Source organism: Musca domestica, unplaced genomic scaffold, assembly GCF_030504385.1.
Source record: "Musca domestica strain aabys unplaced genomic scaffold, Musca_domestica.polishedcontigs.V.1.1 31, whole genome shotgun sequence".
Lineage (NCBI taxonomy): Eukaryota > Metazoa > Arthropoda > Insecta > Diptera > Muscidae > Musca > Musca domestica.
This window is the reverse complement of record NW_026712309.1, coordinates 8,573,512-8,634,459: the sequence shown is the minus strand read 5'-3', so window position 1 is coordinate 8,634,459 and position 60,948 is coordinate 8,573,512. Positions and strand designations below refer to the sequence as shown.

General features: G+C 37.2%; 2 protein-coding genes across 6 annotated transcripts; one reads left to right on the top strand and one right to left on the bottom strand.

Annotated features, from left to right (window-relative positions):
* Positions 1-1,560: 1,560 nt before the first annotated feature.
* LOC101893445 (serine/threonine-protein kinase 10) lies at positions 1,561-52,626 on the bottom strand. 5 transcript variants are annotated; one of them, XM_059124928.1, is made up of 12 exons: positions 52,356-52,626; positions 44,411-44,946; positions 44,150-44,348; positions 43,774-44,084; positions 43,572-43,712; positions 42,486-42,561; positions 42,101-42,384; positions 39,663-42,026; positions 39,497-39,603; positions 9,668-9,800; positions 2,458-9,285; positions 1,890-2,096 (listed from the first exon to the last, which is right to left on the bottom strand). In XM_059124928.1, the coding sequence occupies exons 2-11, from the start codon at positions 44,732-44,734 to the stop codon at positions 8,260-8,262; spliced, it is 4,965 nt and encodes a 1,654-aa protein (XP_058980911.1). In that variant the 5' UTR covers positions 44,735-44,946; positions 52,356-52,626; the 3' UTR covers positions 1,890-2,096; positions 2,458-8,259. The 5 variants fall into 5 exon arrangements, with proteins under 5 accessions (XP_058980915.1, XP_058980911.1, XP_058980913.1 ...); XM_059124930.1 differs by lacking the exon at positions 52,356-52,626 and adding an exon at positions 51,970-52,051; XM_059124929.1 differs by lacking the exon at positions 52,356-52,626 and adding an exon at positions 45,571-45,705.
* On the top strand, positions 24,275-37,922 carry LOC131803568 (uncharacterized). The gene is made up of 2 exons (XM_059124933.1): positions 24,275-28,168; positions 36,399-37,922. Exons 1-2 carry the CDS (start codon positions 24,499-24,501, stop codon positions 36,440-36,442), a joined length of 3,714 nt encoding a protein of 1,237 aa, XP_058980916.1. The 5' UTR covers positions 24,275-24,498; the 3' UTR covers positions 36,443-37,922.
* Positions 52,627-60,948: the final 8,322 nt, after the last annotated feature.

The following is a 60,948-nucleotide window of genomic DNA, read 5'->3' as shown; positions in this document are numbered from 1 at the left end:
TCTGGAACCAATCTACCGTGTAAAAACAGACTTAGGTGTATCTGGATCAGTGAGATCGGTTTTCATTATATTTCTGAAATTTGTTCATGATTTTATGAGACGAGTTTGTACCAAAGCACAATTCAATAAAAAAATCTAAAGGGGAGCATCTATCTTGATCACGGGTGCAATTCGGAGCACACCTCTCACTGCACTGGATACCCTTACTGAACAAGGTATCTACCATGTTATAATGAAATCATGGTGGGGCACTGCTACCAATCGATTTTATTTTTATTATTTTCCTGGCTTAAACATTTCAATTTTAGTTGAGTATATCCTTTTCAATTATACGAAAATTGCATAGAAAATATTTAATTTCAGTTGTAATCAAAATGTTTATTGCAACGAATGTTTGGATAAAATTTACCCATTTTGTGAGGAAATAAATTTTAAGAGATATACAGGCATGTCACAAAATCGTATCGAAATGGTTTGAATTTCGCAATTCAAAATCTTACGATTTTGTTTTACCTTTACCTTCTTCAGATTTCGTACGATTTGGTGAACTATGAATTCAGTGTAAATATGGCAACATTATATATTCAATATGGTAACATTAGGGGAATGAATGAGGAATCAAAACAAAACACATGATTAGAAAACATTGTAGAAGTGTAACTTCTAAAAGAATATTCTGTTAATTAGAGTTTTGTGTGCAAAAAGAAAGTTCATTTCATTATTTTTTACGCAATGCCAGCGGTTTCGATTGTTTCTGTAATTGAGGCACAAAGTAATGAACACAATACTGAAAAAATACGCCGGAGGAATTTAAGAGATGGTTCGGAACGAATCCCTGTGCCTGTCCCTAAAATATTAATTAATTAAACAGTATTCCACAATACATATTTCATTACATTTTTCTACAAAATTCTTTTTGGTGTGTTCTTTTTGTTTTGTTTTTTTTCTATTTGCTTCAGTTTATTATTCGTAATACCACACTGTTTGGTTTTTACAGATGAAAAATTTTTGTTTGACGAAAAAGTGATTTGGCAACACTTTGTTAACAATTGCCTTCGTCAAATGAGAAACCGTTAAAATTTGCTAATCATTTTGAATAAAAAGATTAAAAATGTAAATTTAATTGTGTATTTCTCATTAAAATAACATTTTTATTACTTAAAAGTATTTTGAGTGTTTTAAAGTCAAAGTTTCCATAAAAATAAAATTCCACTTGCAAAAACAAAAGTGGTTTCAAATCGAAAAAATGTTGCGATTTACATTTCTGTAGAAGCCAAATACGAAATTAAGATCACGTTCGTGCCGAATTCATTCTTGTGACATGCCTGATATAGAACTTGATTTTGAATAGAGATCTTGAGCTTTCATTCAGTTTTCGCCTTTTTTGTTTATTTATTCAAAATCAATGCATATTTTTCTTTTTTATTTGATAATTTTTTGCGTTTGTTGATAGTAATTCTGACATTACAAATTTTCCAACTTAGCCTTCCTTGTCCTGATTGTACCATGGTCCTTACTTCAAATCAATATCTGTGACAAACACGAATAAGTAAAAAAATGTTTGGTGTATGGTTTTTGTGTATTTTTATTTATTTTTAATGTATTTTTTATTATTTACAATAGTAAGATCTACACATGGGTTGTTTTATATTTTAATATAAATAGAATATGTAATAATATATATAGCAGAATATATATATATATATATATATATATATATATATAATAATAGATTGCATTACACAAATACACATATATCTAAAACATAATTTGTTTATAATCATAGCATATTAACTTTATCCTAAATTAAATCTGTAAATCAATAGATAACGATATTTCTGTTCGACAGACTATTTTCATGTAAACATTTGTTTCTGTGATTGTGAACGGATATTGGTAATTATGGGTTTGGGGTTTAATACGCGAATATGAGCAAAAACCACACCTTAGCTTTCAGAAAACGACGATAAACTGCTACGTGTTGAGCCAGTGAAATGATCTCGTTGTAATGTGTCCGAAGGAACGGATACAATTAGCGATCCTCCATACAAAGATTCCAGTTCTTCCATTTGCTTTGCAAATGTCTCTTCCAGGCGCTAAATACAAGTATTATTAAAGAAAGAATAAGAACATGTACATTATTAATCTGTGGCTGATCGAAAGTTAGTGATCATTAGTGTGACTAACTAAAATGAAATATGAGCATTAAATAAAAACACGAAGAATCAACACAATCCTTATTATCACTGATCCACTGGCCGAAACCAATGGGTCCTCTTGCGGTTTATAACTCAACTCATTTTACATATAATAAGGTACGATTACAAGACAAGCCAAGACAATGTATAGATGCAAACAATTAACGGAATTGAGATATATACCACAACAGTCGTACAAGTTATAACCAAATGTAATATAATGATTTGACAATAATAATTATTAATGAATTTTACCAACCTTTTGCGGTTTTGTTGTATGTGTATCCCGATAATATGGTAATGAATGTTTATGAAGTTGTAAAGGACTGATTTATGATAGCATACGACAATATGAACAAAAAATAAAATACATAGTGTCATAGAATTCAAATCTGGACATCATTTTTTCGGTCGTCACCAAAGAAAACTTTTGATATATCAGTCAACCTTTAAGGGAACTATTGTAGTAATCGAACGATTTAAACAATACCACAAAAAAAACATTTTATTCATTTTTGTTATAGCTGTGAACCACAAATTTTGTTAAAGATATCCCCAATATATCTATATTACGGGTGGCTTTGTTACAAAGAATGTTAATCAAGATGGTGACCAAAAGCGTCGAAGAACCGAATAACATTATATAGGAGCTATACGAAAACAAGAACCCATATTGACAATTATTGGCAGTTGCTTCCCTAGTTTCGATATGATCAATGCGTTACTATAACAAATTGCTCGAAATTATTATTTTCTTGTATTAAACTTTAATATATATAATCATTTAAATTTTGAAAGAATACTAACTCCAATGCTGCTGAGCTATTAAATCTCAGCACAAATCTCAAAGAAGTTTACTTCTCGGATAATCCATACAGATAAATTCATGGACTTGGACATGGACATTGGTGACAATTATGTAGATGTGACTTTCAGTTTCCACGCATAATGCATAACATCATCAGAAATTTATATTTGCTGATTTTATCTTTTATCTTGGGTCCCAGCTAAAATATTGTTGATCAAAACAACATCAAATAAATAACGTCTATTGTGAGTTGGACTTAGTGTTTATTTCAACTAAAAACTTTTCCTCATTCATTCTCAATTGATAAGTTTTAACACTCTCATAATATATATCGTCATATTTACAAGAACGTCTAAAATGTATATTTTGTGGAATAACCACAACATTCCATACATGTTTGGCGGTTTTTCACCAACATAAAAAATTTGTTAAAAATTTCAAATAAACAAAACCAATTGCTGCATATTTATTGTGTCTATTTGACACTATAAGACTCCTCTACAGAGTTGCGTTTTTCCTGGTTTCTCAATCGGGTTATGCTTCTAAGTCTCAAAAAGGACGCATCCTGTACGAGAGTTCTCGTTTTCAGCTGTGATGAGAGGGGGTGGTCTCCTAGTACAGTATTCACTCTATATCCTTCCATGACTTCTGAGACCGCGTCAGAGTAAATAGTTGTTGTTGTAGCAGCTCATACATCTGTGTTCCTTCGGTTTCCATTTTCCTGACTTTATTCAATCAGGTTCTGCCTTTAAGTCCAGTCTCAAAAAGGATGCAACCTGTATGGGTTGTGTCCATAACGGGACTGGAGTTAGGTGAGAAGGCTTGGGGCTGGGCAGCGAAATAGGTGCAGCGTGTCATGTGGGCCTGTGCCACAAACTAGGCAGATGTTCTGTACGTCGCTGCTAATCCGGGCCTAGTAGGAATTGAGGCGGCTGCACCATCCGGATCGTAATTGAGCCAAAACTACTCAGGTTTGTCGGGGCAGCCCTCGTTCTTCAGCTGCGACGGGAGGGGGGGTGGTCTCCTAGCACAGTATTCACTCTATATCCTGCAATGGCTTCTGAGATCGCATTAGAGTAAATACTATTCAGTCCCGCTTGATAGGCCTGTTGATCTAGAGGCTCTCTCTTATACCTCTGTTCCTCTCTCTCTAGATCATGAAGGTCTTTCCTAACGTGCCTGGGCGGAAGTTGCCTATCCACAAGATGGTGATTCGGATGGTTTTGTCTATAACACCCAAGCAGTTCTAAGGGCGGCATTACGCAGGACTGAACATTTTTCCACTGCGTAGCACTGACGTTGGCGGACCACACCGGAGCCGCATAGTTTACCACAGACTGACCTATCGCGTTGTAAGAGGTCAACAAGGTTTCCTTATCAGCTCCCCAAGTACTGCCGGCCAGAGACTTGAGGACCTTGTTCCTACTTCTTATCTTGTCGCAGATAGCTGTAGTATACGCGGACGACTTAAAGAGGCTATCGAATGTGACCCCTAATACCTTGGGGTAGTTGGTGGTCGGAATTGTAGCACCAACGACCTGCACATTCAAGGATAGCCCCAGCTCCGCAGTCCATGTGGTGAAAAGTGTGGCCGTCGACTTAGTGGCGGATATTTTCATATTCCTCGCAGTGAAAACGGCGGTAAGTTCAACAAGGTAAGCGTTTAACCGATCGCAAATGTCATCAATAATGGGTCCGGACGCCACGAGCGTACAATCATCTGCGTACGTTATAATCTTTATGCCGTCTGGAGGGCGTGGAATGTCAGGAAAGTAGAGGTTAAACAGTTCCGGAGATATCACCCCACCTGGGGAACTCCCTGTTTAACTCTACGGATGATCGACTTCTTGTTTCTGAATTCCACGTACGACTGGCGTCTACACATGTATGTTTCTATCCAACGTTTCAAACTTGGCCGAACAGTGTGGCATGATTGACTGTATCAAAGGCTTTTGATAAATCAAGTGCCACCATATCTGTTCTATCACACGGCCTGTTCTGGTTGAGACCTCTGCTGACATGTGTGGAAATGGTGTGTAAAGCTGTTGTTGTGAAACACTGGGAAACACTCTCTTATGCTGGGGAGAAGTAAAGCCTCAAGTGTCTTTGCTACTGGTGACAAAAGTGATATCGGCCTGTATGAATCAATTTTGGTGGCATCCTTGCCTGCCTTCAGTAGCGGGACCACCTTGCTCATTTTCCAAGCATCGGGAACTATAAGGATGGCTGCCTTTTCTGGCAAATTTAGTCTTATTTCAGATATTCGACCAGCAGGTATATAACGAGCGGCTGCAGCTTTGATGATGTCCCGAAAACACATATCTGCTACCTGTACATCAGATGAGCTGGGCAGTTAACTAAAGCGGCGATTTGTATGTTCCCTGAATTCTTGCAATGGGCTTTCCCATGGTTAATGAAAGTGAGGCGTTCTGATTGCCATGTGACGCCATTCGTCAGACCTGGGGATATGTCCGATGAGTTGTGGCAGTCTCGCCTTATTCTGGTGGGCGCGTCCACATTCACTGTGCAAAGCGTTGAGCTATCACTTTGCTTAGCCAGCGCCATGCCCCTTTGGTCATTACCTAGGAAGGAATGCCATAATTCATGATGGTCATTGAATTCCCCTATCACCAGACGGTTATTGCCTTCCAGAAGTAAACTAATTTTGGGCACAAAACGTGGGCCACAACTATTTAACGGTAGGGTGTACACGTTAAGCACCCCTAACTTGGCGGTTCCAAATTAGTCAAGCTCAGGCGAGATAGCTCTGTACCGGACAGAGTGGTGCAATAGGAACGCTAATCCTCCACCTCTGGTGAGATCCTTCATCAATACGTTGTATCCATCACAATCCCGGAGACAATCGCAGTTGAATTGGAGAACATATGCCTTGTCCGGAACTTCAACAGTAATGGGTAGCTGTTATGAAGATTAAAGGGGAGTCTCGTACCCGACGACGATGGACCCACTCCATCCATCCGTTGCATCTCACTGAGACCGATCTGTGGTGGATGCAATTATGACAAACGGAGCAGAACCATGACTGGGGTTGGTCACGATCCAAACTCGGACCAAGAAAATACTGAGCAAACATTCCGGGCAATGTTGCTCCCACATCAGAAAAATGGGCGAACACGAACATATATTTGCTGGGTAGACGGTCCTTGGTCGAAGGTTTGTTCCTCCGGGTCAATCCGGTACATAGAACCGGCCGCCATGGGATTGAAAATATTGCTGTCGTTGAGACTGATGTTTGCACAAAGCATTATATTTAAATGTTAAAAGACAAAAAAATCTATCAAATAAAAATATGTTTGCCATTTCATAATTTGGCATGTGTTTCATTATTTAAACTTCAAATCAGTTATCTCTTAGAAGAACGCCCTTACAATAGGTAATAATTTGAACCCTAGCACGCCATAAAAAATCTATCTTGAGCTCTTAGAATATAGATATAGCTTTACTATATTTGTCTATAACTTGATGTAAATGGCGCACCATGCTGAGTTTGTCCAATTAGATTGAATTTTTGGAACATACGTAAGGCATACAAATACCTCGGCCAAATTTAGCTTCCATATATCAGTTCCACTCAATATAAACTTGTATTTTCTAAGGCTCTGCTAAATTGTAAATTCGAACAAGCATACAATGGATAAAAGAGAAAACAAAATCTACTTTTCTCAGCTAGGGGAGATGCTCGACACTCATTTTTTGTCATTTTTTATATTGTATGTTTTTTTTTTTATTTGACTAGATCGAATTGCACATTTGTAATGTTTTCTTTTTTAATTCTGATTGAAAGAGTGTAAATGAACAAATTAGTTTTGCTCCGAACATTTGTAAAACATTAGCTTTTTTAAAGCATGTGTCCTACCTATTTATATTCTAATATTGGAATAATCCTTCTACTATCTACTTTCGTTTGGCAAATTTTCATCCAATGACAACCCAAAATGCTATATGGAGGATATACGTCTGTATGAAGTTTATCTGAACTATTGCGCCATATATCGTGATTTCAGCGGAATGAGGAAAGCCAGTCGCATATAGTTTAATCCATTGATATCCCCAATGAATCTATTTATGTGTTACAGACTGAATGATAAAATATGGCGGAAAAATGACTACGATGTAAAGTATAGTATAAAGATAAATTGTGTTTGGCTGTCCAAATATCAGCTCATTTGAATGAAACTTATAATTGTAGAAAAATACTTTATGAAGACAATCATAACCCGCTTTCATTTTTAATAGATGTGCTATACCCATTATGTTTCCAATTATAAAATTAAAGCATATGGTACGTGGCCCTATATTGAAAATGTTGCTTAGTATATGATTTTCAAAAAGAAAAGTCATAAGATTACAACTTATTTGAGCTAGATGGGTTCACAAAAAAAATATTCACGTGGGATTAAAGCGATTTATTATTTGCAATTTATATGACCTACATGACAATAAAAATTGCTTTGAAGAATGAGTTTTGCATTTGGACCTTTTTGAACGACCAAATGTGGACAGATGTAAAGGTTGAGTAATTTGCGTAAACAGAGCGACGAGTAATAATTTTACATTTACAATTTACAGTGTTCTTCACATGTTGATAAACGCTAATACCTTGAAGTAATATACGATTTGTAGAAAATATTTACTGTCGGAAAAACAGTAAATTTCATACCCCCCATTTTACGATTTTAATAAAAAAACAATTATTATTTCAAAATTAACGAATAAACGAAATAATAATTAAAACGGTAATTGTACAATTCGCACTCAACGTTCTAAAGACAAAAACAAATACATAGTCAATAAAATACGGTCCAATTGCCCATAACTAGCGTTTCTATGACACTACTCATGATGTACTTTATAGTCACAATAGTCACATATGAGCTACTAAAATGCCAAGCATAAGATTAATATAGCTTTGAAATCTGCCTCTTTATCTTCTTTGCGGATATATACATATATATATATATATATATATATATATATATATATATATATATATATATATATATATATATATATATATATATATATATATATATATATATATATGATAGAGAGTTATATTTAATACAATTAAATATTAGGGTAGTTATCTAAAACAAGTTTAAAGAAATGGATAATGTTTACGTAACATATAAGACGACACATACTAGTTAGTGTTAAAAAAATAAGAAATGCTGAGGGACAATGTATGAAATAATGGGAAATGTGATTTATGGCATGGTTTTTTTGTATCAGCTATGTGGCAGAATCTGTATTTTTAGTTTTTTGATTTTCGGTAGCATCCTGTACAACTCTGGGAAGAGTAAATTTAGGACCCCTTTGAAGTAAAAATCCATCATATGGCCTATCGTCCTGACATGCATTGGAACGTCGCAGAGTAGCACGAAGCTCTGGATCGACCTCATTCAGAAGGGCTGCCGCTTTTTCGCCTGCCAAATTACCATCATTTAGAGAAACTTGGCGCTGCACTGCCGTATAGTTTTCCGAAATGTTGTGAAGCGAATATGATGCATTCAAGGATTTTGTTCTTTCTGGTAGAATTGATGGTCGTTTAATGACGAAAGAAGACGATGGATGAAGAAGTGGATGTGACTTTCCTTGTTCTTCGCTCGAGGCAAGAGATTGTCGACCAAAACGATTAACAACAATGTCATCCGAATTTATACGAAGTTCAACAGTGGATGGTTTCAACGAATCTCGAAATGTTGTTAAAACTTGGTTATTTTCTTCCTTGATGGAATGTATTGCACTTGGTGTTGGAGACGTTTTGATTTTAACAATATCGTCTTTGTTAATTGTATTTCTAAGGGACGGTGACGTCGAGCGCAGTCCCATGTTTTTATTACCATCGTGTCTGGAAAAATTACTCAATCTAGTAGCTACACTTATCTCGGATTTCTTGGGTGTACGCGAGATAGAATCGGATCCTTCTAATAGCTCATTCGATGTCATAGGACGATCCTGTTTGTAGAAAACCGGCGTATTTGGGACGCTTCTACTAAGATCTGGCACGGAACTACGGAAATTCGAAGCTATGCTAGATGAAAACATTGACAATGTTCTCGACCGAAGCATTTGTTGTGCATTGTTTAAAAAAGTTCCTTTTGGCACTACACGTGGAATGTCATTAAATATTCCAACTAAATGATTGGGCAACTCAATCGGCAGTCTCACTAAATCCTCGTACATTCGATCGTCCTCTCTTATTCCGTATTGACGTACGAACTCCCTCATGATGCCTTTAAATGTTTCAATCATTTTCTGAACTCAACGTGGTTCATGATTGTTAATAGTTCGGAAAGCAAATAAACAGGCGTCATGCAATCATTTCGATATTTTTGTTAGTAGTAAAGATATTGGTAGTGGTAGTAGTAGAATTGGTAATAGTAGTAGATAAATGTTACGTTTATTTAAGGCAGTGGAGTTTATCCAATTATATACGGCCATATGGCAGCAATTAAAGTAGTAGAAGAAAAAAAAACAAATATTTAAGCTGTTATTTATATAAATATGCATTAGAAACTAATTGTTTACGTACTTATAAATATTCCTTTCAACTATTTAATTATAATTGCATATTTAACCGTACCCATGTTAAATTGATACAAATATATTTGGAAATGTGTTACAAATTATAAGTTACCTGTTTTCGTGGCACCAGCTGATCCTTCCATTCTCTCAATTCAGCCTTTAAACGTTCATCAATCTGGGATAGCTTAGCGTGTTCATGCTCTACAAGGGCTTTACGCTTTTCGTTCTGCAGCTGTTCCAGCTCCCTTTAATTAAAAAAATTAAAACTTGTTTTATAATAAAAGTTGACAATAAGGTGGTAAATCGCTATCATTGTGTAAAATGTATGCCAAATAAAAACTATTTTTTATTTGAATACAAATTGAAATAAGTTTCACTAATTTTAAATCGAAATGTTATGTACATCAACTAACTCGATTACAAGGGCGGTTAAGAACCTTCTTAGCCTATCAATGAAAGAGAATCTATCCCTTTTAAAATAGTTTTCCTCGAGGTCTTCAAAATAGTGGTTTACAACTGTAATTACATCTTCATTTGAGGTAAAACGCTTGCCAGAAAGGATTTTTTTTAGATTTGGGAACAAGTGCGCTGGTCGTTGTCTTGATGAACAATTTTTTTATTTTTTCTGTTGTAAGCCAGGACTTTTTTCACGAACTTGTACATTTAATTGATCCAAAATGTTGCAATAGTACTCTGAATTTATTGTTTTACACTTTTTTTCTGCTTATACCGCGCTTTTTGTGCTAGGCTACGAAGTTTCGGAACTTTCCTCGTATGTCACGTTTCATATACTTGGTTCTACCCAAGGCATTAGTTAAGTCAGATGATGTCTGCTCTTCCGTCAAAACACATTGTCTTTTTCTGACGATGTATGGTAAAAATTTTTTAATAATTTTTTTTTCAAAAAAAAAAAAAAACGTATTATTTATTTAAAGCAAAAAAACATCTTAATAAAAATGTGAACATCTTTTTTATTTTTGTGTTGTACATGATGTATTGTTTTCTTGAATTTTGTTTGAGTGTAATAAATGGAATTATGACATAATGAAAAGATGTATCTCTACTCGCAAAGTAGACTAAATACAGCAAGAATCGATGGGAAAATGTGGTCAAGACCCTTGAAATGATCGACGATCTGATATTTGATATTTTTTAATGCTCTTTATTGAAAACTAATAAAAGAGTATTTTTCAAGTCTTTAAACTAATTTGCGTGTGACAAAATTAGTATAAAATCATGGATAAGTTTATTTGTTATGAGCATACTTGTTAGTAATTTGGTGTAGTGTGTTTTATGTATATTAGTGTAATTAGAATTATTCTTGTTTCATTGTTCAAGTTAGACTTATCTTCTTCTTTTTTATCCTTTCTAATTGTTGTTATTGTAATTTTTTGTAATTACTTTTTCCTACATTCTATCTTGTTAAAAAAACTGAGTTCCCATATAATTATTTATTAATCTCTTTGGGTATTTGGAATATTTACCTCTGAATGTACCGATTTAATGCAATTTTCGAAAAATTTCCTAATTTATATGAATTAGTTTCTCACCAGTCGTATATGGTCCGAAGCGTTAAAGGACTGATATCGGATATCGATCGGGATCGCGTACACATCATGATCCGCATCATTATGGGAATTCAGTAGGAAATTGAAAACCAGCTACAGAATCTAATTCATCAACTAGTTTGTCAAATAATAAAACATGTATTTTAATTGTTTAAAAATAAAATTATTCTAGATTTAATAACTTCTAAACTCATACCAAAATCTACATTACAATACACAGAATTAAAGTCAACATACATTTTATTAAGAGGTTCGCCCATTGAATGAAAATCGGTATATAATAATTGGTAGTATCTACTAGATCTAAAAGGAACATTAATTCTAATAGATGAGATTAGGAAATCTGAAGGTATATAACCATTTAATATTTTTAGTACAAACATGGAGTTCAACATAATACGTCTGCTTTTATTTGTAGGCAATCTAATTAATTTTAGCCTGCTAGCATAAGAAGGCAAAACAAAATCACTATTCCAATGTAAACCTCGTAAGGCAAATAGCAGAAATTGTTTTTGCACGGATTCTATTTTATCTGAATATATTGCATATTCAGGATCCCATACAACAGAACCATATTCCAATATAGGTCTAACAAGAGACGTAAATAACTGTTTTGTTATATATGGATCAGAAAATTCTTTGGCCCACCGTTTAACAAAACCTAAAACACCATTTGCTTTATTTACCATTGTTATTACATGGCTATTAAAATTTAATTTTGGATCCATCAAGAGGCCTAGATCGACAAATGAATCTACAGTTGATAATGAATGACCGTCAATATTATATTGTAATATCAGAGAAGAAGATCTGGAGAAGCACATATGCTTACATTTGCTTAAATTTAACTCCATACAATTTAACTTGCACCATTTAAAAAGGCTATCTAAATAGTTTTGAAGTAAACTGGCTCGTTTATCACAATTATGGGAAATGAATAATTTAACATCATCTGCGTACATTAACAATTTCGAGTAATTTATGGAATTAGGTAAATCGTTGATAAATAAAAGAAAGAGGACCGGTGACTTCCTTGCGGAACACCCGATGGAACATTAATCGTTTTGGATAGATACCCTTCAAACAAAACTAGTTGTGATCTATCTTTTAAGTAAGATGATATCCATTTGACTAAGTTTGTGTTGAAACCCATATAATTTAATTTATATATTAGGAGTTCATGGTTAACCCTATCAAAAGCTTTACTAAAATCAGTATAAATTGTATCAGTTTGTTTACGCTGAACAAATCCTTTTATTACTGTTGACGTAAATTGTATAAGATTTGTTGTAGTTGAAAGACCACTACGAAAACCATGCTGATATGGACTCAATATAGATTGAATTTTCTGTGAAATTACTTCAGTAATTAATTTTTCAAACAATTTTGGTATGGCACTTAATTTTGCAATTCCTCTATAATTTGACACATTAGTAAGACTACCAGACTTATGTAAAGGTATAATATAAGATTTTTTCCAGAAAGTAGGAAAGAAAGTAGGAAAGTGACCAAATTTCAGTGAATAATTAAACAATATAGTTAACGGAAGTGCTAATGTTTCTGAACAATATTTAAGAATTATATTAGGTATGCCATCCGGTCCTGGACATTTAATCGATTTAAAACTACGCAGACTATTGTACACATCCTGACGTTGTAGAAAAGGCATACAAATTTGATCAGCCTGTGACAACTTATAAGGATACGAATCTTTAATTTGGCAAGATGTACTGGAATATTTTGTGGCAAAAAATCTGCGAAACATTCAGCAATATCTGTGCCTGTGACAAATTCTTTATTGTTATATTTCAATACTGAGGGCTTTGAGGAAACTTTTCGTTTTAGATTAACAAAATCATAAAAAGATTTAGGATTGGATTTAAAATTATTTTTAATCTTGTCTAGGTAAAGATTGTACAATCTACGAGACTCTAAAGTATATTTAGATCTAGCAACAGAGTAATTAGTGTAGTCTATTGTTAAGCCTGATTTTTTATATTTACGAAAAAGCTTATTTTTAGAGTTTTTTAAACTTGATAACTCAGAGGTTATCCATGGATATTTATTTGAATTTTTAACTCTAGTGGTTGGAACACATTCCAGTTTAAATCTATTTAAAATATCATAAAATTTATCAATTACATATTCTAAATCTTTATGGCTGTTACACAGGCACACAGAAGCCCAATTTACGGAGGAAATGAGGGTATTAAATTTTCGAAAATTAGTTTTTTTGTAATTAAGGACAGTTTTAAATGAGTCGGACTTACTTTTTTCAATTACATAACTGTGAGTCATGGAGATATATAAAGTTGGATGGTATATATCTTCAGGAGTGCATATTGGAGGAATTTTGAATATATCAAAATGCTGTGTTATATTTACAAACGCCAAATCAAGAATTTTGCCGAGGGAATTTTTCACACTGTTTATTTGATAAAGATTTAAGTAACACAAACTATTTATAACATCAAATGTATACTGGGTACTGTTCATTTCGGATGGCAAAGGAATCAAAGCTTCAGAATCTGGCATTAGAAGCCACCTAATGGAGGGCATATTAAAATCACCAAGGATCAGAATGCGATCGGAATCTTTCATTTTTTCAGTGATTAAATTTATTGCTGATAAATGCTGATTATAAATGTCAAATGAAGATGAAGGGGGAATATAAGAGCAAGTTACAAACAATTTAGATATGCCCAAGTCAATGGAAACACCAACAAATTCTATATCAAGAAAATCATTTAGATCAATTAAATTAGTGGTATATTTGGTATCAACTGCAATAAGGACGCCACCACCTTTTTACAAACACGATCTTTTCTAAATATTTGATATTTTGAACATAAAATTTCACTATTTAATATAGATGTTTTTAACCAAGTTTCGGAGAAAACCAATACATTATAATTGAAACCAATGCTATCAGTATATAAACTGGTTAATTTTGTATTAAGCCCCCTTACATTCTGATAGCAAATAGAAAATGAGTCATTTAGTTTTTTGGCACCGAATCTGGTCTAAGAGGCAAATGAGCTAAGTTATCGGATCTCTCCACAAATTCTTTAATAAATGCCCTAGCAGGCCAAAATTCTTTTAAAATCAACTGTACAAAAATATTTTCAGGCACAACGATTTTGAAAGAAGATCTACTTTCAGAAAATGCAGATCGGAGCTTATAGCATCTCAAAAAGTAATCTCCCTCAATTTTTGATTTTATATAATACATTATGTCATCGGCCGATGTTTCTGGCGCAAACCTTGTTGCAAATATCATTTTCATGGCGGGAGCCATAGATAATGATCTTTGGACAGGTTGAGTTTTGCCAGTAGCAGTCTCGGGACGATCACTAGTGATAAGTGAAGGAAGTGATAATTCCTGTATGTTACGAGTAGATTGGGAGGTTTTCGTAGAAACCTCACTATCAATACTCATAACTTCAGGATTATTTACCCCTTTACCTATACCGCTGTTATCTACCGGAACTGGGTGTGTAACAACACTGGCATACGACTGTTCACGTCCAGTCTCAGTTGTTTCAGTGATATTAACTGAAACCGGTTGTGGAACAGTGTTCTCCACAGAAACTATTGCTTTGCGACTAGGCATTCCCTTAGTTGGTGCCTTTTTCGCAGCCCTTTTGCGTTTCTGGCCAGAAACTGACGGTGACGACACAAACTCATCTAATTCTTGGTATTTCTCAAACAATGTAGAGAAATTCTCGAATCGGAGTGATAGTGAGGAAAAATCTTTTTTCATCGATGTCAATTCCGACTGCAAATCCTTTACAAAATTATAAAAGTCTGCAGAGAGTTTCATTATTTCTAATTGTGTCTACAACTTTTGCATTAATCCTAGCACATTTTGCATGCCATTGATTAAGACAAAACCAACAGGTAACACACAATTCATCCTCTGCAACAATATTACATAATTCAAAAGGGCACGACATTTTTTATTTTAATTATTATTTATTTTAATTATAATTATTTCTTTTTTAATACACAAGTTACAGCTATATTTTTCAAGATTAGATCTGTAGCTAGAATTTTTTATTTATTTATTTATTTATTTTATTCTTTTTTAAATTCTTAAATGTTGGCAACTCTTATGAGATGACAAACAAAACAAGACGACATGTTACAACAACTAATTAGCTAATGTAACAAAAGAAAGAGGATAAAAGGAGAATGTACAACTACACAATTTGAAAATTAATATTACTTTAAAAGACAAAACAAAATTTTAAAACACTACACCAATTATCACTTTGAGTTACAAAATCACTATTGAACACTTTAATACACTTTTTTACCAGATTAATTAATTTAATAAAACATATAACTTAATTTTTTTTCAAAAGCACGGAGCACCACAATTTTTTGACACTAATCACAGGGTTGCCAACTTGCCTATGATCCCTGGACTCGACTAGGCGTAGTTTCTGGCGCCTCTAAACTATCAAGTCGATGGACTGGTCCATCGCAATGGACTCCCTAACGCTGGGGTGTAACCTTGCTCAACAGTGTTCCAAGGTTTGCAGTCAGGGCGCTTCTACGAGTAATAGGCTTAGGTGCCAAGTCCTTGCCATGATATGGAGGCTATGTCATGGCGGACCTCGTCACCTCCAATGTCCAAAATTCTTATGGAGAAAAATTTAACAAAACAAGCAAACAAAAACCGACAAAACTTCAACGGCCTCTTCGGAGGAACAGACACTGGATGTGGAAACGGACAAGATTTTAATAGCGGTGGGGACTAGACTCTGCAGACGTACTGAGACGTGGTATGCGAAAGCATATAGGGTGTCTGGGCTAGGTAGTGAATGGTAGATCAGCTATGCCACCTCCAACGTAGAAAAGGGTAGAACCTGTATCGTCGCTAAAAAAACTTAAATTTAATCTTCCTCAATAATTTCAGAGGTGGAGACGCCACGGCGGTCAGACTGGAGTAATGAGCCGGAAGAGTACTCTTTTTTGTCTCCATGTACCTACATGGTCTCCGACCCGCCGGGCCAAATAGTAGAGAAGCTGTTCACTGAGCTGGGAAGCAGAGGCAATCTCGTCGTTAGATGTGATGCTAACGCTCACCATTTTCAATGGGATAGTAAAGATACGAACCCAAAAGGTGAGTCCATTTTTCAAAATAAGAATTGGGAAGAAGTCATTGATCTCACCCTAACTAACATGGATGAGTCACTCATACTGTCTTGGAAAGTCTTCAGCGAGTGTTCCTTTTCGGATCACCGGATCACATTCCAGTTATCAGTAAAGGGGTTGCACCAAAAACCGCATAGGAACCCGAGAAATGATCCATGGGAAAATATTGCGGAGCACACTGCATGGAAGCTGAGATCTACTGGTAACCTCCCAGTAGACTCTGCCTCAGATGTGGACGAGCCCATTAATTTGATAACAAAAATCCTGTTTGGGAGCTATGAAAGAGCTTGTCCGCTTACCTTCCCCGGGAAAAGGTGCCAGCCTGTCTGGTGGCCGAAAACCTAGCCCAGCTCAGGAAGAGAAGCAGACGCTTTTATAATAGGGCCAACAAGACCAAACTGGGTACAGACTGGGAGGCCTTCAAACTGGTACAACAGTGGGATCATAAAGGGTAAAAGACGGTCTTGGGTTTACTTTACTGAGTCCATAGAAGATGTAAACCCAGCCTCCAGATTCCGTAGAGTACTTCCAAAGGACCCCAAATCCATTCAGTATCGTGGGGCGGATGATGTAAGTCTGACTGAGAGGATTGTAAGCACTCCCAAGATTTTGTGGGCAATAAACTCATTCAAACATTTCAAGTCACCTTGGCCGGATGGCATTATCCCCGCCATGCTACATTATGAATCGACGGTAATAACACCATTCCTCCTCCTCCATTCTTCCATCTGCGTCTCTCTCACATTCCATCTCTGTGGAGGGAAGTTACAGTCACTAATATTCCCAATACTGGGAAACCAAGTCATGTACTTCCTAAAGACTACAGGCCTATCAGTCTCTCGTCTTTTCTATTGAAAACGCTGGACATTGATTATCTCTGATGCCCTGGATCTCGTTGAGCACAGCTCAACATGCCTATATGAAAGGCATATCTGTTGAATCAGCGCAACACGACGTCGTGGGTTATGTAGAGAGGAACCTGAACAAGTAGTGCTTCACTTTGGCAGCCTTTCTCGACATCGAGGAAGCCTTCAATAATGTCACTCTTTTGGCAATTCATAGTTCCCTCGAAAAAATTGGTATACCACCACTCCTAGTTATTTGGATTGATGTTATGCTCTGCAGCAGAATCCTCAACTCAAGCATCAAGGAGTGTTCTGTTAGGAAAACGGTCACTAGGGGCACCCCGCAAGGAGGGGTTCTGCCACCGCTACTCTGGGTTTTGGTAATATATGACATTCTAATTGAACTGGAACACGGCGGAACAAAAGTCGTGGTTTACGCCGACGATATGGTCTTGCTGATTAGTGGGAAATTCCCGCAAAATGTTTCAAATCTTGTGCAGGGTGCTCTAGTTAAACTCTCCAGATGGGCACGCTGCAATGGATTTAGCGTGAACCCATCTACAACTGAGCTCGTACTCTTCATAAGGAAGCGGAAAATACCAGACTTTTCGCTACCAATACTTGATGGTGTTATGTTAAGCCTTCCTTCGGAAGCCAAATATCTCGGTACTGCCCTAGACCAGAACTAAGGTGGAAGAGGAACATCGAGGAGCGAGCGAAGAAGGGCATAATTGGACTTTATTCCTGCAAAAACTCCATAGGAAAAAGTTGGGGACTCAAACCTCACCTAATCATGAGTCAGTCGCCCGACCAATTCTAACCTGTGGAGTGCTTGTTTGGTGGCATTCCTTAGGGAAAACTACCTTCAGTAAAAGCATTGATAAAGTCCAAGGAGTTGCATCGCTACTAAATATAGGCTCGTTTAGGAGCACACAATCAACTTCAAACCGTTAGGTTTATTTGTAGAGGAACAAGCTGCTAGGTTTGCCCTGCAACTCAATGAACTGGGACAATGGCGGAGTCAGCATGGCGGAGTCAGCAAGTATGTGGAGAGCATAGGAAATCAGGCTATAGCTAGCGATTATATACCACCTAGGCACAGTTTTGAACTACTTGATAAACATTTAAGGGCAAGGGTGACAAATTTTTTCTATTTATGCCATGGATAGAAAACGCTCGTCGTGTTATGCCCTGTTTGATCAAACGCATAACAGTAAGTGACATCCAACCAAATGCTCGATGTCTCGTCATGTCGGTCAGACTCAAACCCATCGTCATAACATGTAATGACCATTAAAAGAGGTGTTGAATAGTGGGTCATACAAAAATGTTCTACCAAAAAAGTAACAACAATTAAACAATTGCCAACGAGAAAGACACACACGCAATAAAGGCAAAGCGCAATTGCTACCTGTTTTCCGATTTATGAAAAAATACATTTTTTCAATAAAGTATTTCTTTGGAATACTAACATATTTCAGGCAATGGTCCACCCAAAATGTTCATATATCGCGGTTATTGACGAACCAATCCAATTGTCAATCCTTAATAAAAAACAATAATGTCCTGAGAAATTATCTAAATAAAAACACGGTTTGGTTTTTCTTATTTTGATTATAATGTCATACATTTTTGCCTTCTGTACTGAAAATGAGTGCTACTTTAATTCACTTAAACAACAATATATACTTCCATTGTTCTTTTCTGTGCATATTCTGTTATTGAGTGAGAGTCATATCTCTGCCCACATACTTCAATTTTAAAATAACACTTTATGTAGGTAAGAAAAATATTAACCTATTAGTTTATGTCCAAAAATTAGACATCAATAAATTTGGATTGTCCAGTATATTTTCCATTTTTTCTATTCATTTTTTTCTATCTGTCCTCATCTAATAATAATAAGATTATTTTTTAATTATTTGTTTGGTATTCAATTTTATATTTAAGCGGTGTTTATTACTTAAAAATTACAGCGTACACAAAAACACATCCTCGCCGTCGAAAGTAACACACACACTCTCTCAATTTAAGCACACATAAACAAATGACACACAATTTGACGATGACATGGTTCGATGTCTCCGTCGACACCCTGCATTTATGGAGAACACCATGCAAATATTCGAGTCAGCCATGCCACGATCGAACCTTAGACAATGGCACACATGAATCAAAATGGGGGATGTTGTTGGTTGTCATTGTCTATCAAATACATTACGCATGATTGAATAGACAAAGTAAGTGTGTCAAAAAACATAATTCATACAATTCGTCATGTGCTGGCCTTTAATATACATATACCTAACAGAGACATCTGGACCCGCGACACTCCTTCTTTTAACGGTATAGCTGTCTATACTGATGGGTCAAAGATGGAAAGAGAAACGAGAGCTAGAGTCTACTGTGAAAGTCTAAGACATCTGGACCCGCGACACTCCTTCTTTTAACGGTATAGCTGTCTATACTGATGGGTCAAAGATGGAAAGTAGAACAGGAGCTGGAGTCTACTGTGAAAGTCTAAGTATCCAAAGATCCTTCAAGCTAAACCACGACTGTAGCGTTTTCAGGCAGAAATCTTTGCTGTCAGGAAGGCCATAGAACTGCTGGCAAATAGAATCAATGAACTGGACGGACCGGTGACTATATATATCGATAGACAAGCGGTCCTGAAGGCTCTAAATTCATTTACAATGAAATCTATAGCAAGAATGCTCTGGAAAAGGGTAAGTCGTTTGTCAAACTCTGTTGGACAATGCAACATATCTGGCAATGAATCGGCCGATGAATTGGCCAGATACGGATCTAAGTCAGTAGATCTAAAGATTGAGAGTTCAGTGAAGCCACCCTTATGCCACTTCTTCCAAGTACTGCATAAGCATTATCTTGGGAGGTTTCAACAGTACTGGCTAACTGGAAGGGGATGTGATGTCTCATATTCATATTCGTCACTCATATTCATGACGAAGCTGGACTTGAAGCTTCTGGTGGGCCTAATAACAGGACACTGCAACATCAAGGCCATGACATCCAAATGGTGGGTTGACGACATTGAATACTGCAGGCTTTGTCAGGACAAGGAGGAAACCGAGACGGTGTAGCACTTACTCTACCACTGCCCAACTCTTATAGGAGTGAGACAGAGGCTACTGGGTAAGCAAATTCTGCCAGACTTGTCCTCCCTTTCCGACATCGAGCCAGCGGTCATTCTTCAGTTAGCCAGAAGACTAAAATGGCTAAAGACGACACGTTGATTACACCGTGTATATAAACCTACTAACTTCTATACTCTTTATTCGGATTCTCTCTTTATTCTATTCCCCTATCTTCTTTAAATTAGGATGAATATAATGGACCAATAGGTCTCCGAGTGGAGTGGTTGTTTATACAACCGCGCATCCTTTAACCTAATCTAACCTAATGTTAATGCAGATTGTATATTAGTTCCTCAGCCGGCTTCTACGAACATAAGAAATGGTAGAGCGAACTCATATGCAAACGCTGTGACCGAAGGAGACCCGCCAATAGTGTGACCGCTGGAAATTTTCAAAAAGTATCACAAAAAGTATCATTTCTTGAAAAAAGTGGCACATATCATTTTAAATGGTGGCACAGAAAGTGGCACAATTTATTTCACATTTTATTTAAAAAATAATAGTTTAGAACAAAACAACAAATTCATCTATATGTAATACTATATAGTAATAATATATGTATGTACATATTGCATATTTAACCAGTAAAGAAAGTCTTAAAGTCGGGCGGGGCCGACTTTATGATACCCTACACCACTTTGCTAATTTAGTAGCGCTCCGCATAACAGTTAAAAGTTTTTATGGGATAACTCAATCATACACGCTACGATTATAATTATAATTTAAAGTTCAAAGGACTAAATATGCCGAAGCATTTGTATCTTTTAAATTCGGACTTGTATTGCCCATTTGGTGCACAATTAGTTTGAAATCGGATAAAGATATATATGGGTGCTATATCCAAATCGGAACCGATCTCGATAAAATTTGGCAAAGATATTTCTGAGCTGTATTTGATATATTTCCCTGAATATCGTTGTTACCGTTCGTTATCGTTATTACGGCTGCGGAGGAGGAGCTATAGCTATATCTGAACCGATTTGGCATACTTATTTTCAGGCTTAATATGTGCTGTATGTGCAAAATTCCATACTATTCGGGCCGATATTACACGTTTGGTGCACAATAAAAGGCAAATCGGAAGAAGATATATATGGGAGCTATATCTAAATTTTGACCGATTAACTCCAATAGAGTTCGTCCTTGGGCCAAACAAATGATTGGTGCAAAATTTCATCCGGATAGGGTAATAAATGAGAACTGTACTTTGTTTTCAAAAATACATGGATAGACGGACAGACAGGCAGACAGACGGACAGACAGACAGACAGACAGACAGACAGACGGACAGACAGACAGGCAGACAGACGGACGGACATGTATAAATCGACTCTGAATGTGATTCTATGCAGATCATCAAAAGGAACTATGGGTCTATCTAGTTTCCTTTTGCCTGTTACAAACAAATGCACAAAGACATAATACCCTGACCACCTTGTGGTGTAGGGTATAACAAGTAAAAACGCTGTAAGTTCGGCCGGGCCGAACTTTGAATACCCTCCTCCATATGGTACAAATTTGGCAATTTTCAAAAAACTAAAATCCATTAAAAATTCTGTGAAAATCTTAGAAATACCGAATATAGCCGGATATTAGGATCTATACGACGACGTGGATCTTCATACGAAACTTTTGTCATAAGCCTGCACAGACAATTTTCTGGCATAGGATGTAGTATCCATTACGAACTTCAAACAGAAAATTTAAAATAATTCCGGTAAATTATGCAGCTAAAATCAACAAAATACTGTATATCGGGGGTGCCGTAATACAGGGGCTATACGAAGACGTGGACCTGCACGAACAATTTTCTGTCACAGGCTGTAATATCCATTACGAACTTCAAATGTGAAAATTGAAACAATTCCGGTAAATAATGTCGCTAGAATCATCAAAATACCGAATATCAGGGGGTACCGTTATATGGGGGCTATACGAAGACGTGGACCTGCACAGACAATTTTCTGTCATAGGCTGTAGTAAAGTAATTAAAATGTCTCTTAACAGTTGTTCCAGAAATAAACAAACAGAACAATGTTGACAACTTTGAGCATGCGAAAACCACTTACAAACACCTAATATAAGAGCGTTCGCTCTGAAATTTGCTATCGCAAATTGGAAATTGCAGCGTACGACGCTTTTCATTGTTTCATTTCATTTCATTGCTTTAAATACAGCGTTTAGATTAAAATATATGTAGTTTAAAAAAAGGTGGCACAATGTATAAAAAAGTGGCACAAAAATTCAAAAAAAGTGGCTCATTTAGGATCAAAACTAAAAAAGTGGCACAAAGGTATCAAAGCCCAAAAAAGGTGGCAAAATTGATACTTTAGTGGCACAACGGTCACGCTGCCCGCCAAACACGGTTGCTACTGCGGAGGTTACTGAACGCTTTGTTAATCCTAAAAGTTCAGCGGGTATTTCTACCCCCACTATTAAGAGATGTTCCTGAGATGTTCGTCATTCTCAGAAAGTAGATCTTCTTTTTTAATTTGTTTTACCTCAAAATCATTTTGATACGTTAATTACGAATGAATTTTGGCCTCCTAGGGCATTTGTAAAAGAAAAAAAAAACTACATAATGATTTATCAATTTGCTATCGGAATGTAAGGGAGATAAAATCTTAATTATCTCGCTTATACACTGATATTTTTGGCTTTGAATACAACATTTTATCATTTTCCGAAACTTGGTTAAAGTGATTTTAATGATATTGAATTTATCAGCATAATGTGAATTTTTTGTCTCATGCTCTTATATACCGTCATCGTCAGATGCTACCTTATATTATCGCCATATTTCAACAATATCATCAACAACATTCCGCAAATTTTTTCTATCTATATAAATTTCCAAAAATTCCTGAATTAACTATACCATATTTTCAGTCCCAAGAAATTTCAAACGGTATACGTCATTTAAAAGCATTAAAAAGTCCGGGCCCGGATGACATTCCCAGTATAATGTTAAAATTCTGTTAAAATAATTGGTCAGTCCCTTTAACACACTTGTACAATTATTCACTTAAATTTAGCCATTTCCCTTCTGATTGGAATAAATCGTACTTGGTGCCTCTACATAAATCTGGTAGTTTAGTAGATGTTTCCAATTATAGAGGAATTGCAAAGGTCCATTCCAAAATTGTTTGAAAAAAATGAATTTCCCATAAAGTCAAATCAATAACAACGCCATTTCAACATGGTTTCCGCAGTGGACTCTCAACCATTACCAATCTTATTCAGCTTTCATCAGAGGTAATTAAAGGGTTTGTTCACAACAAACTAACTAATTTTTTATTTTGATTTTGATTTCTGCAAAGCTTTTGATAAAGTCAATCATAAGTTACTTTTGTTCAAATTTGAACGTCTAGGATTTGATAGAAACTTGTTTCATGGATTTCATCCTGTTTGCGCGATAAGGTTGTCATTCTAAATCTATCGATGTTCAATCTGGTGTTCCACAAGGAAGTCATCTTGGACCAAATTCAATTGAGTATTCTAAATTATTATTAAACGCTGATGATGTAAAATTATTCATGACTCATAAATCTCAAATAAATGTTGACTTACTGACTTACTTACATCTCAATGGCATGGAGTTGAATTAAAAAAACATATGTGTTTCTTTTTTGATCGAAACCTATTGTTCAAAAGAACATATTTTACTAACACATTTTTTAATTTTGTTTTTATTATTATTTTATTCTATGTCAGCATATAACTGACCTATATAATTATTGTTTGCCTTATGCAGGCCAATAGCCTAAATAAAGAAACACCTCGATTGGTTTCACATTGCATGGGTTATTGGCTGAAGTAATTTATTGCTTAGTTAACTTTAAATGCTAGTTTTAACGAATTCAAAAATGTATAAATAGAAAGCAAAAATAAATATTCTTGGTAGATTACAAGAAATTGTAAACATACCAAGGTTACACAATTCAAGTGTTGTGTATATCTGCTTTAATTAATATTAAAAAAACATTTTTTGGTGACCCCGACGTGATCCTGACAAGGATTACTTGATTCACTCATAAATTTCGAATTTCCCCCCACCAGTGGTAAGGAATTTGAAATATTTATTTGTGAAAGGAGCTAGTTACGTACAACTAGTAGCACCATCTAAGAGCCAGAAACATCTGGAGAAGAAGCCAGTACCTACATCAAGAATCTGAATCAACTGATAGCTAATCACCGTAAGGCGGATACAGTATGGATCTAGCTACAGTAATCGAGCAACAACAAGCAGCAATTGCCGAGTTGAGGAAGGCAATTGCGAACGTAAAAAAGGCTCCATTGGAAAGAAGAACGGTGGAGTTCTACAGCAAAAAGCTCAAGGAAATGGAAGCACTCTGGGCAGAGATCGATCGCAATGAAAACAAAATTCGTGCAGATCCTGCGGCAGAGTCACATCTCCATATCACCAATAACGAATACCAAGTCATTGGTGAAGAGTACAGAGCTGCAATCGACAACATCGAGGCAGACATCAAAAGGGGCAAAGAACAAATGCCTCAGAAACCGCTTCCCGCAACAAGGGAGGGGGTGCAAAAACAATCAGGCCAGTTTACTGCAACCAGCAGCGTGACTGCATTAGTGAGACGTCAGAGGGCTCTAATGCAGTCCATACAAACGTTAATAAGGGGCAATTCAGGCCAAGCTGCTCCCTGTCAGACAGTGGCTGCAATTGAAAAACTGTGGACACACGTGGAAGATATCCACTTCAAAATGTTCGAGGACTTTGATGACCCAACGTTGGTGGGGTACGATGCATCAGCCTACGTTCTCTTAGAGGAAGAGACGTTAAAGTTCAAAGAAAAAATATCGACGCTAACACAGGTCGATCATTCGTCGTCTCAGCAGAGATCAGGCGGAAACTTGGCAAATCAAGTTAATCTGCCAAAAATTACAATCCCTCAATTTAATGGGGATTATTCGAAGTGGCAGACGTTTGCTGACATTTTTGGGAAAATGATCAACGAGCAAGCCTTGCCACAAGTGCAAAAAATGTGGTATCTCAAGGCCAACGTGACTGGGGAAGCCGAGAAACTCATAAGGCACCTCGAGTTGACCGAGGCGAATTACGACATTGCCTGGAAGACACTCCAAGACAGGTACAATAACAAGAGAGCTCAAGTGTCAACTATACTTGAGAGAATGCTAAACCTGCCCAACATGTCTGGCGATAGCAGATCAGTGAAGGACTTTCATGATAGTCTTCATGAATCGTTATTGGCATTGGAGGGTCTTGGAGTAAGGCCAAAGGAATGGGATCCACTCTTAATCCACATCCTAACAAAGAGGATGGACAAGACTACTCATGTGTTGTATGAGCAGTCGATTGTAGATTCGAAAGAACTCCAAACGATGGATCATTTCATGAAATGTTTGAGGAGTCGTTTCGAATCATTAGAAGCTGTCAATGGGATTCAGAAGAGCAAACCGTCAGCGACGACTGCTTCCACCACGATCCGTAGATGTCACATGTGCAAAGGTGACCACCCCCTATATTACTGCAAACAGTTCTTGGCAATGACAGTGCCCGAAAGACAGAAATGGGTTGCTAGACACAAGATGTGTCTAAATTGCTTCAAGGATGACCATCAGGCAAAAACGTGTACAAGTGGGAAGTGCAGGAAGTGTCAACAAAAACACAATACACTTTTGCATTTTTCAACGAGGCCACAAGTAGAGAACAAGTCAGCAGATTTGTCGGTTCAACAGCCGCCAACAGTAGCATCGGCGAATAGATCCCAATCATACGTACTTCTTGCAACCGCACGTGTTGCGATCAAGGCAAATAATGGAAGAAGCTATGAGTTTAAGGCGATTCTGGATTCCGGTTCACAAATTAATCTGGTGTCAGAGCGACTAGTGCAGAGGTTGGGTATCGAACCCATTCAAACATCTCTCTGTATCGAAGGTGTTGGAGGTAGATCAAGAACCGCAAACCACAGGGTCAACGTGGAGCTTAAGTCACTCACCAGCAAATTCAGAACACGCCTAGAAGCCTTTGTGTTACCAAATATAGTGCCACCCCAACCAAGCACTGAGATCGACATCACATCATGGCCTATTCCAGAAAACATAAAACTAGCAGATCCCTATTTTTATCAAACGACCAGGATTGACGTACTACTTGGAGCAGAGTTCTACTTCAACCTGATTCTCTCACAAGAACTTCGAATGTCCAAAGAGCTTCCTATATTGAAGAACTCAAAACTAGGATGGATTGCTAGTGGAAGAGTTCAGGCTGAATCAGAAACTGTGACATGCGCCGTTTTCGGAGAAGATGAACATGCTTTAGAAGATTTATTAAAGATGTTCTGGGAACAAGACGATGTTTGTGAAGACCAGAAGTTGACAATAGCAGAGGAACAGTGTGAAAATCACTTCAACCAAAATACAACAGTGAATGAGAATGGTCGGTTTGTGGTGCGATTACCGTTTGCAGACGGCCCTGAGAAAATTTCTGAATCCTTGAATATTGCAGCATCAAGATTCTTTGCGTTGGAACGTCGCTTATCTAAGGATGCAAGTCTTCACGAGCAGTATGCTAAATTTATGAAGGAGTATGAGGATCTGGGACATATGACGAAAATACAATCAAGAGAGGTGCGTGGTAATCATTACTATATCCCGCATCATTGTGTCCTACGCCCAAATAGCAGCACAACAAAACTGAGGGTTGTGTTCGATGCGTCTTGCAAGTCATCATCTGGATGGTCACTCAATGATATTTTGCATTCAGGTCCCAGGGTTCAAGGAGATCTGTTTGGAATGCTGTTGCGGTTTAGACTGCCGAGATTTGTGTTTACAACAGACATTGAAAAGATGTACAGACAAGTGCTAGTCGACAAAAGAGATCGCAAATATCAACTAATCGTATGGAGAAACACTCCAGACAAGGAACTCGAACATTACATGTTGAATACGTTAACATATGGTACGACGTGTGCCCCATATCTTGCTACAAGATGTCTGAAAAGGCTAGCAGATACGAACATACAAAGATATCCATTGGGGGCGATGGTATTGCAAAAGAATTTTTACGTTGACGATTGCATGTGCGGGTCTGACAGTTTAACAACGGCAATTGAGATGCAGAAACAAGTTAATATGTTACTACTGGAAGCTGGATTTAGACTACGAAAATGGTGTGCTAACCACTTAAAACTGCTGCATGGAATTCCTCCAGAAGATAGAGAAGTAGATCTCAATTTTGACAAATCATCAACCAAGGTTTTGGGATTAACATGGATTCCTCAAGCAGACCGATTTTGTTTGAAGAGTGATGTGAACGAATGCACCAAGGTCACCAAGCGGAAGGTCACATCTGATTTGGCAAGATTGTTTGACCCCTTAGGAATTGCGGGTCCTGTGGTGTCAGCAGCTAAGATCTTTATTCAGCAACTGTGGAAGAATAAACTTGGCTGGGACGAGGAACTGCCAGCAGAAAGGGCAGCATATTGGCTATCGTTCCGAGAAGGTCTGAAGATGTTAAATGATTTCAGGTTACCCAGACACATGTTTGATGGAGAGAAACCAACAAAAATTGAGATACATACTTTCGTGGACGCGTCAGAAAAGGCATACGGTGCTGTGGTGTATCTTCGAGCTATGCTGCCAGACGGCAGGCATATAGTCAGACTTCTTTGTTCAAAATCAAAAATAGCACCAATAAAGGAGATCACGCTGCCACGGTTAGAGCTTTGTGCCGCTGAATTGGGAACAAAACTTACTGCTAAGGTCAAAGCCGAATTGGGTTACGAAGATCTAAGGACTATTTATTGGTCAGACTCAGAGATTACATTGTACTGGATCAATTCAGAACCATCAGCTCTAAAGACGTTCGTTGCCAACAAAGTAAAAAATATACAAGGCAGATCGATAAACACTCAATGGCGACATGTGGGGACGAAGGATAATCCTGCCGATTATATATCCAGAGGTATGAAACCAGATCGTCTGTCGGGATGTCTGATGTGGTTTTATGGACCCACGTATCTACATGGAAATGAATCTCTCTGGCCGGGGCCCTTCTCAAAGAATAGAGAAAATCAATCCGATCTTGAATTCAAGACAAAATCTACAGTATCAGCAATTGCCTCACAGAGTGGGTTACAGGATATGATCTATGGAATCAACCACAAGGGTTCATTTAGACGATTACAACGTATTGTCGGTTATGTCCTGCGATTTTCAGAAAGGATAAAGGGACGCAAGCATGGAAGTTCGACAGATGTATTGACACCTATGGAGTTGAATCAGGCGATGCAACTAATAGTCAAGACCGTACAGGTGGCAGATTTTGCGAAAGAAATTCAGCAATTGAGGAAACATGGAGCATTGGACAAATCAAGCTCCATACATAGTTTAACTCCGTTTCTTGATGACAGAGGAATACTTAGAGTCGGTGGCAGGTTGGAAGAGGCAACCTTAGCATACGACACAAAACACCCGATGTTGTTACCATACAACGATCCAATTGTGAAACTCATTCTTAGCATGATCCATTTAGAGAATAGCCACTGTGGCTCACAACTATTACTGGCAACATCAAGACAAAAATATTGGATAATCAAGGGGAAGGCTATGGCTCGCAACATTGTGCAAAATTGCGTAAGGTGCACCCGGGCGAAGCCAAAGTTATACAACCAAATCATGGGAAATCTCCCACCGAGCAGAGTCACACCAGCAAGGCCGTTTATTGTCTCCGGCGTTGACTATTGCGGACCGTTATGGGTCCACTATCCGCCGTTCGCGGAAGCATAGCTGAGTGCTACCGGACGCGTCCACGGGTTGCGGATAGTGGGACGCCCGGTAGATATATCGGGTAGCTGCGAATCAAATAAGCAGTCGCGGACAGCTCAGCGGTTTCTAGGGGGAGAGTCTCGGACTAAATACCCGAGTGCCCGTGATCCCTGGTCTCGACGAGGCGGCACTGGCGCCCCTAAACTATCCAGTCAACGGCCTGGTCCACCGCAACGGACCCCCTAATGCTGGGGTGTTACGTAAACCGTGCCCATCAGTATTCCAAGGTTTGCAGTCAGGGTACCGACTGTATTAGAACGGTTGCCTCGTCGATACCTGGGCGCCTCGACGAGTAACAGGCTTAGCTGCCAAGTCCTTACCATGATATGGAGGCTATGTCATGGCGGACCTCGTCACCTCCAATGTCCCGATAACCTATGGAGAAAACAACTAAACAAAAAACAACAACAAACACACAAACACTAACCGACAACCAATCAACCACCTCTTCGGAGGTGTCGACCCAGGACATGGCCATGGACAAGATTTTAACTTCGGGCGGGGACGTGACTCTGGAAACGTACAGAGACGTAGTATGTGAAAGCATACAGCGACAGAGTGAACAGCTGTCCGCCCTTCTAGAGAAGACCACTCTAAGGCTCAGCCAAGAGAGTGTGCCCTCCGGTTTTGGGAATGACTCACCCCTCTCCGATGAGGAACTTGACGTCACCGTCATACCCTCATCTATGAGGGGTGAGACAGCTACAAAAACTATAGAGAGCACTCAATCTGCTGCCATGGGGGGGTCAACTCTTGTGGAAGGGGTTACATCGGTATCTACCGATGCGACCAACCTCCGGATCGAGGATGGCGTCGTGGAAAGGGACACTGAAGTTCCAACCAACCGCGATGTCTCCGGATCGAAGGAGGTAAAAATAAGGAAGGGTTACAAACGGTCGGTGAGGTACTGTAAGAGCTTCATCGGTCGCGAACCCTCACAAATTACAGAGAGGGAAAAAGTCCTGATTAGGGTGAACATGAAGGCAATAAGGAAGTTCGAGAAGAACCATCCGGAAGTGCCTAAATGTACACTCGAAAAGGACCTTGCCTCTCTCTTTACAGCCCCCACTAACAAGGTAAATCCGTCTGAGGATAAGCCAACTAGTGGGGCTGGGGTGAAGGGCAACACCTCTCCCGGCGGTGGAAAGACAGCTTCGGCTGTTGCACCACCAACGGAATCAAGTGTAGCCCCCACCACTTCCAACTCAGGAAAACGGAGGAACAAAAGGAAGGACGCCCCTAACGGGAATTCTGCCCCAGTGGAACCAAAGGAGGCCAAACCCTCTTCTCGGGTAACGATGAAGAGAGGACGGTCAACGGAGGAACCACATCCCGAGGCAAAGAAACCGTTGACGGGCAAACTTCCTCCTCCGCCAACTGCGGCTTCTACGCCAGTAACTGTAGCTGGTAGGGAGGTAGTGGCAAGGCCGGTGCAAGCAGCCTTAGTGGACCCTAGGTCTGCTAATGCGAAGCCTGCTACCACCAACCCACAACCTTCAAGCCAGCCATCAAGAAAGAGGAAACACTCCCAAACCCTGTACCCGGACAATCTCCGTGTAGCGGTCATCGACCGAGCTGAGCCGGAAGGCAAAATCAGTGAAAGTCGGTGGCTTCTCATTGAGGACCGTCTGAGGGAACAGGTTTTCCTGGGGGAGGATCCTTCCAAGCTACAGTTTGGCAGTGCAACCGTCTACAAGGGAGTGAAGGTCATCTGCTGCGAAAATGAGGAGTCAAAGAACTTCCTCGTGACCGCAGTAGCTGGCCTTCAGGAACTTTGGGATGGAAGTGCACTTGCTGCTGTATCCCTGAAGGATATCCCCTGCAGGAGGATTTTAACAGCATGGGTGCCGCCGCCCTCTGTGGACCCGGCACGCGTGCTGATAATATTGGGGAAGCAGAATCCCAATCTCTGCACGGACGGCTGGCGCTTAGTTGGCTCAAGTACGGAGGGAGGGGGCCTGGTCATAAAGGTCTCTGTTGACACTGCTGGCCAGGAATACCTTCAGGCTCGTGGAGGGAAGTTGCACTTCGGCACAGGATGGATTCGGTTCCGTCTAACGCCGTCGTCGCAGTAGGAGAAACGAAGCCACAGCTGCTTAGCATTGTGCAGATTAACCTGCATCACTGCAAGGCAGCTGGGGCTGAGCTTCTCCTATCCCTCTCCAAGCATGAAGTTGACATAGCCCTGGTCCAGGAACCTTACATTTTTAAGAATAAGGTAACTGGGCTAGGGAGTGAGCGGTACATCACCTATGCCACCTCCAATGGGGAAAAGGTTAGAACGTGTATCGTCGCAAAGAAGAACTTAAACTTAATCTTCCTTAACAATTTCAGCGGAGGAGACGCCACGGCGGCCAGACTGGAGACTGGGACGGGCAAAACACTATTCCTCGTCTCCCTGTACCTTCCCTTCGAGCACCCCGACCCACCAGGCCAAGTGGTAGAGGAGCTGGTCTCAGTACTGGGTGGAAAAGGCGGACTCATCATTGGATGTGATGCAAACGCTCACCACTCTCAATGGGGCAGTAGTAACACCAATGCCAGAGGTGAGTACATTTTTGATTTTATCTTATCTCATAATCTCAAAATCTGTAACCGGGGAAAGGAGGCGACTTTTTGTATTAAAAATAGAGAGGAGGTCATAGATCTCACTCTCACTAACATGGATGAATCACTTATACTGAACTGGAAAGTTTCGACTGAGTGTTCCTTCTCGGATCACAGGAAAATAACATTCCAAATTTCGGTAGAGGGATTGAATCAAAAACCGTATAGGAACCCGAGAAGGGCTCGATGGAATCAATTTGCGGAGCATACCGCACGAATGCTTAAGTCCACTGGTGATTTTCCAGTGGCCTCGGCATCGGATGTGGACGACTCCGTCAAGTTGTTAACAAAGATCCTGATCGGCAGCTATGAAAGAGCCTGTCCGCTAACCTTCCCGGGTAAAAGGCACCAGCCTGTCTGGTGGTCGAAAGACCTAGCTCAGCTCAGGAAGACTAGCAGACGATTATACAATAAGGCCAACAAGACCAAACTGGGTACGGACTGGGAAGCTTATAAACTAGCCTTCAATAAGTACAACAGTGAGATCAAGAAGGCCAAGAGACGGTCTTGGGTGTGTTTCACCGAGTCCATAGATGATGTCAACGCAGCCTCCAGATTCCGTAGAGTACTTTCAAAGGACCCAAAATCCATTGGAAGTATAAAGCGGGCTGATGGTAGCTGGACTGACTCAGGTCTAGAGACTCTCAATCTATTAGCCAGTACTCACTTTCCGAACTGCTCTGATGCGGTATTTGACCGATTGGCAACACGGTCTAGTCAGCATAGTGGGACGGAAGATGTGAATCTGACTAATAGTATTGTTAACACCCCCAAGATTTTGTGGGCCATTAACTCATTCAAACCTTTTAAGTCACCGGGTCCAGATGGCATTATCCCCGCCATGCTACAGCATGCGTCGGCGGAGATAATACCAGTCCTGGAGGTGATATTTAAGGCTTGTTTGCGTCTTTCTCACATCCCACTACTGTGGAGGGAAGTTACAGTCACTTACATTCCCAAAGCTGGGAAGCCAAGTCATGTTCTTCCAAAAGACTACAGGCCTATTAGTCTCTCGTCGTTTCTATTGAAAACGCTAGAGAGATTAATAGACATAGAGATCAGATCTCTAATACCCCTGACCTCTTTAAGCACTGCTCAGCACGCATATATGAAAGGCAAATCTGTTGAGTCAGCGCAGCACGACGTCGTGGGTTATATAGAGAAGAACCTGAACAGCTCATGTTTCACGTTGGCGGCCTTCCTCGATATCGAGGGGGCCTTCAATAATGTTACATTAGAGGCAATTCACAGTTCTCTCGAAAGACTTAGTGTGCCACCACTTCTCGTCGACTGGATTGATGTTATGCTCAGCAGCAGAATCATCAACTCTAGCATCGGGGAGTGTTCTGTTAGGAAAACGGTCACTAGGGGTACTCCACAAGGAGGCGTTTTGTCACCACTGCTTTGGCTTCTGGTGATAAATAACATTCTACTTGATCTGGAACACAGCGGAACAAAGGTCGTGGCTTACGCCGACGATGTGGTCCTGCTGATTGCTGGGAGATTTCCGCAAACTATTACAGATCTTATGCAGGGAGCTCTGGTTAAACTCTCCAGATGGGCGCGCTGCAATGGTTTAGGCGTGAACCCATCTAAAACTGAGCTCGTACTTTTTACAAGGAGGCGGAAAATACCCGTCCTCTCTCTCCCAATGCTGGATGGTGTAACTCTAAGCCTTTCTTCGGAAGCAAAATATCTCGGTACCATTCTAGACCAGAAGTTAAGCTGGAAAAGGAATATCGAGGAGCGAGCGAAAAAGGGCTTAATTGCACTTTATTCCTGCAAGAACTCCATAGGAAAGAGTTGGGGGCTTAAACCCCATATTATCCAATGGATATATGAGTCAGTCGTCCGACCAATCCTAACCTATGGCGGACTTGTGTGGTGGCATTCCTTACGGAAAACCACCTTCAGCAAGAATATTGACAAAGTACAAAGAGTCGCATCGCTACTAATTACAGGAGCGGTCAGGAGCACGCCACAATCCGCTCTAGACACCCTACTCAACTTAAAGCCTCTAGGCTTATTTGTAGAGGAACTAGCTGCTAGGTGTGCCCTGCGACTCAACGAATTGGGACAATGGCGGAGTCAACCCTTCGGGCACTCTGTCATTCTTAAGTATGTGGAAAACGTAAGTAATCAGGCTATAGCTAGTGACTATATACTCCCTAGGCTCAGCTTTGATCTACTTGACATCCGTATACCAAACAGGGATATCTGGTCCCGTGGCACTCCACCTTTCGACGGTATAGCGGTCTATACTGATGGTTCAAAGATGGAAAGTGGAACGGGTGCTGGAGTCTACTGTGAAAGCCTAAGTATCCGAAGATCCTTCAGGCTAAACAGCGATTGCAGCGTTTTTCAGGCAGAAATTTTTGCTGTCAGAATGGCCATAGAACTGTTGAATAATAGAATTAACGAACTGGATGGACCGGTGACTATATATGTCGATAGTCAAGCGGCCCTAAAAGCTCTAAATTCTTTCACAATCAAGTCTATGACTGTTCTGGAGTGCAAGAATGCCCTGGAAAAGTTTAAGTCAGCTGTCAAGCTCTGTTGGGTCCCTGGGCACTGCAACATATCTGGCAATGAATCTGCCGATGAATTGGCCAGACGCGGATCTGAGTCAGTAGATCTAGAGATCGATAGCTCAGTGAAGCCACCTTTATGCCACTTCTTTCAAGTTCTGCATAAACACTATCTTGGAAGATTTCAACAGAACTGGCTATCTGGAAGGGGATGCATCATCTCCAAAAAGATTTGGCCGGTGAACTCCGAACGGAGATCACGGTCACTCTTGTCCATGACGAAGTTGGACTTGAAGCTTGTGGTGGGCCTAATTACAGGTCATTGCAACATAAAGGCCATGACTTCAAAATGGGGGGGTGACGACACTGAATACTGCAGGCTATGTCAGGACGAGGAAGAAACAGAAACGGTGGAACACTTACTCTGTCATTGTCCTACCCTCATTGGAGTAAGACATAGGCTTCTGGGTAAGCACTTACTGCCTGACTTGTCATACCTCTCCGAAACAGAACCAGCAGTCATTCTTCAATTAGCCAGAAGACTAAAATGGCTAAGGACGACACGTTGATTACACCGTGGACGCAAACCCACTAGCTTCTCTAATTCTTCTAAATCCTATATTCTACACTAACTATCTTTCTTACTTCACTTCCACTTCTTTCTAGACTAGGATGATCACAATGGGCCAATAGGTCTCCGAGTGGAGTGGTTGTTGTTTTTTACGCAACCACACATCCTTTAACCTAACCTAACCTAACCTATGGGTCCACTACAAAATACGAGGCAAGAGACCACACAAGGTTTACATCGCTGTCTTTGTCTGCTTCGCAACAAAGGCTGTACATTTGGAAGTAGTTACAGACCTAACAACGGAAGCATTCATTGGAGCATTGAAGAGATTTATCTCTCGGCGAGGAAAATGTCAAACCCTATATTCAGACAACGCGACTAACTTTGTAGGTGCTAAAAATCAGCTCGATGAATTCAATAAGGCTGTCTTTGGGGAGAAAGGCAAAAAAATAATAGCGGAGACGTGTTCAAGAGAAGGGATCGATTTCCAGTTTATTCCCCCAAGAGCACCACATTTTGGTGGCTTATGGGAAGCCGCGGTGAAGTCAGCCAAGCAACTGTTGCTTCGCACCACTAATAGTGCATCATTAACCCACGAAGAGTTGGAAACAGTTGTTATTGAAATAGAAGCAATCCTGAATTCCAGACCGTTGACTCCTATTTCTGACGATCCAAATGATCTAGCTGCATTAACACCTGGTCATTTTCTTGTGGGAGAACCGTTAACGGCACAGGTTGACCCATCAGCGAACCAATGGTCAACATCATTGACAAGCAGATGGAAGGTCGTATCTCAAATTAGACATGAGTTCTGGAAACGTTGGTCCACGGAGTACTTAAATACTCTGCAAGAAAGAAGGAAATGGAGTACACCATCTCCAAACGTGGAACCTGGTCAATTGGTCATTATTAAGGAAGATAACATGCCTGTAATGCAGTGGCCGCTAGGCAGAATAACCCGAACATATAAGGGCAACGATGGAGCCGTTCGTGTAGTCGACGTAAAGACACAAAACGGCGAAATTAAAAGAGCTATAACCAGATTAGCTCCTTTATGGAAAAAGGAAAAGGAACCTCTTCCGCCTATAGAGACCAAGAGTAGGAGTGAAGAGCCATCTCCAAAGCGATTGAAGACGTCAAGCAGCATGCTAGTATCGATGATGCTTGTGGCTTTACTATTTTTACCTCTATGCTTGTGTCATTCGTTCAACATACACAAGTTTGAGAATAAGCCCGGCATCTATTTTGAAGGAATTGGAATCACAAAAGTAGTAACAGCAGAGTGGAAACTGATCACTTATTATGATCTTTCCCCATTTTGGGCAGATATGGATGGCTTTTCTACCGGGATAGGAACCCTTCAGAAGTTGTGTAAGATAGCAGTTGAGAACAGAAGCTGTGAGATACTTTCAGAAAATCTTATTCAAGTACAAAAGCAGTTGGAATCAAATACACTGAACATATTCCCCAGGCGCATCAGGAGAGGAGCTCTAAACATAGTCGGGAACCTCGCACACTCGTTATTTGGTGTCTTGGATTCGGAATATGCGGAGCAAATGACTGTGACAATTGAGAAGGCAAATGAAGACAAGCAACATTTGTTGGATCTTCTAAAAAATCAGACATCTATTATTGATTCAACAATCAACATAATTAGAAAGGACGAAGATACGAGCCAAAGGAACTTCGGCAACATGCAAGTGGAATTGAACCTTTTGGCAAATAAGGTGAAGAAAGAAGAAGATGTTGTAAAGACAACACAATCAATTATGTTTCTCACTTCACAGCTCATGCTACTTTCATCAAGGTTGAAACATATAGAAGATAACTTAATCGACGTTTTAACGGATGCTCATCATGGTCGGATAAGTCCGTTGCTACTTACGCCACATCAATTGCTACAAGAGCTCCAAACCATCAAGGCTCACATTCCTCCATCTCGTGCTCTACCCGTTCGCGAAGATAATGTTTCGGATTTCTTCAAATTAATGAAGAGTAAGGGAAGGGTTATTAAGAACCATATCATATTCGAGATTCGCCTTCCATTAGTGGATCTCCAGCAGTATGATTTATTCAAAATGATCCCCGCACCTATGCTACGATCCGGTCGATTTATTTCAATAGCTTTGAAATCAACATTATTGGCAGCTAACGTCCATCGGGATGAGTTCATATCGCTAACCGCAGAAGAAATGAACAGCTGCATACATACCACAAATGACGTTTTTATTTGCGACAACCAAGCGAAATTTAGCAAAGGCGATCGATCACATTTATGCGAGGTGATTTTCTTATTGAACAAATCGTCAGAAGCGTGCGACTTGCAATCGACCATGCACCACCAAACTTGGAGACAAATGGCACAAAAGAATAAATGGATGTTTACTCTAGCCAATTTAACAGAATTGTCCTTTGTTTGTGGTACAAAAATGACACACCTGGAGGTGCAAGGAGCTGGAACTTTAGAAATTGGGCCAGGCTGCATTTTCAAAGACAACACATTTACAATATACGGTCACTACGAAAACAAAACAACAGTGCACACATCATATCTGAGACTTAAGCCACTGGATTCCATAATCTCAAGCAGTAAGCTTGTCTTGCTCAACAAAACATTAAACAGCACCTATGAAACACATGCTGCTGAACTCGTCACCTTACACCAACAGCTAAAAACTATTGAAATCGGACGCCTTCCACAATTAATGAAATCGACGGCCATTCACCATCATACCATCAGCTATCTAGCTCTTTGCATTGGAATTGGAGTAGCCATATACGTCATTGTCAAGTTTCGCCACCACAGAACTTCCAACAATAACATGAACCCAACACCTACCCCTCGGCAGTCAGTCTCATCATCATACGTCATTGACCAGACAGTTTCTTGAACGTTCCTCGTTCAACGTGGGGGAGAATGTTCAAAAGAACATATTTTACTAACACATTTTTTAATTTTGTTTTTATTATTATTTTATTCTATGTCAGCATATAACTGACCTATATAATTATTGTTTGCCTTATGCAGGCCAATAGCCTAAATAAAGAAACACCTCGATTGGTTTCACATTGCATGGGTTATTGGCTGAAGTAATTTATTGCTTAGTTAACTTTAAATGCTAGTTTTAACGAATTCAAAAATGTATAAATAGAAAGCAAAAATAAATATTCTTGGTAGATTACAAGAAATTGTAAACATACCAAGGTTACACAATTCAAGTGTTGTGTATATCTGCTTTAATTAATATTAAAAAAACACCTATATCAAGTCATTATAGTATAAATGGATATGTGTTATCAACTGTAGATTCCTTCACTGATCTGGGGCTTTTGATGAACCCAAAATTAAATTTTAATAACATACTACTTCTATGGTAAATAAAGCATCCGGGGTCTTAGGTTTTATTAAACGTTGGGCCAAAGAATTTTCTGATCCATATGCGACTAAACAACTATATTCGACTCTTGTTAGACCAATATTAGAATATGGTTTCTCTGTATGGGACCCTGAATGTACTTTTTATTCCGATAAAATCAATCAGACGCAATTCCTGCTTTTTTTCTTAAATTGGATTAAATTGGCTTAAATTGGAATAATAATTTTGTTTTGCCCTCTTATACTAGAAGGTTAAAATTCATTCGATTACCGTCATTAAAAAGTAGACGCATTATGTTTAATTGTATAATGATGTTAATAATTTTAAACGGTACTGTACCATTTGATTTTCTTATTTCGTCTATTAGAATAAATATCCCCTTAAGAACTAGTAGATATTACCAATTTTTAAATACTGAATTTCATCGCTCAAACTATGTGTTGATTTCAATTATTTATATTCTTATGTAGATTTTGGTATGGATATAGATACAATAAAATCTAATATATCAAAGGAAAAAATTGAACTCACCCTTCTATTTTGTGTTAGCTAACGACTTCAAGAAGCATTAGCTTCTTTGGAATTTTTTATAAAGTGTTGCTAGCAAAGCAAAGCTGTAAACTGTTGGTGTTATAGCTAAATTAGCGATATTTTTTAAAAAATTGGTTAAGGGCGCTGATGCTTATTAACCATGCAATTCAACATTGAACATTGAAATTACATAATAATAGACTAGAGCACAAAATAGCATCACAATTGATACTGTTTATCCAGGTTTTTAGTCACCTAAACAAATATATTTTTAAGACCTAAAAAATAGTGGTCAATTGATAGAAGCATAATATTTAATAAATTGATGCATTACAGCCGGAGCAGCTTGAATGTTAAAAAGCCTTAACTTTGCCAATGAATATAATAGAATAAGAAAAGAGAACCAGTTAATAAAAAGCTAGATCAGATATGTTTATGCTTGTTATGCTCTACTAATAGCTGATGATCCCTTTCAGAAATTTGATTTAAAAAAAACTCGCTTCAGCAAAATGTTTTGAATAAATGCGTATGCTTTCCAGGCAAACACTATAATTCCCTATCTATCCTATTTGGAAAAAATGCGTATCTCTTCGCACCTTCGAATGGTATGTACTATAACAACACATCTGTACTTGATAGATAGATAAAGCTGTAGCAGCGACATCCTATGTATGGTTGAACATACTATTTTTAAAGAAAGATTTAGAAATACTAATACGAACATTCCACATTTTCCCTTTTAAAAGAGAAAATAGAAACCATAAATACACTGTACGACATACCTTATAGTGCTCTCTCGTGTAGCCCGTAATTCTTCCAATTGCTTTTGATGTTTTATTTCGAACCTCCTTTCCTCTTGGGTGTATCTTTTTTTGTCCTGTTCTTGAAACTATTATCAAAAAGATTAGTGTAAAAAATCAGGTACAACACAAAATGGATATTTTTTACCTTTTTTAAGCGTTCTCTTTCGACTTCGGGATCAAGATTGGAAGATATGCGAAGAGATTCTCTAAACATAAGTTCACGAGCTTTCCGTTCAGCTCGAATACGTTTTGGCAGTGCACGTTTTTCTAAGGCTTGCTTTTTAAGTAAATCCTCCTCTTTTCGTTGCAACATTCGTTTCACCTGATCAAGTTCTTTTTCGTGTCGAACAATCATTTGATGTCGTTGCATGAAACACATCTCTTTCACGTGACGTTTGGAAAGCTGGTGTCTTTCGTGCAGCTGTTTCTCTTCAAGCTCCCAAAGTAAAGCTTCTCTAGTGCGCATGGCATTTTGCTTTTGTTGTAAAAAGTTTCTGTGAATTGTAGAAAGATGATCTCGATGTTTTTCGCTTAACCGTCTTAATAATAATTCATGTCTTTCCTTCAATGCGTCGAGAAAGACTCTTTCCTTTTCTTCGTGATCCAATTCCATGGCGGTCCGACGTTGTTTGAATTCATCTTTTCGTTTATCTTTCGGTAAAAGATCAACTTCTTGTTTAAGCAAATGGATTTCCTGCTTGAGACCTTCCCGAAATACTTTTAGCTCTTTTTCTTGTTCGGCTCGTATTCGTTTAGAAGACGATCGTAATTCATGTTCCTGAGCTTGTTCCGTCTTTTCTATTAACTGCTTATGTTGTCGAGCCAGACCGTCCATATCTGATTCGTATGTCTTCTCGAGAGAGCTTCTTTCCTGTTCGAAACGACGATCTTGTTGCTCTTTGCTTATTTGCTCTTTTAGTTGTAAGTCAGTTTGTTGCTTTTTCTCTTGCTTTTGCAACATTTTTAACTCCCGTAGCTCTTGCTTACGGAAAACATGGTCGTCATATAGTCGCCCTGATTCGTCGTCTCCATATATAACTCTGCTTGTTGTGGTTGTTACTTGCACACCATCAATTTCAAATTTTCTCGTTCGCTTTCTTGTTTTTTTGCGCAGATTTTTTAGTTCAATTTCTTCTTTTGTTAGACCAGAAGCCATGCCACCATAACCACTCTTATAAGCTGGTTTTCGACGTATAATAACGTCATCATCTTCTATTCTGTCCTTTCTCTCCGCGGCGTCAACATCGACTTCAATGCGACTATCATGACTAGCAGTAGTGCAAACACTTTCTGCATCACTTTTATCAGCTGATACAGCAATTTTGACCTCCGCACCACGACGGACTATCTTGTTGTTACTGCCAGTACTTGATCTAATTGATCCAGATTCGCTTCCATCTACTCCTGCCATTCCAGTAGGCAAAAAGGCATTTGGTTCTTGTCTATTTCGATTAACTATAATGTTTATATCGTCCGTATCAATTGAAGAAGTATTTTTTTGAGTTCTAGAAATCTGGCCATTGTGTCTTTTGTCACTTACAACAGTTGATGTATCAAGGACTGTATTCGAAGTATTGTCTGTTCGAGACAAGTGACTACTGTCCTTGACACGTATTTCGTCACCCACTGTGACAACAGATACGTGGCTCGTATCCATCAAATGCTGATCGGCACTATGATCATGTTGGATTTCAGAGGGCGTATTATATGCTGAATCATCTTCGGTGGTAAATGAAGGACTCACTATTAGGACCTCACTCTCGTCTAATTTACGGACAAGTGTGGCCGATGGGCGGAAAGAAGTGTAGCCTCTATCAGTCTCTTCGGTGCTGCTCTGCTCACTGTTAAGAGTGACTATCATTGATGACTGCTTGTGAGGAGGTGGTGGCGATGACGCACCAATACTTTCATCCATGGATGGATAGTCATCATCTGTCGATGATTCATGAATGTGTGTGGATTTGTTTTGGATATTAGACACAATAACAACGTCACTAGATAATTGACTTTGTTGTTGAGGTGGTGTCGGTGGCTGTGGTGCCGGTCGACTCATGGTATTGTCAATAACAACAGGTGGATGAGTGCTTGTTACTACTGTGATTTGTCTAGTGCCGGCTTCTAAACTATTTGGCAAGATAACATTTTGAGAAAGTACCAACGACGACTCAGATTGACTTCTTGCAGACGTATTACTGTTGATTGTTATCATAGAAGTGCTGGAGCTTACAATAGCTGCACTAGAACTGAAACTCTTTGCTGATGATGATGCCTCGGGGGAGTTCGACGATCTTACTGAATCCCCTTGGCGAACAGGACTATCTGATTTTATGGTCCTACTGACACTCTGCTCATATATTTCTTCCGCGTTCTTTGGCAGTAAAGTCAATGTATCTTCATAGGCTTCATTGGATTCGATGGCAACTTCAACAGTCTGGGGTGCAATGTCCTTTGGTTTTGTAATGACAGTTGTCGGAGGAGGTGGCGCTTTACCTTTCTCCCTCTTAGTAATCTAAAATAATTATTTTGCAATTGAAACATTTTATATCTACTATTTAACATATAATTAAAAAAAATATAAAAAACCTTTTTATCCACATCCGATACATTTTGCGTTGACGACTGTTCAACATCTGATACGGGCAAATCTTCAGGAATTTGTTGTAATTGTGCTAGTTGGCGCTGGGACTTGTTCGCCAAATCCTTTGATTTTTCCAAGGAATCCATTTCATTTTCGTTTGCCAATCTGCTAGATGTAATTGAAGATGTTTCGCTTATTGGTGCTGTTTTATTTTCCGCAGCATCTTGTTTATTTGTTTGTGAATTATTTGTTTGAGATTGTTCTTTATTATCTCTAAGGGTACCTGACACTAAAAATAGTAAATAGTTAAGCATAATTTTCTATACCTAGTAATATATATAAATATACTAATATATATAAATATACTAATATATATATAAATATACGTACGTTTGTCAATATCTTGGCTTTGAACTGAAGCGGAATCATCGTCCAAATCTAGGGGGAGCGCTGAGTTGCGGGGTTCCTAAGTGTAAAAAACTCTTATTTAATACTGTTTCCATTTGTAAAAAAAATAATAATACAAAGTTCAAATAACTGAAGTACTTTAATAAATGTTTAAATTAGCTGTTGAAAAATAACGTGAGTGAAAAAATTATGCTTAAACGAACGAAATTTACGCAATATTGATGATATCCTAATTTTACAGAGAGAGGGTATACAAATTAAAATTTATTCGAATATTAGTCACTTTAAATACAAATCATATAAAAATAGATATAGGAACAACTCATAGTAAAAAAAAATAAATGCAAATGTACATACATAGTCTGTACGACTTACCAACCCTCTGATAAAGAGATCTTCTTTTCACTTGACGTTTTAGCTTCTAAAACAACAAAGTATGTGTGCAGTTTAGATTTTAATTTACAAGTGAATTAGCGGCGTGTAAGAAAAAATATTAAGGAATTTAGTTAGTATACCTATTTTTGAAAACGGAATATCTGCAAATGCATACTAGCAAACTTCAAATAATTATTGTATAACAATTTCTATAGTATGAGCAATGTTAACTGAAATAACAAATGGAATATAAATGTAGGCTATTAAATAAAAATATACATTTCACCAAATCAATGAAACTTCTACAGAACAAAGGATTGGACAGTCTCAAAACACCTACAGTGGAAAATGTTAGTTATTACCAATTAAATATCTATATCAAAAATATGTTATAAATAATTTTCGTTGGCCAATGTTGCTAGTGCTATTCTATTTAATTTATTTTTCCAATGTAAAACAGGGAATTTTATAAAAAGCCCTTATTTATTTTATTGTAATTTAGGATTTATTCTTCGAATCGCTGGGCGACAACAATATTTCCCCTGACCCTATTAATGACTTCTTTAAGGAGAAAATGTTAATTGAATTGATATTCAAAGAAACCCTTCTCCTTTTTGAAAACTTTTTATCAATAGATATTTTTAGAAAAATGTACTTCGAATTGTCGTCAAAAATGAATTGTGTATATATTACCTCTGCTTCATCATCCACCACTTCCTCAACCACTTCAGCTCGATATTCTAATAATAAGTCTTTGATAGGTTTGGCATCAAGATCGCGATTTATAAATGCATGTTGTAATAATGTTTCCGTTGATGGTCTTTGATTTGGATCCTAAAAAGAAAATGTATATAATTAAAAATATACAAATTGTAAGTATTATTTGTACAAATACCTTTACTAGCGAATTTTTAAGAAAATCATTAAATTCTTTACTCCACCTGGAAGGTTGGTCTAATCGTGGTGGGTCGCTTTTCTGTATCTTCAGTAAAACTCTCATTGGAGACATTTCACTATTTGGTGGTTCCATTTGAGCTAATTCAATTAGTGTAATGCCTAACGACCAGATATCGACCTTTTGATCATATGGATTGTCACGGAATGTCTCACACAATACAAGTTCTGGTGCCATCCAGTATGGTGTACCTATGAACGTATCATGCTTCTGGAGGGTATGCTTGTTTTTGGCCGATACACCAAAATCAGCTATTTTTATAATTATTAAACATTACTATTTATGATTGTATTATGCTTTTTGCCAATAAACTCACCTAGCTTTACACCTCCTTCCATTGTAAGCAAAACGTTTCCAGCTTTTAGATCCCTGTGTATAACTTTGTTTTTATGCAAGAAGTCCAATCCTTCTGTCATATGCTTGCATACATAGGCGATTTGTGGTTCATTTAATGGTTTTTCTAGTTCCACCATTATACTGTCTAAGGCGCCGCCATCGCAATACTCAATAAGCATCTGTATTAAAGATATCACCTTACGATTATAGCTATTGTTTTGCTAAATTAGATCATACGCACCCATAATTTAAGCTCCACGAAGAATGCTTCATACAACTCGACTATATTCGGATGTCTTATTTCCGATAAAATATCGATTTCTACCATGTGATCACTTAAATCGGTAACCGCTTCCAATATACACATTTTAGCCGCAGCGAATTGTTTCGTGTCCTTGTGTTGGGCCTTGTATACCTTTCCGAAAGCACCATCGCCAAGTTCGCCAACAATTTCCCAGATTTCGGCTGGATCAGTATCCATTTTAATGTTATTGCCATGGCGCTTCTTCTTGGCTTCGCCGCTTCCCAAATGAAAGACTTTTTTAAGATTATTGATGAACGACATGCCCTACTCGTATGAGTTAAGTTGCACGATCTTTGTCTTTTTGCCAAATCACTTCTAACAGTAGAAGTTGCAAACGATTACTTTTTACTGTCTAATCCTGATCCATTTATATCCATGAACTATACACGGCGCTATTCTGGACAGTATTCATCAAATTCTTTATATTTCCGATTTTGTACTTAACGCGTTCAGCTCCTTTGTCGCAATTTTCTCTAGAAAATTTTTAGATGAATGTTAATATTAGTTAATTATTATATAACTTATATCTGCAATGCTTCCCATGTCCCTTCCTCAATATAACTTTCAATAAGAGAATGACATCATGGTATAGATATATTAAAATGGAAATACGAAGGGAGCGCATCATTCACCGATTGATTTTGCTGCTTTTTCCATTACACACACTCTTCTTTGCTTCTTGACATTTTGTTTTTATTTTAATCTAATTATATGACGTTGAACCACTAAGTAAAACATTTTTCTATAACTTGACGCTTTTCATTTATACTACACATTGATTCGCTTTAGACAGCATTGAAAAGAATTCATCATGCAAGATTACACTGAATATATGTATAATCAAAATACATTGGCATATGTAATAAATTAGACGTCACAAGTCGCAGCAGAAACATATGATAAAACATGTGTTGCAATGTACGTAGGCCTTGTTTGTATATAGGTATTAGCGTACGCAGCGCGTAGTCGAAACGAATGAAATTTATTCGTATTCATAATTTACAAGCTGGCTCAAATTTGAATGGCATATTTCACACTAATTCTTTGGCAAGCACTAATTTTAAATTTATATTGGCTGATTTCTGCAATAAACATACATTGACATGAGTCGTAAACAGAAGTTTGTGGTATCGTAGCAACTGCCTGCTAAACTAATGGACTGAGGCCGACACTACTGAATTTAACATTTACGTTCTAAATTGTAGTAAATAAAAACACAATTGAAAACAAATAGCTTTATCATTAGAGAAAAAACGGGAAGATAAAATCGGAAGAGGGATAGAAAACAGAGTACGATGTACGATGTATGTACGATGATAGCGCCGTCGCCACAGTTTAAGAATTCGACGCCGATACTTTACAAAACAAAGATTAAAACATAATAAGTGCTGGTTCTCACGAGGGGATTCTCCCAGGGGTGATTTTGTCTCAGTTTTTTGCTCTTCCTTAAATTCAAGCAATGTTGTAAAATATACTGAGCGGAGGAGTAACGAAAATTAACGTATATTAAAATCGTATTTCAAGTCTGAGTTCTTTCTTTAATTTGTATTCAGCGAAATATAAAGAAGAAAAAAGGACCAGAACTTATCTGATTTCATTTTAAAACTAAAATCCAGTTGATTTTAGAACTGTTATACCAAGCTCAAAATATGTACTCATTTATTAAAAACGGAAGCATTTTACGAATGTATTAAACATGGTACAATTGCAAAAGTAATATTATTATGGAGTTCGATTATTTTTTTTTTTACTTGATGTACTTTTATTGTCAAATCTATATTTAGTAAAAAAAGAAAAAAAAATAAATTTAAGCTATAATCCATGGTACAATGAATACAAGGTAGGCTAACTTTGAAAAAGTTGCAAGTATAGAGGTCTGCCTGTTTGGCTTGTAATGTCAGAATTACTATTAAAACAATAAAAAAGCAAACAACCTGTTGCATTTATTTTGAATAAATAATTGAAAGCCAGAAAAATAAAAAAATTGAATTCATATGGTAGTTCTGCCCTACCTTGAATTCATTGTACCATGCTATAATCTACTAGTCTTGCAATTTTGTCCGATTTAAAAAAGGAAAAATCGGTAATCGTTGTACAAAACTGTGCATTCTTCCTCTTCTGCAATTACGAAAAAAAAACTTCTACAAGATGAATTAGGACAGAAATTGGAAAACATTGGAGGAAAGATCGAGAATATTTCCCAAATTATCGAAAAGAGAGTAGAAAAGTGGAAGGCCAAAGGAGGAATGGTCAATAAATAGGATGAAGTCTGTTGATGAGAAATTGAAAATGAGTTATTGTCAACACATTAACCTAATCGTTCAGACAGTACTATTTTGCAAAAATATCAGTCATATGTATCTTCAGAAAAAATCAAGTTAGAGCGGCGTTTAACCCAAATACAGAGACTATCACCTGATAAACATCTACTGAATAAAACTAGGAAGAAGGGTCGAAAAGGCAAATGAGACCCTATGGGACTTCGGTACTGAATTTGAGCGGATGATGCAGTTGTCTAATACCGGTAGAACACATCCATTTCATTTGCACTTGCACAAAAAACAGCAAGGACTATAGTGAAACCTCAAGCGAAAAAGGATCTGTCACCCACAGAGGAAAGTGGAAAGTCCAGCAGAAGAATAACAATCTGACAGTATATGCGTACCTTGACGTTGACACCTGTGCAGAAAAGTCCTTCATGAGACCAGATTTGTTGAAAGGGACAATATCGCCGTTAAATGAGGTCGGATTACGAACAGCCACAGGAGAGACTACAACAGCACATGGAAAGATCCACCAGAGAACAAATCCGCAAACTTAAAATTTATAGTGGCTGATATATAGACGAAGTGATCATTAGTGCAGACTTCGTAATTCCCCCTCCTTCGATATAAATCATGGAGTGATGACTTGGTCACATGTCGAAATACCTATAACGATGGGCTCTTACTGGACATCTATTCGGGATGAGAACTAATGTTACGAATATAACTGGTACTGTAAGTTAACTTTCCAATTTTCTTCATTCCATCAGTTATTTTTTGTCACATTTTCTTATGTTTATTTTATTATTGTTGTATTTTCTTTCCCTCACTACTTTCGTCCTGTTCCAGAACTTGTAGTAAATTACTAGTTTTGCAATTTCTTATTACGGAAAAATCTATTACCTTAGTAACATTTTTATATTCTTGCAGGTTTTGGAAGAAGAATTTATGTCCCAGTCGCCGTTTAGATTCAAAATTTTATCAGGACTAACCCACATAATAAGGATTTATTGCGTTATCCGGATTTATTCAACCAGATTTACCATACAAAGAAAAGAATTTCTCATGACCAGATTTATATGCGTCTTTATATTTGGAGTTCGAACAATAACAAAAAAAAAAAAATAAAATTTTATTTGCATTGGAAGTTTTCATTTCATTTCGTTTTTTTCGATATATTATCTTTGGCTATTTCTTGCAATTTTCTGGTAAAATCTTTCGTGTTTTTATTTTCGAACAAAAAAATAAGTAAATGTAACACAAATATTCCTGAAAACATATTGTCTGGTATAAATGTGGGAGGCAACTACAGACAATACGAAATATTGATACAATAATATTAGATAACAATCTTTCAAAACCATATGATAATGCATTAGAAGTTTTCATTACTTTTTTTGCAAACGGACACCGATGTGAAAAACACTTGTTTTTCAAACTCAATTGCCTCAATATTAGTTTTTTTTTTTTCGCTATATATTATCTTTGGCTATTTCTTGTAAAACATTTTGTTTTTATTTTCGAACAAAAAAAAGGAAATATAACACAAAAATTGCTGAAAACATATTGTGCAATGTAAGATAACAATCTTTCAAAACCAAAATTGCAAACAACTATAAGCTAGAATATACTGGGATCATGTCTATCAAAGTAATTGTATTTTTATACCCTCCACCAAAAAAGGTATGGAGGGTATATTAAGTTTGTCATTCCGTTTGTAACTCATCGAAATAATCATTTTAGACCCAACAAAGTATATATATTCTTGATCAGCGTAAAATTCTAAGACGATTTAGCCCTGTCCGTCCGCTTGTCCGTCTGTTGTAATCACGCTACAGTCTAAACGAATTAAGATAGGAAGCTAAAATTTTGCACAGATCTCTCTTTTGTCTGCAGGCAGGTCAAGTTCGAAGATGGGCTATATCGGTCCACGATATCATATAGCCCCCATGTAACGGTACCCCCCGCTATTCGGTATTTTGATGATTTTACCCACATTTTTCAACGGAATTGTCTGAAAATCCACACAAGGAGTTCCTTGTGGGTACTTTATACCTCGGCAGAGAATTATCAATATAGGTCCACAATATCGTATAGCCCCCATATAACGGTACCCCCCGATATTCGGTATTTTGATGATTTTACCCACATTTTTCAACAGAATTGTCTGAAAATCCACACAAGTAGTTCCTTGTGGGTACTTTATACCTCGGCAGAGAATTATTTATATAGGTCCACAATATCGTATAGCCCCCATATAACGGTACCCCCGATATTCGGTATTTTGATGATTTTACCCACATTTTTGAACGGAATTGTCTGAAAATCCATACAAGGAGTTCCTTGTGGGTTATTTATACCTCGGCAGAGAATTATCTATATAGGTCCACAATATCGTATAGCCCCCATATAACGGTACCCCCCGATATTCGGTATTTTGCTGATTTTACCCACATTTTTCAACGGAATTGTCTGAAAATCCACACAAGGAGTTCCTTGTGGGTACTTTATACCTCGGCAGAGAATTGTTCATATAGGTCCACGATATCGTATAGCACCCATGTAACGGTACCCCCCGATATTCGGTATTTTGATGATTTTACCCACATTTTTCAACGGAATTGTCTGAAAATCCACACAAGGAGTTCCTTGTGGGTACGTTATACCTCGGCAGAGAATTATCAATATAGGTCCACAATATCGTATAGCCCCCATATAACGGTACCCCCCGATATTCGGTATTTTGATGATTTTACCCACATTTTTCAACGGAATTGTCTGAAAATCCACACAAGGAGTTCCTTGTGGGTACTTTATACCTCGGCAGAGAATTGTCCATATAGGTTCACGATATCGTATAGCCCCCATGTAACGGTACCCCCCGATATTCGGTATTTTGATGATTTTACCCACATTTTTCAACGGAATTGTCTGAAAATCCACACAAGGAGTTCCTTGTGGGTACTTTATACCTCGGCAGAGAATTATTTATATAGGTCCACAATATCGTATAGCCCCCATATAACGGTACCCCCCCCCCCCATATTATGTATTTTGATGATTTTACGCACATTTTTGAACGGAATTGTCTGAAAATCCACACGAGGAGTTCCTTGTGGGTACTTTATACCTCGGCAGAGAATTATCTATATAGGTCCACAATATCGTATAGCCCCCATATAACGGTACCCCCGATATTTGGTATTTTGATGATTTTACCCACATTTTTCAACGAAATTATCTGAAAATCCACAAAAGGAGTCCCTTGTTGGCTTTTTACCTCCTCAAAATGAAGTGTCTATATAGGTCCACGAAATCGTATGTCCCCCATATAACTGTAACCTCCGATATTCGGTATTTTGATGATGTTAGCCGCGCTTTTCAATGGAATTGTCTTAAAATCAACACAAGTAGTTCCTTGTGAGTACTTCACCCCCTGAGAGAGAATTGTCTATACAGGTCCACGATATCGTATATCCCCCATATAACGGTACCTCCCGATATTCGGTATTTTATGATTTGACCCACATTTTTCATCGGAATTGTCTGAAAATCCACACAAGCAGTTCCTTGTGGGTACTTTATACCTCGGCAGAGAATTATCTATATAGATCCACGATATTGTATAGCCCTCATATAACGGTACCCCCGATATTCGGTATTTTGATGTTTTTAGCCATATTTTTCAACGGAATGGTCACAAGGGGTTCTTTGTACACAAGGGGTTCTTTGTGAGCACTTTACCCACCGACAGAGAATTCTCTATATAGGTTAACGATAACGTATAGCTCCCATATAACGGTACCCCACGATATTCGGTATTTTGATGATTTTAGCCACATTTTCCAATCGTATTGTCTGAAAATCCACACACGGAGTTCCTTGTGAGTACTTTACACGCAGACATAGATTTGTCTTTATAGGTCCACAATATCGTATATCTCCCCATATATCGGCACCTTCCTATATTAGATATTTTAAAGATTTTAAAAGAATTTTTATTGGATTTTATTTTTTTTGAAAATTTTCTAATTCGTTCCAAATAGTGGAGGGTATTCAAAGTTCGGCTCGGCCGAACTTACTGCTTTTTTACTTGTTACATCTGAATTAGAACCTGATTAACAGAACTTTCAAAACTGCCCAACAATGAGCATATGTTTAAAACGGCATTGACATTATTTGAAACGGTTCGGGAGTTATAGTCGATTCGATACCTGGATCCGTCCCGACAATTCCTGATAGAATTGTCCAGGAACCTACTTCGCATAGTGAAGTAGTTTTATTTTTTTTTTTTTTGTAAGAAAAGTGGAAAACGTAAATTCATAAACTTTGTAAACATCTGTTAAAATTAAACTTTGTAAAAATCTGTTAAAAAATTTCCGCCGTAAAAAGACATAACATGTTATCATTTTCTCTTAAACATAAAAAATAGGTCAAAGTAGCGAAATATCCTACTTTACAACCGGGTTCTCCAAAAGCAAAAAATGTTCATTAAAAAACAACAACTTTCGAGTCGTTGAACTTCCACGTAGTGCATGGCCTATATAAGTGGCCCGGTAAGTCCGTCTGACAACCAAGTTTACTGTCAAAAGACATAATAGTGATTTTAATTCAATGAGAGTGCTGAAACTTAAATATTTATTGTCATGTTGTTGTCAAAAGTAGTCGTCTTGGCCGACCTTTTATATGCCTGGACATAGTGCAATAACAAAGTGTTTTTTACATACATATTTAACAGTTAATGATGACCTATCTATTGGGGTATCCGTATTGTCAAAATACATTTAATTTTTGACAGTTTTTTGTTTAGCTTACACAATATGTGTAATGGACCTTGCAGACCTAATGATATTCGAATAAAAACAATGCATACATGTTTTTAATGCATAGAATTAGGGTTTTAATTTGCATTCATTTTTACAACATACGTAAAAATATTAAAAATTCGTCGTTTTACTGTGATTTCAATAACAATAATGAAATTTGGCATTAATGCGCTGTTTCGCCTTTTACGAAGATACGTCATTCATTTGACATATAATAAACGGAATAGGCAATGGAACGCGTTTAATTAAAACATATTCGGCACAACTAGGTCTAATGGATAAAAATAAGCAGTTCTCCTGGTCTGGCGCAAGCAGGCATATTTGTGTAATACAATTAAATACAAGATTCAGACCCCATTAACAATTAGTTGAAGGAATGTAACTGTTGTTTAACTTACTAACTTACTTGGATTGACAAAGTTTACGTTACCCCAAAGTCGCTTAAGATTAACTTCGCGACGCCGTCAAACCATTACATCTGCTCTGTTCTATAAGGTGGTGATTTGATGATTTGGATTGGAAGATAAACCAAGAAAAAATCGAATGAAAATGGCGGTTAGTCATCCATACCGTCTTATTCTTAGGGCTGTAACTATGCAACTGACTTGGTGGTGCGAAAGAAACAACCAGCTACACAACGCAATTATTCGTGAATGATAAAACACAACAAATTAATAGATCTTAAAATATACATCGAAATTTGGGCGTAGCACTTTTTATATTCAGAAATGTTGCTCTAATTCTTTGGCAACAATGGAATTGTTTGTCACCACAATAATTTTAATTATTTACCACAGTGCTAGGAATGTGTATTAACGCCACGAGAGAAAATGCATTTTCACATCATAGAAACTGATTTGAACGTATCCGACATTTTTAAACGTGCACATATATTTTCTTTATAATTTGCACAACAAGCTGCTGTTTGGGAGGCTTTCACAGTTCTTTTTTAATAATTATGACACAAACAATCTTCCACAATTTTTCACGTTGAAGTCATTCAAAGAAAACACGGCCGAAAATATTTTAAGTCCCGAGGCTATAAATTCAGAGTCGTAAGAGTCTATGTCCCACCATTTTAAACGCCGTTGAATTCAATAAAATCGAACGCATAGTCATAAAGTCTCCAACATTGCCAGAATATGTAGGGCACCATAACCAAAATTAATAACAGCGTTACCAAGACATTTAAATTTAATAGGTCGTGCTGGAATTGAGAAAATAAACAAATATATATTTGTTGTTCACAGATTAAATTGCATTTATTATTTTTACTTGCATTTTTCTTTCCATTTTCAATCAAGCAATGTTTATGTTAAAACAATTTTCCTTAATTTTTATCATTCGACAGCAAACACACAAGTGACTGATTTTGACATTTGTGTTCGCATGCGTACGAAAGAAAAAAGATATTGGAACGCAAAATTACACTGAAACGCTTACGTTTTCGTTCGCTTTGATTTTTGTGCAAATTTTCGTTCTGATGGATTTTAGTGGAACGGAAATCAGCTGTTTGTCGTGTAAAAGTTGTGCGAACGTGTTCTTTCGATATCGTGGAACATGCTGTCAAAATTTCTTCGAAGCCAATTCGACACAACTAAGAGGAAAAAAACAAAGTACATGGGCATTGAAATAAAATTCAACAGAGACCAAGACATTTCAATAAAAATACTTTTGGCTACTAATGCTTCACTTTACTATTCTGCAATTGTTTTTATAAAATAACTAGCTGGCCCGGTCCGCGTAGCCGGCCCATACTTTTAGCCTTTAAAGCATAATAAATCACAGATCTGACTTATGTAGGCGGCACAATTTTGATTATAAGTAATGACTCCATGACTAAATATAAATTAATATTCATGGCAAAAATTGTAATTACCGTCGGTTTTAGATATTTTGAATGGCCTGATCTTATTTTTCAGCTATAGGCTTTAATTTGAGTGTTAAATACCTATATGATAAAGAACATCTATAATAGCCCCATGTTAAAATTCAGCTCAATTTTTGGTATTGTAAAAATCATTCAAATGAGCTATAATTTGAAATTTGTATTTCCAACCTTTAAAATCACGTACTGCGTGGTATTTCGTTTCGTCCACCTCATACTTGAAGGCAGAATGTTGTCAGAATAGCAAAAAAAAATTACTCTTTTGCTCCGATTACCGTAAGATGGGCATTAATTGTTTGTCATTTAAATTGTGCGGTGGAGATCCAATAAAGTTACTTTATAATTTCGTATTTTTTTCATGTTTCTGCCACAATTTCCGACTGAATGAGTCCCAGATTGACATTTCGGAGTTTATTTCATATAGACGTACATCCCAAATCTACGATCCCAACCATTATTCTCTTGGGGGTTACAAATTCAATAGAATACCAAATTTTCTTTTCTGACCACACATTGGTTGGGAAAGTGGACTTGGGGGTATACTAATGTGGGGACAATACTTAAATAAATGCCTATGTGGATAATTATCTGTAAGATGATTTTCTACTAAGATGGGCCCTTTTCCGAAAAATAAAAAATTTTATGAGAAGAGGTTTTCTTCCCCTTTAGAAACAAATATGTCAAATAAGGGCCAAAAAAATGAAAAAAGTGGCCAAGACCCCGAAAATACCATAAATCATATGATGGTGATACCAAAACATGATCATTTTTTGCAAAGATGGTTTCTTTTGAATTATCAAATATTCATGTGTGCAAAATTTTAGCCTTCTATCTCAATTTGTTCGAAAGATAGTGTGATTAAAACAGACAGACAGACCGACGGACATGGCTAAATCGCCTTAGAATTTTACGCGATCAAGAATATATATATACTTTGTTGGGTCTGACATGAATATTTCGAGGAGTTACAAACGGAATGACAAAATTAATATACCCTCCATAGTATGGTGGAGGGTATAAAAAGAATCTTCAACTGGTTCGCTGATTTTTTTGCGGCAAATTTTTAAAGGTTCTTTCGAAGTTTGTCGGTAGAATGTACTATTATTTTGAAATTCGATTTCATTGAAAAATTTTCGATTTTTCCCGATTTTAGAATTTTCATATAATTTTTATTGGGTATTACGAATAAATACATAAAATCTATTAATAACAGTTTTATCCGTTGTGGCTTTATACTACCTAAAAAAACCTACACATCATATTAGAATTCCAAAAAAAAAAAACACTACATTCGAAAATAGTAAGTCAAAATGGAAAAAATATGCAATATAAAACATTTTAAAAGTCAAAATGAAAATGTTCAAATTTCACATTTTTACGCGATTTTTTTGCCAAGAGGCAATTCCGAATTTGTCTGAATCGTTAAAATCAGACCGGCGGTCTTTATGTTATAAGAGTAGTAACTAACACAACTTTCTTTTACATACAGAGAGATAGATTTAAAAGTAGGCGCGTTCCTCAGCCCCTAAATATGTACTTAGGGTTGGATGGAAAGCCAACAGCATCTCGTGTAACAATTTTCAAACCGATACCTTCATTATTTTGGCAAATATAAGGATTTTAGATAAATCGAAATAGTGGGCGTATAAGTAGTCGTGGTCAATATTTTTTTCTTTAAAAAACTAACTCGGGGTATGACGAATGTTTGTACAAAAAAATTATTCAAATTATTAAATTATAATATGAGTGAAATATGGTTAAAATATAAACTGTACATGAAATAGTGTTGTAACCTTATCCGGGGGTCATATATCATGACCTGCAAAAGCGATTTAAGGTATTTTGAAAGTTTAGGAAGAATTCCATTCTTTTTTTTTCCTAAATCCAATTCTCTCTACTATTTTGCACCGTTTATATTCGGTATTTCACTGATTGCAGTCCAATGAATTGCATCATTGAATTTTTTCGATTTTTTTCCCGATTTGAGAATTTTTGCAATGAAATCTTTTTTTTTATGATTTTTTAGCGATTTTGACTTAACTTCGGTATGACCGCGTTAAATTATTTCGATAACATCTATTCCGTTTCGCCACCACATACTTCGGTACTACACTTCAATGTAACCCGGCTTCATTTTCAGTTCTCGAGTCAATTAAGTAAATTGGTATTAATATTCGAATTCAAAAATAAAATATAAAAAACAAAACTAATGTACATTCGAAAAAAGTAAGTCAACATAGAAAAAAACATTCAAAATAAAACATTACGATTGTACATTTCAAAAGTCAACATGAAAATGTTAATATATCACATTTTTACCCGATTTTTTGGAATATTATCCATTTTGGAAAAGAAACGTAAAAATTGTTCGTTATATATATATATATATATATATATATATATATATATATATATATATATATATATATATGTATATATAGCACACAAAATAAGCAATAGTTCGGATTGCGGCTACTGCATTTCCTTTTTAGCCGAATGAGCAGCCGAAAACATATTTTTATGATTGCGAGTGTTGCCAACGTACAAATTAATAATAATAACACGTACATATGTTTTCGAGCTCGTCTGCTAATCTAGGATTATTTTTGAATTGTAACTTACCAATATTTTTCTAAATGTATTGAATAACATCTTAAAAAACTGAAATCAATTTAAATTTATGGGATTTAGTAACATTTGCACATTGTCTACATATGAAAATACCATATGGATAAAAAAAATTCATGCGATGTGAAATGTTTAAAGCAACACTGAACTCAAAAATGAATATTGGTTTATGTTGGCTAAAACCATGGCCTATATAAGGTCGGCCAGGAAGCGAATTGGTAAAAAATACAGCTATGTCCATGGCCCAATTATAAGGTCTTTATTCGAGTGAATTAATCCAAAAACAGCCGTTATTTTACCAGATGAAATGTCAAAATTCATGCTTGACAGAAGAATTTTGTGGCGAATATGTTTGTTGTCATTTTTGTATGTATAACACATGGTAGAAAAATACAGGTAGACGCATCGACGCAGCTGCTGGGACAATGAACCGTCAAACCGAATTTAAAATTAAAAATGTTAAACGAAAAATTGTTGATATTTGTAAAAATTGCATGTCATAACAACTTCTAATTTGCATCGTATTAGAAAACGTAGAAAAATCTACTTATTTTTGACAAAACATTTTAACAATGTTGACATATCATTGTTCCCAAGCATTGCAATAATTTTTTGAATAATTTTTCATTTTAAAATTTTAACTTAAAAATTGGTTTGACAGTTCATTGCCACCGCATCTATGCAATGCGACTACCTGAATTCTTCTACCATCGTTTTGAAGTTTGTTTTTGTTGCAGCGAATTCAAATTTAATTGACAGATCGTCTGGCAATCAAGGGGGAAGGGGGACCTTATACTTGGATTATGGCTCTGTCTGTTAATTGTAACGTTTTTTTCTAGGCGAAAAAACTTGTTTCGCCCTGACATCTAATAATCACGGCAAATTTGTTAATTGCCAACAAATGAAAAAAACAAAGAAAAAAATCATGTATCAGAATGTCGACTTTTGTGTGGGAGGTATGATTATTATGCATTTTATGATAGATAAATTATTCAAAATGTTGACCCTTTGTAGGGGAGGTACTTGAGAGAGTAGACTGATATCGTTCTAGCACTGATATGGAGTGTTTGAACAAAATTGGATGATCTGCTTTTGTTGTATTAGGTAAATGATTTTCTTTGAAATTGTAGACATTTTTTGAAGTAGGTACCGGTAGGATTGGACCAATACTGCTCATCTACGAACTCGATCTAAGTTTTCTAAGCCAAATCGGGGGCTCCCTTCGGCAAGACACCTCTAGATCGATTCCAAATGTCCTGAAACGGATTTGGTCCAAAGAGACCTAGGGTCTCGAACCGTTGTTTCGATGCGTTTGCTGCAGTTCAGTGTTGCTTTAAACATTTCACATCACATGAATTTTTTTTATCCATATGGTATTTTCATATGTAGACAATGTGCAAATGTTACTAAATCCCATAAATTGAAATTGATTTTAGTTTTTTAAGATGTTATTCAATACATTTAGAAAAATATTGGTAAGTTACAATTCAAAAATAATCCTAGATTAGCAGACGAGCTCGAAAACATATGTACGTGTTATTATTATTAATTTGTACGTTGGCAACACTCACAATCATAAAAATATGTTTTCGGCTGCTCATTCGGCTAAAAAGGAAATGCAGTAGCCGCAATCCGAACTATTGCTTATTTTGTGTGCTGAAGTTTTAGCTTTATTGTCGGTTAGGGCTAAATAAAAATAGCTCGCTTATTAAAAACGATCTATGCGCTGAGCTAAGTAGCTGATCATGTGCTATTTTAGCTGTGGCTGTCAATAATTAATAGCAGTTACACTGAAAGGTTAAGGCTAATTTCAATAGGTGCTGGCTGCTTTTAAACAAAAATATAACTAAAATAAGCTCAACAATCTATATATATATATATATATATATATATATATATATATATATATATATATATATATATATATATATATATATATATTTGGAACATTTGGAATCGATGTAGAGGTGTCTTGCCGAAGGGAGCCCCCGATTTGGCTTAGAAAACTTAGATCGAGTTCGTAGATGAGCAGTATTGGTCCAATCCTACCGGTACCTACTTCAAAAAAAGTCTACAATTTCAAAGAAAATCATTTACGTAATACAACAAAAGCAGATCATCCAATTTTGTTCAAACACTCCATATCAGTGCTAGAACGATATCAGTCTACTCTCTCAAGTACCTCCCCTACAAAGGGTCAACATTTTGAATAATTTATCTATCATAAAATGCATAATAATCATACCTCCCACACAAAAGTCGACATTCTGATACATGATTTTTTCCTTTGTTTTTTTCATTTGTTGGCAATTAACAAATTTGCCGTGATTATTAGATGTCAGGGCGAAACAAGTTTTTTCGCCTAGAAAAAAACGTTACAATTAACAGACAGAGCCATAATCCAAGTATAAGGTCCCCCTTCCCCCTTGATTGCCAGACGATCTGTCAATTAAATTTGAATTCGCTGCAACAAAAACAAACTTCAAAACGATGGTAGAAGAATTCAGGTAGTCGCATTGCATAGATGCGGTGGCAATGAACTGTCAAACCAATTTTTAAGTTAAAATTTTAAAATGAAAAATTATTCAAAAAATTATTGCAATGCTTGGGAACATTGATATGTCAACATTGTTAAAATGTTTTTTCAAAAATAAGTAGATTTTTATACGTTTTCTAATACGATGCAAATTAGAAGTTGTTATGACATGCAATTTTTACAAATATCAACAATTTCTCGTTTAACATTTTTAATTTTAAATTCGGTTTGACGGTTCATATATATATATATATATATATATTGTTGAGCTTATTTTAGTTATATTTTTGTTTAAAAGCAGCCAGCGCCTATTGAAATTAGCCTTAACCTTTCAGTGTAACTGCTATTAATTATTGACAGCCACAGCTAAAATAGCACATGATCAGCTATTTAGCTCAGCGCATAGATCGTTTTTAATAAGCGAGCTATTTTTATTTAGCCCTAACCGACAATAAAGCTAAAACTTCAGCACACAAAATAAGCAATAGTTCGGATTGCGGCTACTGCATTTCCTTTTTAGCCGAATGAGCAGCCGAAAACATATTTTTATGATTGCGAGTGTTGCCAACGTACAAATTAATAATAATAACACGTACATATGTTTTCGAGCTCGTCTGCTAATCTAGGAGTATTTTGTTGAATTGTAACTTACCAATATTTTTCTAAATGTATTTAATAACATCTTAAAAAACTAAAATCAATTTAAATTTATGGGATTTAGTAACATTTGCACATTGTCTACATATGAAAATACCATATGGATAAAAAAAATTCATGCGATGTGAAATGTTTAAAGCAACACTGAACTCAAAAATGAATATTGGTTTATGTTGGCTAAAACCATGGCCTATATAAGGTCGGCCAGGAAGCGAATTGGTAAAAAATACAGCTATGTCCATGGCCCAATTATAAGGTCTTTCTTCGAGTGAATTAATCCAAAAACAGCCGTTATTTTACCAGATGAAATGTCAAAATTCATGCTTGACAGAAGAATTTTGTGGCGAATATGTTTGTTGTCATTTTTGTATGTATAACACATGGTAGAAAAATACAGGTAGACGCATCGACGCAGCTGCTGGGACAATGAACCGTCAAACCGAATTTAAAATTAAAAATGTTAAACGAAAAATTGTTGATATTTTTAAAAATTGCATATCATAACAACTTCTAATTTGCATCGTATTAGAAAACGTATAAAAATCTACTTATTTTTGACAAAACATTTTAACAATGTTGACATATCAATGTTCCCAAGCATTGCAATAATTTTTTGAATAATTTTTCATTTTAAAATTTTAACTTAAAAATTGGTTTGACAGTTCATTGCCACCGCATCTATGCAATGCGACTACCTGAATTCTTCTACCATCGTTTTGAAGTTTGTTTTTGTTGCAGCGAATTCAAATTTAATTGACAGATCGTCTGGCAATCAAGGGGGAAGGGGGACCTTATACTTGGATCGTGGCTCTGTCTGTTAATTTTAACGTTTTTTTCTAGGCGAAAAAACTTGTTTCGCCCTGACATCTAATAATCACGGAAAATTTGTTAATTGCCAACAAATGAAAAAAACCAAAGGAAAAAATCATGTATCAGAATGTCGACTTTTGTGTGGGAGGTATGATTATTATGCATTTTATGATAGATAAATTATTCAAAATGTTGACCCTTTGTAGGGGAGGTACTTGAGAGAGTAGACTGATATCGTTCTAGCACTGATATGGAGTGTTTGAACAAAATTGGATGATCTGCTTTTGTTGTATTAGGTAAATGATTTTTTTTGAAATTGTTGACTTTTTTTGAAGTAGGTACCGGTAGGATTGGACCAATACTGCTCATCTACGAACTCGATCTAAGTTTTCTAAGCCAAATCGGGGGCTCCCTTCGGCAAGACACCTCTAGATCGATTCCAAATGTCCTGAAACGGATTTGGTCCAAAGAGACCTAGGGTCTCGAACCGCTGTTTCGATGCGTTTGCCGCATCAAATTTTATACCTATCAATTATTCATACAGGTTAAGATAAAAAAACTGCAACAAAGTCAAACGCCATACTACATTTACAACATTTTATTGAATGAAAGCAAAAGATGTCGGAAATAGCATCAAATTTTATATGTTTAGATTTGCTTGAATTGGTCATCTTTGGCACGAATTATGGCCTTCAAACGTCCAATGAAACCGTCACACGGTGCCCGAATGTTGCTCTGCGGTATTTTGGCCCATTCCCAGCGAGGCGCTTGCTTGAGGTGATCATTTTGTAACCATTCTTGGGTGGCGCGTGATGAGAGCGATGGTGCTGAGACCTGTTGGAATGTCCAAGGTCTGCAGCCAAAAT

Excerpts from the sequence above, each read along its gene's own strand:
- LOC131803568 (XM_059124933.1), top strand. The coding sequence starts at position 24,499 with ATGGATCTAGCTACAGTAATCGAGCAACAACAAGCAGCAATTGCCGAG. Across the intron at positions 28,169-36,398 it reads CAAAGTAAAAAATATACAAG|CAACATTTGTTGGATCTTCT; the intron begins GCAGATCGATAA and ends AATGAAGACAAG.
- LOC101893445 (XM_059124928.1), bottom strand. The coding sequence starts at position 44,734 with ATGTCGTTCATCAATAATCTTAAAAAAGTCTTTCATTTGGGAAGCGGC. Across the intron at positions 44,349-44,410 it reads TCGTGGAGCTTAAATTATGG|ATGCTTATTGAGTATTGCGA; the intron begins GTGCGTATGATC and ends TCTTTAATACAG. Across the intron at positions 39,604-39,662 it reads AAAGAGAACGCTTAAAAAAG|TTTCAAGAACAGGACAAAAA; the intron begins GTAAAAAATATC and ends TTTTGATAATAG.